At 32.9% G+C, this 60,948-nt stretch overlaps 4 protein-coding genes and 1 pseudogene across 8 annotated transcripts in view; 2 read left to right on the forward strand and 3 right to left on the reverse strand.

The window, feature by feature from the left end:
• LOC137820300 (serine protease SPPA, chloroplastic) overlaps positions 1 to 2,135 on the forward strand; it is a 14,157-nt gene extending 12,022 nt beyond the window's left edge. For 3 of the 5 annotated variants that reach the window (XR_016515454.1, XM_068624293.2, XM_090295018.1), the window contains exons 9-13: positions 221 to 375; positions 529 to 634; positions 1,287 to 1,374; positions 1,464 to 1,607; positions 1,689 to 2,135. Coding sequence is in view for 2 of the 5 variants with exons in the window: in XM_068624293.2 (XP_068480394.1) it covers positions 221 to 375; positions 529 to 634; positions 1,287 to 1,374; positions 1,464 to 1,607; positions 1,689 to 1,919 (724 nt within the window). In the remaining 3 variants the exon portion in view is untranslated. Of the gene's footprint in view, positions 1 to 191; positions 376 to 528; positions 635 to 1,286; positions 1,375 to 1,463; positions 1,608 to 1,688 lie in introns of all 5 variants that reach the window. The other 2 variants (XR_016515455.1, XR_016515456.1) reach the window with 1 other exon arrangement.
• Positions 2,136 to 4,442: 2,307 nt separating this feature from the next.
• On the forward strand, positions 4,443 to 9,542 carry LOC137820767 (Pentatricopeptide repeat (PPR) superfamily protein). The gene has a single exon (XM_068625010.2). It carries the CDS (start codon positions 4,538 to 4,540, stop codon positions 7,484 to 7,486), a length of 2,949 nt encoding a protein of 982 aa, XP_068481111.1. The 5' UTR covers positions 4,443 to 4,537; the 3' UTR covers positions 7,487 to 9,542.
• A 2,397-nt stretch (positions 9,543 to 11,939) lies between these two features.
• Positions 11,940 to 17,286, reverse strand: LOC137820768 (transducin family protein / WD-40 repeat family protein). The gene is made up of 12 exons (XM_068625011.2): positions 16,714 to 17,286; positions 14,906 to 16,008; positions 14,597 to 14,773; positions 14,286 to 14,399; positions 13,981 to 14,085; positions 13,676 to 13,810; positions 13,518 to 13,573; positions 13,321 to 13,420; positions 13,117 to 13,233; positions 12,830 to 12,956; positions 12,605 to 12,735; positions 11,940 to 12,507 (listed from the first exon to the last, which is right to left on the reverse strand). The coding sequence occupies exons 1-12, from the start codon at positions 16,988 to 16,990 to the stop codon at positions 12,079 to 12,081; spliced, it is 2,871 nt and encodes a 956-aa protein (XP_068481112.1). The 5' UTR covers positions 16,991 to 17,286; the 3' UTR covers positions 11,940 to 12,078.
• A 10,274-nt stretch (positions 17,287 to 27,560) lies between these two features.
• Positions 27,561 to 29,930, reverse strand: LOC137822388 (uncharacterized; annotated as a pseudogene).
• A 12,656-nt stretch (positions 29,931 to 42,586) lies between these two features.
• LOC137820525 (rhamnogalacturonan I rhamnosyltransferase 1) lies at positions 42,587 to 46,675 on the reverse strand. The gene is made up of 8 exons (XM_068624657.2): positions 45,659 to 46,675; positions 45,489 to 45,556; positions 45,314 to 45,402; positions 44,784 to 44,949; positions 44,328 to 44,617; positions 44,004 to 44,208; positions 43,752 to 43,909; positions 42,587 to 43,398 (listed from the first exon to the last, which is right to left on the reverse strand). The coding sequence occupies exons 1-8, from the start codon at positions 45,990 to 45,992 to the stop codon at positions 43,167 to 43,169; spliced, it is 1,542 nt and encodes a 513-aa protein (XP_068480758.1). The 5' UTR covers positions 45,993 to 46,675; the 3' UTR covers positions 42,587 to 43,166.
• Between the last annotated feature and the right edge of the window lie 14,273 nt (positions 46,676 to 60,948).

A 60,948-nucleotide genomic window follows, 5' to 3' on the forward strand; every position in this document is an offset into this window, starting at 1 on the left:
CAGCTACTGTAGGTATCGATATTTTAAAATCTTGATTAAATAATTTTCATTTTCAAAAACAATAATTTTAGATTTGGAGAGGAGTTAGTCATGTCCTTTATGTAGTGGTCTACATCAATTTGCAATACATCTTCAATTTTTGTCATGGATGATGTTGTTATACTTAGTATTTTTTTGATTTGCATGTTTAGGTGATCATATCTGGTGTCATCATCTGCAGGATGTGGAGAGAAATCCGGCTTTTGGCTGCCAAAAAACCAGTCATTGCTTCAATGTCTGATGTGGCAGCAAGCGGAGGGTACTACATGGCAATGGGAGCTGATGCTATTGTTGCAGAAAGCCTTACCTTAACTGGTTCAATTGGAGTGGTCACAGGTAAACAGAGTGTTTTACTGTTTCAGTAGGTGAAATAATAGCAGGAAGATATAATTACTTAACTGAAGCTAAAAAATACAAAGTTATTAACAAATTTATTTCACAGAATATATTATTTAACTGAAGATATATACATATGACATCTTTTTGTAGGAAAATTTAACCTGGGGAAACTGTATGAGAAGATTGGCTTTAACAAAGAAGTTATATCAAGGGGAAGATATGCTGAGCTCCTTGCTGCTGAACAACGTCCTTTCAGGTAATATTATTTCTCTATTTCCTTGTGTAAAGATTATAGTGGATAAGCAAAGAATATTAGACAGTGTAGTATGCGAGAAATATGTGAAAAAGGAAGTTGTATCGGTTGAAGAGAAATAAAAACAACATTGAAAATTATTTTTTTTATAATTTTATAGTTTATTATTAATAATTTTATTTATTATTCACTATTTTTACATAAAAAAGCCTGAAAAAAAAAATCTAAACCCGTGAGTGTCCCTAATTGATTATGGAGGCAACCAATACATTTTATGCATTTTGAGGAACATAATTAATATGTTGCTGCGAATGCTAGTTTGGGCTTTCTTCACTGTTTTGCCTGGAATCCAACGCGTGCCCCACCATTATTTTTTACTCTTCTTCATGCTTCTTTCCTTCCGAACAATCTTTAATTTCCTTTGATCCTCTTAGTCTCTCCCTCTCTTTCCAAGCTATGAAACCAACTGTACGACACAACCTTAGGACGCCAGGTTTCTACCTCCATTTATGATTTAAATGTTTCCTCTAGCAGTTAAGTATTTTTATCGATGAACTTTGCAGGGTTCTTATTTTTCTATTGTATCTCACGTAAAGTACGTGTTTGACTTCTGAAACAAACAGTGAAAACTTTCGATTTTCTTGTTTTGGTACAGACCAGATGAAGCAGAGTTATTTGCCAAATCAGCCAGGCATGCTTATAAACAATTTCGGGACAAGGCTGCTTTGTCCAGATCAATGACAGTAGGTTTTATTTAAGCTAATTCCCATGCTTTTGTTCATCCTTCTTGTAGATCTTTGTCACAGGCTCACAGCTAGTATACTGTCACTAGGTAGAAAAGATGGAGGAGGTTGCACAGGGAAGGGTTTGGACTGGTAATGATGCAGCATCGCATGGTTTAGTTGATGCTATTGGCGGGCTTTCTCGTGCTATTGCCATAGCAAAAGTCAAGGCCAATATACCTCAAGACAGTCAGGTTGGTTTGAAACCTTTATTTTTGTTGTATAAATGTATAGATGCAAAGCATGGTGATTATGTTATGCTTGAGCTACCTCAGGTTACACTTGTGGAGATCTCCAGATCCAGCCCTTCTCTACCCGAGCTCTTGTTAGGTGTAGGGAGTTCCCTCGTTGGAGCTGACAGAATGGTGAAGGAACTGCTACAGGGCATGACATTTTCTGATGGAGTTCAAGCCCGGATGGATGGAATCATGTTTCAGACATTGGAAGAATATCCTTTTGGGAATCCCATTTTGTCAATAATAAAAGATTACCTCAGTTCCCTGTAGTTGTCTATACTTCATTCAATCATTGTCTCATTTTATTCGTATAGTTTTCTACATATTCCTTTTTTTTATATATATTTTGTTGTCTAAATGGGTGACATCAGATAAAGAAGGGCTCCTTTAATGTCTACCTCACAACCCTTGTACATATACACGATGTAAAGTTGGACATTTCAAAGGTTAGTTTTACACATCAACTAAGACGGAATATCGTGTCTACTGGGTGCTGGCTGTGTTCATTTTTCTCGTAATGCATATACAACTGGGTAGCATAAGATTAGTCGTGTTAGTGAACAACCTAGTCCTCACATGCTTGATGCCTGTTTCATAGCATTTTTTTCTAACTAATTTTTTATTGGATGGATGTCGTGGGATTTTGTGTAGAAAAAGTCATTGGGTTTGGAGGGGTTACCGATCTCTTGTAAAATGTTTCAATATATTAAAAATAAATTGATTTTTCGAAGTAAAACACTCAAACACCTTTAAGAAAATCTATTATGTAAAAGTAAGAATCGAGTGTACTCCGATAAAAAGTTTTTCATTTTATTTTCCTTATTGATTTTGAAAATAGAAAACTAACATTGTTTAAAATTAATAAAAAGCCGACACGATTACATTTAACTGAGTCTAGTAGTGTTCCGTGGTTTGTTGGCGGAGAAGGTTAAATTAATTTGATTTTTTTTGCCTTAGTAAAACTTGATTACTTAATGAAAACTAGAAAAGATTACTTAATGGAAACCACTAATACGACTAATACAAATTTCCAACAATTCTCAAAGCATATGTGTAGGTGTATTTAAAAGGGGGTCAAATTATCCTATCAGATTTTTCAGAATTATAAAAAATATATATATCACATATAACAATTTTAAGAATAAAATTTAAATAATTGATTTTGTCAAATATTTACAGAAGTATAATAAAAAACACATACAGCAATTGTAGTGAACACTTTTAACAAGTTCAGTGTCAAACAATTACAAATAGTTATAAGAAAATCAATTTGAATCTAACGAAAGATAAGATTAAACTATCTAATAGTATATTTTATTGTCGAGTACAATTATTTATTGCTCATCCTCAACGTATATGTTACAAGAATAATCACAAGCTTCTTGAATCCCGCTTTCCATAAAGATTATTATCGATGTAGTAATTTTGCTTTCCATTTCCAGAATCTGCATTTTTCAGAGTTTAAGAGTCAGATGAAATACTTCTAAATAATATACTCGAGTGCAAAATAACACTTGTAAAGTTATTATAACAAAAGTGTAACATTCATATTAGGAAAGAAGAGTGTCATATTTGGAATTTAATCACATGGTAATACACCATGTTGCATACTTCCACTTCATATTCCCTTCATTTTCTTTTATATATGTTCATTTAAAAGTGCAGCACATTAATAAATTTTCACAGAAGCCTAAAAATAAATAACAGAAGTAGATGTGGCAACAACATATAATCAGTTTTGCAGATTGCAATTAATGTAAATATACCATAGCCATAGTAATATCTCCAAATTAATCCGTGAAATAATGTCATGTCAGGCATTTGAGACCTTGAGATTTTCAAACTTTGCAAAACACATCTCACTTTAATAATTCTTGTAAAAAAGAACATAAGATGTCATACCTCAAATTTAACGAGATATTGCATTACAACCACAACCATACAAGCAATTAAAAGTTAAAATGTAAGCCAAATTTATTTAGTAGAAATTACAAGAAAATTCAATCACCACCAAAATAAATAAATAAGAATTTAACACTTTTTGTCATGATGTATTATAGAAAAGTTCAGTGAGGTAAAGGAACTTATTTTATGATTAATGGCAAAAGTTTAGAGGTAAACTAAATTCTTCAGACAGAATTGTCGGATTATTACTTTTCACATTGAGATTATAATTGCTTTCACGTCAATTTGCTTGCATAATTATCTCCCACTAATCATACTTATTTTGTACTTTGCAGTTTTAATAAACTTCAGTGTATTTTGATCGTTTTTAATCAATAACTGATTATAATTTAGTTTATTATGTAAATATATAAAATATATTTACATAAAACATTTTAAAAAGTATATTTGTCAACTTAAAATTGTGTTGCATGCTTCTTCATGAAACATAGCTATTAAAAAGAACTTGGTTTGACAATGTATATGTCAAATATAAACTTTGTTAATTTTTATTAAACAAAACTTTATGAAAATTTTAAATACACAATTCAATCCTCAAATTTTTTACATATTTTGTTTGTTTTAATAAATTCAATAAAATCAAACAAATATTTTTATAAGTTATTTTATAATAAAGAACATCATAAACAAAACTAAAAATTATTCAAAACAAATGAGTTCTATGTTCTATATTAAAATTTTACTCAACTATTTAAAATTTAAATGATAAAATAATTTGGAACAATACAATTTATTGATAAATTTATTACTTTTGACTGTGTGCTGTGATATTTATATCAGACATAAATTAATAAATTAAAAAAATGTAGCATTTTTGGATGCCATGATAGACTTAAGAGCGTTTGGTTGGTGTTTATCACCTTTATGGCTAACGAATTTGTAACTACCATTCAGATTGAGTACAGTAAAACTGAAGTCTGATAATGGCTTCTGTGTCACCACCAACTCTCTCATGGCATCACAGACTCCCCATTCATCACAGAAGCAGTTGGACATGGAACCACAACAAAAGCAACTCTTTTCCTTCATTTATGCTTCCAAAATCTTCTCTTTCTTCTCCAACAACACGCAAACTTCACCATCTTTCTCCCACCCAAACAAACAACGCACACCAACCCTTTCTGCAACGCCTACACGATCTCTGCGACTCCGGGAACCTCAACGAAGCCCTCAACTTGCTCCACTCGCAGTCCCAAAACGGCGTCGGTTCCTCTTCAGACATTATAAAAGAAGCCATTGGACTCTTACTACGAGCCTGTGCGCACCACAAGGATGTCGAGATCGGGCGAAAGCTCCACGCTATGGTGTCGGCGTCGCATCGGTTCCACAACGACGTCGTTCTGAACACCCGCATTGTTTCCATGTACGCCGCGTGTGGGTCCCCCTCGGACTCTCGCTCCGCCTTCGACGCCGCGAAGGAAAAGGACCTGTTCCTCTACAACGCGCTTCTCAGCAGCTACGCGCGTAACGCGCTTTTCCGCGACGCGATTTTGCTGTTCCTCGACTTGCTCTACGCGACGGAGCTCGTGCCCGACAACTTCACGCTCCCCTGCGTGGTTAAGGCCTGCGCCGGCGTCGCGGACGCGGGACTCGGCGAAGCGGTTCACGCGCTGGCTTTGAAGTTGGGTCTTTTCTCTGACGTTTTTGTGGGGAACGCGCTTATTGCCATGTACGGGAAATGCGGGCTCGTAGAGAGTGCCGTCAAGGTGTTTGAAACTATGCCAAAGAGAAACTTGGTGACATGGAACTCGATGATGTACGCGTGTTCTGAGAATGGGGGTTTTGAGGAGTGTTGCGGTGTTTTTAAGGGACTGTTAAGTGAGGAAGAAGGTTTGGTACCTGATATTGCTACGATGGTGACGGTGATTCCTGCGTGCGCTACTCTAGGTGAAGTGGGAATGGGAATGGTTCTTCATGGTTTGGCTTTTAAACTTGGCATTAGTGAGGAAGTGACGGTGAATAATTGCCTTGTTGACATGTATTCGAAATGCGGTTACATGAGGGAGGCGAGAGTTTTGTTTGATATGAATGGTGGGAGGAATGTTGTTTCTTGGAATACCATGATTGGTGGATATTCCAAGGTAGGAGATTTTCGTGGAGTGTTTGTGCTGCTACGAGAGATGCTGAAAGAAGAGAAGGTGAAGGTGAATGAGGTGACGGTGTTAAACGTTCTGCCAGCTTGTTCGGATGAGCTGGTGACCTTGAAAGAACTTCATGGTTATGCTCTTAGGCGAGGATTTCAGATTGATGAATTGGTAGCCAATGCTTTTGTTGCTGCCTATGCGAGGTGCAGTTTGCTGGATTGCGCTGAGCATGTCTTCTGTGGTATGGAAGAGAAAACGGTGAGCACCTGGAATGCACTGATTGGTGCCCACGCACAAAATGGCTTTCCCAGAAAGGCTTTAGATTTGTATCTTGTGATGAGGGATTCTGGGTTGAATCCTGATCGGTTTACTATAGGTAGCCTTCTTTTAGCTTGTGCGCACTTGAAATTCCTTCGTCTTGGCAAAGAGATTCATGGTTTTATGATGCGTAATGGTTTAGAGCTGGATAAATTTCTTGGGATATCGTTGTTGTCACTTTATATTCAATGTGGTAGTATATTACGAGCAAAGTTAATTTTTGATAAGATGGAAAACAAGAGTTTAGTATGCTGGAATGCCATGATTTCTGGCTTTTCGCAGAATGAACTTCCTTGTGAGGCTCTTGATACATTTCAACAAATGCTCTCAAGTGGAATTGAGCCACAAGAGATTGCTGTAATGTGTGTTCTGAGCGCTTGTTCGCAGGTTTCATCATTGCGGCTTGGAAAAGAAGTTCACTCCTTTGCACTGAAAGCTCATTTATCTGACAATAACTTTGTTATTTGTGCATTGATAGACATGTATGCTAAATGTGGATGTATGGAACATTCTCAGAACATTTTTGATAGGGTAAATAACAAGGATGAAGCAGTATGGAATGCTATGATTGCAGGATATGGGATTCATGGGAATGGACCGAAGGCTGTTGAGCTGTTTGAATTAATGCAAAATAATGGCTGCAGGCCAGATTCTTTTACGTTTATGGGAGTGTTAATGGCCTGCAACCATGCTGGCATAGTGACAGAAGGATTAAAATATCTTGGTCAGATGCAGAGCTTGTATGGTGTAAAGCCAAAGTTAGAACATTATGCATGCGTGATCGATATGCTTGGTCGAGCAGGGCAGTTGAAAGAAGCTTTAAAGTTGGTAAATGAGATGCCAGATGAACCAGATTCAGGTATATGGAGTTCTTTACTCAGTTCCTGTAGGAATTATGGGGATTTTGATATTGGAGAGGAAGTTTCCAAAAAGTTATTAGAATTGGAACCAGATAAAGTTGAGAATTATGTATTGCTATCAAACTTATATGCTGGATTAGGAAAATGGGATGAGGTGAGAAAGGTACGGCAGAGAATGAAGGAGATTGGTCTTCATAAAGACGCAGGCTGCAGTTGGATTGAAATAGGAGGAAAGGTTTATAGATTTCTTGTCAGTGATGGATCACTTTTGGAATCAAAAAAGATTCAGCAAACTTGGAATAAATTGGAGAAAAAAATAAGCAAAGTTGGATATAAACCCGACACAAGTTGTGTGCTTCATGAATTGGAAGAAGAGGAAAAGATTAAGATACTGAAGAGACATAGCGAGAAGCTTGCAATTTCTTTTGGGCTGTTAAATACGGCTAAAGGTACAACATTGAGGATTTGCAAAAATTTACGCATATGTGTAGACTGTCACAATGCAATCAAGTTAGTATCAAAAGTTGTTGAAAGGGATATTGTTGTAAGGGACAACAAGCGGTTTCATCATTTCAAAAACGGATTTTGTACTTGTGGAGATTACTGGTAGTTGGGGGACTATATTAGTCTTTAATATATTGTTTTTATTGAGTGAAGAACTCCATTAAGCATCAATGGAGTTGTGAAGAACTGCTTCTGTATATCTTCCGTATTATACAGGTATATATGTTCAATCCAATTCTTTGCATCATTACTGACAGGAAAGATGAGGCATGTAGGATTCGTCCCTTGTCTATGACTTGTAAACCACTACCTTCATTGTAAACTGGGTGAATATTTTTTTCACTGCAAATACAATTGTATAGCACACTGTGTAATATATTGTGAAATGTATGTTAAAGAGGTCACCATGGAAAGGCAAAAGAAGAATTTCAAATGCAATCAGATTAGTACATTTTGTATTTATAATGAGAGAAAATAAATAATTCAGAGGAAGGAAGTAATCATGCTTCAAGAGATATCATTCTCATTTATATTTGAAGATTTAGTTTCCTTTCAAGTCTTGTTTTCACACTATTCTTAGAACATCTCCAATTCAAGGATATTATAATTCCTGTTGTGGATATGATGTATGGGAAGAACTCAGGGACTAAGCTGGTTCTTGGACCACGGATGCTCGCGTTCGCGTCACATGACGGGAGAAACTTTTACATTCCTAAACCTAAAGCAACATGAAAGAGGCAAAATAGCCTTCAGAGGCATCGACAAGGGCAAGATAAAGGTATTGGCACGGTACGTATTTCTTCCTTTGTCTCTATTAAAAGTGTGCTTTATGTTGAGGAATTCAAGTATAACCTAATGAGCATAAGTCAATTATGTGACTGGTTGCATGGTTTCCTTCAAAAAAAGATACATGCATAGTCTCAACATTTGGTGAACAGACTCTCTCTTAGCCAGACGACTTAACAATCTTTACAAGTGTATCTGATAGATCTTAGCAAGTAGAAAGTAACCTATCCGCTTTCCAAAGAAGATGAAAGATGGCTTTGGAATAAAAATATTGGGCATTTAAATCTAAAATATATTTAAAAGAATTCTTATAAAAATATCATAAGAGAATTTCCTAAAATATATTTCAAAGAATTCTTATAAAAATATCATAAGAGAATTTCCTAATCTTTATGGAAAACTCATCTTCTTTGTGAAGCATGTTAGAGAGGAAAATAGTTAAAAAGCTCTTTTAAATTGATAAAATATGTTTCTAGTGCTAGATCTCTACAACTCTTGCAAATGGATCTTTTCGGACCCACGAGACGCTAAGTTTGGATGAAAAGAAATATGGTTTGACCATTGTAGGTGGCTGTTCAAGATTTACATGGGTATTCTTATTAATCCACAAGAATGAGTCTTTTAGGGTGTTTGAAGTATTTTGTAAAAGAGTACAAACTAAAAAGGATTTATGTATCTCTAGTATCAGAATTAACCATGGGACTGAGTTTGAGAATGGGGAGTTTAAAATATTCTATGAGATTAATGGGCTACACCACAATTTCTCTTTATCGAGAATACCTCAATAAAGTGGGGTTGTAGAAATGACAAAACTCTCCAAAAAGATGGTTAGAATTATGCTCTCTATGAACTCTTTACCAAAGCAATTTTGGGTAGAGGCAGTAAACACTATTTCTATGTACAAAACAAAGTACTCAAGATCTTTGTTGGAAAAGACCCCTCATGAATTGTGGGTTATGTTAATGTTTTTAGCTGTAATTGTTATATTCTTTGTTGGAAAACACCCTCATGAATTGTGGGTTATGTTAATGTTTTTAGCTGTAATTGTTATATTCTTAAGATCCAAGGTTGATAGGAGGAATATTTTTAGGATACTTTGATAGATCTAAGGCTTATAAAGTGTATAACTTTTTGTACCTTGATTACTAAGGAAACTAGAAATGTTAAGTTTGATATTTTTTCTTAGACTGATATGAAACTATTAGACCTTGAAGCTGAATTTGAAGAGCTTAGGATCAAGGCTTCAAATGAAGGTCATGTTGGACTTGAAGACTCAAGCCTCCAATGAAATTGTTTTGATCATGATGTTGGAAGATGAAGATTAATATGTGGAAAATATTTTCAGAGTTTTTAGCTTTCGTTATATGTTTGAGTCTTTCACGAGTTATTCACACGGTTTTTAATTCAGTAGACAACCTATATTAAAATCAGTTAAGCGAAAATTGTTTTTGCAAAGTTAAAAATATTAAAAAAAAAGTTTTATGGCTTTGTTGATCATTAAGTTTTTATGTAATCGATTATACTGTTTAGAAGAGGAAGGCTTCAAAACAGGACAATTGAATATCAATTCAGCTTAAACTAGAGAGCAATTTTAAATGTTTTCATAAATTAACCAATTAAAATTTTGTATAATTGATTAATTTTTTTTCTAAATTAAATACAAAGTGAAAATAATTGATTAACACTTGTCATAATCGATTAATATAATATAGAAAGCGTTGTAAATGTTTTTCAAATTTCAGCAAGAATAATTGAATAAATGCTTGAAATGATCGATTAAATATGTCTGACATTTCTTTAAATCAACATATTCTGAATTCTTTAAATAAAGTTTTGGTCTCACTATTTTATCCAATTAATACTACTTATAAATACAATTTCTTTTGAGATTATTTAAGCTATTTTCATTTGCCAAAAGCGCTTTCATTTTTTGTGAATCAAAGGCTGTGTTGTATGGTGCCAAAACCTTGTGCATTGCTTCCATTCTGAATTTTTTGTACATTCTTTCATTTTCCTTATTGCTTGAAATGTTCTAGTATATATCCTCTTGTGTAATCAAGAGTTGATGTGGTTTGTAACCTCTTGGAGTATTTCAAGAGTTGAACATATTTTCTTGAGTTTGTTCAAGAGTTGAACATATTTTCTTGAGTTTGTTCAAGAGTTTATTTAGTTTTTACTTGTTGTCTTGATTTTGGAAGTTGCATGTATGAGTGTCTTGTACAAACTTTTGAAGATAGTGGAATATAGTTATTTTAGGGGTTGAATAACTGAAACTGGATATAGGATCACTGAAAAAGAGTATAAACTTCTTGTGCTATCTTTATCTTCCTTTATCTTCTTTATATTGTTGTTAACCAATCTTGATCGCACGTTAATTGCATTTAGTTTTTCAAATTAAATCAATTTTAAAAGAACTTGAAGTAAGGAAAAATCTTTTGAAAAAGTTTCAAAACCAAATCAATACATTTCTTCAAATCAATACATTTCAAGTTCTCCACTTCGTTAAATCACCAGTTCTTGGATCCAGGTGTAAAAAGCAATGAACAAAAACAAGTGCAAAATTTAATTATACTCTTCATATGAAAACATGCAGTAGTTGAAGTTCAATACATTTCTCTATATTTCAAGTTCAATACATTTCTCACACCTATGATTTCTTCATAGAGTGTACTAATAAAAATATATAGATGCGTTACGTTACGTTAGAAAACTCAGTGTGTACCTCCACTTCACAATTTACCAGCTACTCAACCACTGAACTAGCAACCGATTGGTGGAACGTCGAAGCAGAAGAAGGCTCAGTGGGGGAAGTGGTTACTCTGATCGACATGTCCCGGAGGACCCAACAATTCAGAGACCGCAACTTGAAGGTAAGAAACCTTGTCTTTGAGTTGCGCATTGTGTTGGAGGATTTGTTGGTTACATTCCAGCAAGTAAATGATCTTTTCAGAGAGTTGGCGATTCAGTGTTTGTAGATGATCAAGGTGACACTGAAGGGACTCAATCTGTTGCTTTTTCTGCATTCGGGACCTGCGAGCTGATTCACGGTTTGAGAACATCCTCTTCTTGCGGTCCTCAAGGAGAGCAATTGCTTCGTCAGCATTGTTGTTGTTGTTGCTGTTCGATGACGTGTTTGGACTGTTGGTGTTGTTGGAAAGGTGCAATCTGGAGCAGTATAATGGAATATGGTGTAATACTTGGGATGAATCCACATGAGTGAAAATGCAGTCACGGTATCTCATATGGCCTTCAGTTGTTTCATTGTTCAGAGTGGAATTCTGGGTTGGAGAAAGAAAGCTACTATGCTGTGTTAAGGTAGAAAAATTCGGTGGTCCACCGAGTCTCTTAGCCTCATTCCCTTCCATGCTTTTAACTCAAGCAATAGAGAGAGAGGAATGATGTTGAAGGTTTTGTAGTGAAGATGTTATTTAAGACAAGGAAAAATAGCAGACAAAAATGTTGTTGGCACGTGTGTTTGTTGGTTTATTATTAGTTTTTGTACTTATGTTTGATGCGTGGGTAATAATGATTGTAAATTTGGAAAGTTAACGATTCTTAAAGACCAAGAATAGTAATAGATAATGGATGATATAGTATAATTAATAGATGATAATTTATATTCATCAAACCAATAAAACTACAACTTAGTATTATCAATATAATGATTGGTCCAATTTTTAAAAATTAATTTGAATAAAAGTATTGGTTGACACCCCGTGAACCACCCCGTGAAATATAAAGGGAGAGCATGGTTTAAGAAAAGAGACCAGGCATGCTAATCGGAGTCCTAAGAATTTATATTGAATTAAAAAAATTAGTTACAATAATATTTTATAGTAATATACAAGTGTGTTCCATTTGAAGTACCTGAAACCTCCACCGTGTTTTTCACATTAGAGTATATGAATTTTTTCACTTGATAGTAGACTTCAAAAATGGATTGGATGGACGACTGGGTTGTCCCAAACTAGTGTCTGATTTGTCAAGTCCATTCTTCTTTGATGACTTCGTAGAGGGATCATATGATGGATGAGGAGTCTGTTCCACCTGACGCATGTCTCCCACCTTGTCCCTTGTTTCTTCCCCTGTCTGCTTTCCCTTCATAGTTTCATTTACCATTGCAGTTCTAATTATGCCAGCTTTAGCTACCTCTTGAGTTTTGTGTTTCTTTATGAATGATGGAGAAGATAATTCTGATGATGACATAGTAACTGCATTTAATGTTTCAGTTCGAGTTGGGGCCTTGCTTCCGTTATGAAGAGCATCAGCTTTAATGGGTGCAACACAGTTTTCTTTGATCTTGGTTCCCATAGCTTTTTCTGCTTCATCCAGTAGCCTTTCCTGTTTTGAACATGCAGCAATTACAAGGTAAAGATGGCAGTGAATTGGTACTACCCTTTGTTTAAACTGTACTTTTGTTAGGACATAAGAGGCTTACCTCCAATATGCTGCTGAACCTTTCGGCCAAGTTTGGAAGTTTCAGAGCAGTAACAAGTTTTATTGCACCTCTCACTGATTTTTCCAGAGTCAAAAGTTTCACAAGTTCAGTAGCTCGCACAAGCTTATTGCCTGAAATATCCATAAGGGCGAGGCATGATTACTTTTCACTTTCACAATTGAAGCCATACAGAGTGGAATGAAAAACAGACGCTTATGAACTCACTGTTGCAGCATGATGCTATTAGCCTCAGTATACATTTATCCTGCGCTGCTTCCAAATTGAAAGCATCGTCATCAAGTGAAGTAGTGTCCAGACCTAGAGATGCCATTTCTTCCATTCTTCTCTGAACCTGGATGTAACATGTTTACACATTCAGGTATTAGATAAAACTGATAAAGACAACTCAAACTCAGGGTACAAGTGAAGTAGAAATGAATCAAGACTGATGAAAGGCTCGCTAAAAGAGAGTGATGATCGTCAAATTTGAAAAGGGTATGAGAGAAACAAACCAAAAAGAGATGCAAGTTGTTCATCATAAACTCGTTTTCATGGACTTCAGATCCCAAGTCAGAGGAAGCAAGGGGAAGTGAAAGACTCAACGGAGTGAGAACTGGCTTAGGCATGACCTATTATGAAAGTGAATAACAATTAATTATTAGTTAAAGAAAAAACGAGAAAAGCAGAATGCATCAAACTGTTTAGTAGTCTTGTACCTGAGGGAAGTCATCAGGCTTTTTGCATACCACACAAAATACCTTGCTTGCATTCAACCCCGTTACCCAGTAGTTTTCTTTTGAATTCTCTTTTAAAGCACTGCACATTGGAAGTTTAATAAACAAAATCAACAAATCTCAGGCATAAGAATAATAGGCACATCAAACCAGTTCATATGGTTAAACGATCATTGAACCTGAAGAGTGGGACCCATCTGCCACCAAATTGGCTCGTATATGATCTTAGCACACCCTATATATTATAATTACCAAATCAGCTAGAAAAACACGAAGCACTCATAAGCAGAGGGAATAAATATCAAATATCAACAGTAACTACAAACACAATTAATACCTTCGAATCGTATGAACACAGTTGGCCTTCCTCGCTAAACCCAAACCAACTTAGGGATGAACCAGGAGATATTGGCATGCGACCTTGAAGGAGTTGGATCCCTTGAGGGATATTAAATACTATAAACTCTAGCATCTGCATGTTTAAGAATAAATATATCACTATAGACACGAACAGATAGTATCATAATTCATGAAGTTATAATGTTTTTATAACCAGATGACTGACTATGTTCTCCGAGTTAGATAGCCTTTCAAAAAGTTCAAAAATAAATACTAAATGAAACCTCAAAATACCGAACCAACCTGATCATTTGAGGAAAGGTAATCAAAAGCATGAGTGACAACTGCAAGCTTCTCATTGAAACCGGACGCAGTCAACACTGGTCCATCTAGTGAAAACACATGTTTCTGCAATAAAAACGATTTAGAAGTGCGCACATACTTCACAGGACGAGTACAGATCGTCATAAGTTAAGATCACACAAAAAAAAGTTTAAAATTCAATAAGTTCACACTTATCAACCCTTTAAACCTATAGACCTTTTATGTTCGGCTATTGAAAATAAATAAAAAACATGTAAATAAGATATGATGAATGTGCAAGCAACCTGCAAACCACCATCAGAAAAGATGCGAAGGTAGTTCAAACTAGTTACTGCAGCAACCCAAGCAGCGCCAAGTGCAACAACCTTCACTTCTTCTCCTTCAAAGCGCATAGACCACTGCAAAAATTTTAAAGAGTGAGAATATGGTAAGATTTCACATCATGCTGAGTATTAATCATAGGATCTGGAATGTTGCCTGTCCTAGTAACAAAGCAAAACTAAAAGTAATGTAATTAAATATCTTCTTTTATATACATTTTCTTCTATAAAAATAATCAGTGAATTTTTCAACTAGGTTAAGCAAGTAATCTAACCTCGCTATTGTTGGCCCAGCTACTAAATGGGCGATACATGAGGGTGCTCATGTTCTTCTCCCCCTTACAAGGATTTGCAAAGACGCCCCCATTCTCACTCAATGCTGCCATTGTGAATCCAAAATGATCAGTCATTGAAGGAACTCGTGGAGTGCTTCCAGTATCATGAAAATCAATCTGTGACAAAGACATGCCAACTCATTAATCTATGCTAGAATTGATTTTATTAACTGAAATTTACAAAGGGATGATGGTAACCCAGATGAAAGCTAAGCTTGAACTATCAACACTTTTTATGCATTGAATCACCTCAATATGGGAGTATCCATCGTGTTCAATAGAGGTTATACATCCAAGCATATTGTAGCATAAGAAACGTCTTTTCCCTGGCTGCAAAGGAGTAGATCCTGGTTGAAATGCCTCCGGCATCTTTGCCTTAGATGTTACCATGGTGCCTTTAACTCCCAGATTCTTACTATCCAAATTTTCCTTGCTTGATCGATTTCGTTTATTGTGAGAACCAACCTTCGGATACAATGCAATTTCCTCACATTCATTCTCACCTAAATTTTCCTCACTCAAAGAATGTTTACGCAATCTTTTCCTGCTGGTTGGCTCAGACTCCTCATTACTATTTTCACCAATATCACTCAAGCTTCCACTTGCACTATTTTCACGATCCTCCTCATCAAACAAAAGAACCCCATTGCTCTTGTATTTCACAGGTATATCCTCAGTTGGGGACTTCATAGACGAAGGAATAACATTGTCCCAAATACCATACTTCCCCATAACATCCACAACAGCCAAAGCGTTTCCAATTGGCTTCCACGCCATGCAACACACTATTTCATCAAACCTCTGTCTGTCAATGTCCTGCTTCCTACTAACATCCCAGATCAGAACCTGCCTGTCTAAACCAGAGGTAGCAATGTACTTGCCATTGGGAGACCAACACAAGAAACATATTGGCCGTATGTGATCTCCTCTCAAAGAAAACAACTTCTCAGCAGTGTCCCTGTCATACATTACAACATCATTTTTCAAACCAGGAACGGCTAAGGTCTCACCATCAGGACTCCAGCAAAGAACATTCATAGCTGAAATATCTAGTCCAGTGTCAGGAGCTATGCCTTTGAGGTTATGAATGATTTTCCCAGACTGAAGCTCCCACAAAATAACAGTTCCAGTTGAATCCATAGAGGCTAAGTATTCCCCGTTAGGGTCAAAAGCCAAGCCAGTGACAGACCCTTTATGTCCTTTAAGAACCCTAGTAATGGTACCATCAAATGTATTAATAAGCTTGATACCCTCATCATCACCAGCAGCAGCCACCATGCTCCCTGATTTGTTAAATGCCAGGGAGCGTATTGGAAGTGTAAACCTTGTAATGTTTCTCTCAAACTCTCCACCTGCCAAGCATCAACCCTAAAATCCATTAAAATCTAAACATAAAAACAAGTGTCTAAAGTTTTTAAAACAATGGCAAAACGAGCATGAAATTGAGTTAAGTGTATCGGGAAGAGCTTATGAAAAAAACTGTTTATAAGCTGTATTAGTCATATTTAGAAAAAGTCTACAAAATAGCTAAAGAACTTCGTTTAACTTATTGAATAAATCCGTATTAACTTGTGTAGCTAAATGTACCCTTAACATATAGGGGCCTTGTACCAGTCCAAAATGCAATTGGTCAATCTTTTTTTTGCTGGATCCAATTCGTTCAGTTCTACTACTGGTAAGAAATAAAATATTCAGTTACTCACTAACCACAAGAAGAAACGTTTGGGTAAAATTTATAAAAAATGAAGTCTATTGTAATGCCTTCACATACATTTCTAACCTGTTTTAGTCCCTAAAATTTTGAATGGTAGTGATTATACGCGGGTGGATGAACTAAAATGACTAATTTATAAGTGTAACGCCTAAAATGCAAAAAGATTGTATAGAAATGAGTAATTAAACCCAAATAAAAACATCCTGGAAGAAATTACAAGAATGTTGTATGCCATACACAATTTGAAATAGTAGAAGTCCATATTCAATTGAAGAAATGTTGTTGCTTAATCCAATTGGTTCAGTTCACATTGACGGGGTTCAAAGAGAAAAGAATAGAGTACCGGGGAACTTGTAGAGTTTGACGGAACGATCAATGGATCCGGAAGCGAGGCAAGTGGAATTGGGGCTTAGAGCCAAGGCAGTGACGCCGTCGCGGTGGTGGCGGAGGATTTTGGGAGAGATGGAGGGAGAAAGGGGGTCGTGGATACAGATGGAGATGTCGGAAGAGGAAGCGGTAACCAAATGAGTGGCTTGCTGGTCCCACAGAACGGAGCAGAAAGACGCGCGCCCTCCAATGGCACCGTGTGCCTCCCTTAACTTCACCGACCGGACCTTCATGGCGCCTTCCTAAACGGTTCGCTTTGGCGCGAAAAGGAGGAGGAAGAAGAAGAAGAAGAAGAAGAAGAAGAATGAGGTTTAGTTTGAGGGAAGTGAGAGAAGGGAATGAATCTAAATATAAACCAGAACCCTCAACTCAAGCTCAATTCTTTTGGGCGCCAAAATAGGGTTTGTGTTTTTGGAACTTGGCGGGAGTGATAGTAACTATTTTTTTTACAAAGAATTGGGCTTCGCTTCCAATGATCTCCAACATAGGCTTCGTTATGGGGTTTAGGGTTTATTGACTTCTAAATTATGAAATCAAACTTGGGAATGGTATTCAGATTATATGATCTATAATCAATTAGTTTTTTATTAATTTCAAAGATAATTATAGAATTTGAAAGTTAACATTAATGACTTTTGCATTCTAAAATACAAATTTCAATGTGTAATCTAAAATAATATAAAATTTGTATTATAAATTGTCCAATTCAAAATACAGTATACTGTGGATGGTAAAATCTAAAATAAAAAATTGTATTTCGAATTACACGAAATTTACCATCTAAAATAAAGATTTGTATTCTGATTATACCGTCTAAAATATAAATTTGTATTCTGAATAATAGAATTTGAAATCAATAATTTTAGTAATTTTGAAAATACAGGGTGAAGGAGGAAAACATAAGGGTGCAGGAAGATATTATTGGATTTGTTTCAAATATTTTGGGCTTTTATTTTTAGGTCATTGGCTGCTTCTTCCTACACCTCCATACCTTCTTCTCTCACCTCCATAGATTTTCGTATTTTCAAAAATGTCCTTCTGTAATATTCTGGATTACATAATCCGGAAGTCATTTTTCAAATTTGTAATTAGCTTTCGGATTATATAATCCAGAAGTTTTTTTCCAGATTATATAATTTGGAAGTCTTTTTTAACTTCGGGATTATGTAATCCATAAGTCTTTTTTCAAATACGTTTCCGGATTACATAATCCGGAAGTTATTCTATGGGATGGCACAAGAAGGATAAAAATGTATTTTCATGTTGTGTATGGAGGTGCCAGAAGAAGAAATGGAGGCGCATGAAGAAACAGTCTAGGTCATTTTGTTTTTTGTTTTTTGTTTTTGTTACTCACCACCATTGTTTAGGCCCAACGCACGTTTTTATATATACACCAGTTTTGCTATTTTAAAAAGACGCTCTGGTCCCATTCATTAGCCTAGCACGTATCTTTATATATAAACCAATATTGTTTTTTAAAAGAAAAAAGCTCAGGGCCCATTCATTCGGCCCATAATATTTTCTATTGGCCATCCCTTTTCATTTATACACCCACCAGTTTTTATTTTCTTTTAAAAAATGTTTTTGTTATTTGCCATGTGTTTCTTACATATAGAGTCACCAAAAAAAAATTAAAATTAAAAATAAATAAAAATATAATTTTGGGACTATGTTTATACACCCAAATAAATTTTAGATACTTGTATCACTGCATACCTCATCTCATTTAATTAACTATGAATCTTTGAAAAAAGTATATGAATAATTACGCATCATCTCCTATCCAATACATTTTTTCTAAAATAAATATGTTTTTTTTTCAAATAAAATTTACGTAAACAATCAATATTATTGATGAATAGTTTATTAATTTGTTTACTGTATAATTCATAAAGAGTATTAAGCATAATCTTTCTCAATGTCATATACTACAATCGGCATAAATTATAAAAAACCTAAAATCCTACAAAATATTAAAATTTCAAAACTAAAAATTATTAACAGAACGAGTAGTTTTGGTGAGAACTATGTAATTCATTATTTTCCATTGTGAATGGAAATATGTAGGAGTAAGTTCAATAGTTCACTTTTTCAAAACAAAATTATCCCTTAGTATTATATAATTCCTTGTGTTTCTATTGTGAATAGAAATATGTAGGAGAAGGTTAATTCTAGTCGGGTTTAGGGTTTACTTTTAATCAACATATATTTTATCTTTTAGAACTACCTAATCCCTAATTTTCAATTGTGAATATTATCTTTGTTTTTTTTTATGCATTTTTGTTTTTTTTTTGAAAAAATAAAACTTCATGAAAACCATTTTCATCTTGTATATTTATTTTAAAGTACAGGCTTAGAATAAGCATTGTAGGTCTTAAGACCTTCCTACATGTAATCGGCTATCATATCCTAAATATGGTTTCACAAACTATTTGATGGAGGAGGGCCAAGTACACATCACCATGGAAGTCAAGACCCAAGACTAGACCGTGATGAGCGTCTAGACTCAAGAAAGGAGCGTCTAGGACATGATGAAGGGAGGCTACACATGGAGCGTCTAGGATGAGGCCTAGACCGTCTAGGACCTATTACAAGGTCAATGGCTAAGCACATTCACGCCCAAATGGATCTAGCCACGGATGGAAGAGAGAAAACCTTGTATATGTTACATGGAGGCCCATTAGGGGTGGCTTAGTAATTAGTGTAGTGTTAGAAAGCACAAACTTGTCTTATATGTGATTTACCCTAGATTTTGTGCACATTCTAGAACTTTAGCACACATGACCGACCATGTGGTCCATGTGCCATGTGCCTTCTCATTTCCATTTCATTTTGCTCACATTTCATGTGTAATTAGCTTAGGATTTACGGTCTCCTTAGCCTATAAAAGGAGATGCCTAACTCTTGTATTTTTAAGATTAATGAGAGAAAAGTTATGCTGCCAACATTGTGCCATACTTTGCTTTTCCCTAGTTTCTAGGATCTAATCTTCATCTTCATCACCTACCATAGGGCTGGCCGAACCTCCCTCTTTCCATACACATCATGCACCTTCAAGATCACCATAGCTCCTAGGAGGATCTTGCACATTTCAATCCATAGCTTCCGCACCCTTGATCATGATTCCGAGAAGAGCTCCATGAATTTGCCATCATTTGGTATCATGAGCATAAGTTCTTCAAAGATGAGTAGTTCTTGGTCTTTTTCATTTTGAGTTCTTCTTTATTTCATGTTGTTCATCTTGTTTCCATAATTGTCTTGCTTTTTTTTAATTTTGCTTTGATTTGGTGTGCTATTTGGAGATTCCAATCGGTGCACTTTGTTCAATTGATCTTGAACAATCCTTGTGCAATTTGTGATAGGATTCCATACACCTTTGAGTTGTTGTTTTTCTTTTAGGTATTTGAGTCTTTATTGTAATTTTATTTGGTTCATTTTATGCTCTTTCAGTCTTTAATTTCTGAATCTATATGTGTTTTGTATAGTCATGTTTTTCCAAATTGTCATCAAATCTTAAGTAGTACTTTGTTTGGCTTATTTGTTTCTTGATTTTGGTCTAAATACTTGTTTTGAATTTGCTGTGTTTTGACTTTTGGTGCCTTTTATTTTTAGCTTGAGTTCATATTTGTGTTTAGATCTACACAAATTCCTTTTTCATCAATTCCATTGTGTTTATCTTTTGGTCTCTGGCTGTTTTTTCCAGTTTTTACATAATCCCCTGTTTTACATACTCTGTGCTGACTGTTTTGTTTCAGAAAATTATTTCCCTACATAGGAAATTTTTGATTCTCTGGATTATGCAAGATTGAGGTGTTACAGAAAAGACAAAAAAAAATCAGCTCAAAAGAGTCAATAGAAAAAAAATGATAAATATTTTAAAAACAGTGTGCAAATCTGGGCGCTACAGTTGGCGTAACTGAACACTGAATTTGAAAAATTTATTAAAAAAAATGGTTCATGCGTTTGGAGTGAAACCAACGCCAGATTTTAGTTAAGATCTTGAATATTTGGCATATAAATTTTCAGAATCAAATCTTAAGGGGGCAGCTCAGCATAAATCGGGGAAAATCACGTTCTCTGGCCCACAACAATTTTTCAGTGGTGCTGTTTTTTGATTTTGAAATCTATTCTAGTGCTATTCTTAGGATTCTTTTGTGTGCCTACCTTTATTTGAGTACCTTTATTTGCTTGTCTAATATTCTTGGAACTCTTTCTAGTTGTCACAATCTAACTCCATTTGTGTGGTACTGTTTTTCTAATTAAATTGTTTCTTGCTTTCATTCTTTGGCCTCTAAAATTTGGTGCTGGAATTGATTCTCAATTGGTGCTTATTTGAGTGGAAATTTGACTTGAGTAAGGTCTAGTCTTCTTGATAGGTGCTGGAATTGGAGAATTAAGTCCTTAATTCTAAGGGGAACAAGAGCAAAGGCAGAAACAAATACTTCTCAAAACACCACAAACACTTGGAGGGCCCAACAAGAAAAGACAACCAAGGAAGTGCCAATAGCAAAAACAGGATCAACAAATGGAGTTTTCTTAATTTTCTTTGCAACTTAACTTGTGTTAATTACTTCTTTAATTACGTGATTAGACGGTGAGTGTGTCTTCAAGGGCTCCAAGTGTTCAAGAAGCCTCACCTAGGGCCGACTAGTATAGAGTTTACTAATTAGCAAATTGTTAATTGTTTTAACTACATTTCCTTGCTTAATTAGCTACGCTTTTCATGTGTGATACCTTGTTTAAGCTTTGTTAATTTGTCTTGCTTGGTTAATTAGTTAGCTTGCATTGTTTTCTTGCATTAAAATCTGATTTCTCAACTTAATTGTGTTCTAAGTGGTTTACTAAGAGAAAGCTTTGTGTGAAGACATTGAGGGATAGTTTTTGGCTAAGGCAAATGCTTGGTATTTAAGTAGTCCTCTGTGACTCACCTCCCTTACCTGGAAAACTACCTTCTTTGACTTTCCTAAATTTTCTCAAGGTAAAATACTTGTATACACAAAACTTTAGCCATGTCTTCTTCTCCTCACTCTCCAAAGTCTATTGAAAGTGAAGTAAAATCTATAAAAACTCTTTTGAAAGAAGTTTCACAAGCTATACAAATGATTTCTTTTAGACAATTGGAGAATGAGACTAAAATTAATGAGTTGGCTAAAGCCCAAGAAAAGAAATCACAAAAATCACAAAAATCAAAGAAATCTCATACTCATGCATCTAAGAGTAATGAGTCTCTAGGGGAGGGGAGCCTTAGAATCAATGACTATTACCAACCACCCCCTAGAAGAAATAGGCAAAGGGAACAAGAGGGGCCAAGGGAGGTTAGAGTAGACCTACCTCACTTCCATGGTAAAGAGAATGTAGAAATCTACCTAGATTGGGAGTGAAAGTAGAACAACTCTTTGCTTGCCATAGGGTGAGTGAAGAACGTAAGGTACCCCTAACCGCCCTTAGTTTCCAAGGGAACGCCATGTATTGGTGGAACTCTCTCGAAAGAGAAAGACATCTTCATAGGGAACCTCCCATTAGATATTGGAATGACCTTAGGGGAGCCCTAAGACGTCGCCACATACCTTCCTACTACCATAGGGAGTTGATGGACAAGCTCCAAAGACTCCAACAAAAGAACATGAGTGTGGAAGAGTATAGGCAGAAAATGGAGCTCTACATGATGAGAGCATCCATTAGGGAAGAGGAGGACACCACCATAGCTAGGTTCCTTAGTGGCCTATCACTTGAGATAAGAGATAGGGTAGAACTCCTACCTTACCAAGACTTGAATGACTTGGTTCAACTTTGCATTAAAGTTGAACAACAAATCTTGCGCAAAACTTCAAGTCAAAGGGTGAGTTCCTACTCTAGCTTTTATCCCAAGAAAGAGTTTAGAAGGGAGGGTAGTACATAAAAAGAAAAACAAAAAGAACCTACCAAACCCTTAACCAAAGAAACCTCCACTCCACTCATCTGAGCTAGAGATGTTAAGTGTTTCAAGTGCTATGGTAGAGGGCATGTGCAAGCACAATGCCCAAACCAAAGGACTTTGTTTCTCAAGGGTGTAGATGAATACACTAGTGGCGAGGATGAGCCTAGTGAGAGAGAGGAGGGGGGAGAGGATGATAGGGTAGCTCCACTAAAGGGATAATTGCTTATGATTAGAAGAACCCTCAACAATCACCCTAGCATATCATAGAAACACAAAGAGAGAACATATTCCATACAAGATGCAATGTTTTAGAAAACATATGTTCACTCATTGTGGATAGTGGATCTAGTTGTAATTGTTTTAGTGCTAGAATGGTGGAAAAGCTTAATCTACAAGTAGTTCCTCACCCAAAACCTTACAAACTTCAATGGATTAATGAAAATAGGGAACTAAGTGTAGACAAGCAAGTGGAAATCAAGTTTTCCATTGGGAACTACAAAGACAAGGTTTTATGTGATGTAGTGCCTATGGAAGCTTGTCACATCTTATTAGGGAGACCATGACAATTTGACAAGAAAACCTTGCATGATGGTCTCACTAACGAGATTTCCTTCACCCACAAGCATAAGAAATTTGTACTTAGTCCTTTACCACATTCTCAAGTGGTGAAAGACCAAATACAAATGAAACATAAGAGGGATGAGGAAAACAAAAAAAAAAGCGCTAGAAAAGGAGAAAATCCTTAGGGATAGGAAGGCGTGGGAGAAGAGTATTCCTTCCCACAAGGTTGCTCAACAAAAAAGCCTTTTGAAAACGTTTTGGAAAATTTGCTTCTTGTTGAACAACCAAACCTTGTCTTTTGTAAAGGAGCACTTACATGCACTGCCACAAGTAGTGAACTCATGAATCTACCTTCTCCAATAGAAAAACTTTTAAGTGAATTTGAAGATATATTCTCTAATGAGGGGCCTATTGGACTCCCTCCCATTAGAGGTATAGAACATCAAATTGACTTCATTCCGGGGGCAAGCTTACCAAATAGGCCCGCTTATAGAACAAACTCCAAGAAAACCAAGGAGATAGAATCACAAGTTCAAGACTTATTGGAGAAGGGTTGGGTTCAAAATAGCCTAAGCCCTTGTGTTGTACCTGTCTTGTTGGTGCCCAAAAAGGATGGAAAATGGCGCATGTGTTGTGATTGTCGAACAATCAACAACATCACCATCAAGTATAGGCATCCAATCCCAAAGCTTGATGATATGCTTGATGAATTACATGGGTCAACCATATTCTCCAAAATTGACCTTAAAAGTGGATATCACCAAATTCGAATCAAAGAAGGTGATGAGTGGAAAACCGCTTTTAAGACCAAATTTGGATTATATGAGTGGTTGGTGATGCCCTTTGGGCTCACTAATGCCCCTAGTACATTCATGAGGCTCATGAATCACACCTTGAGAGATTTTATAGGTAAATATGTAGTAGTTTATTTTGATGATATCCTAGTGAAGACCATCTAAGTCACCTTAGGGAAGTTCTTCTAGTGCTTAGGAAAAATAGCCTTTTTGCCAATAGGGATACGTGTACCTTTTGTGTAGATAGTGTAGTTTTCTTAGGTTTCATAGTCAACAAAAGGGGGGTGCATGTAGACCCCGAGAAAATCAAAGCCATCCGCGAGTGGCCCACTCCACAAAATGTAAGTGATGTAAGGAGTTTTCATGGGAGAGCTAGCTTCTATAGAAGGTTTGTGCCTAATTTTTCAAGCCTAGCTTCTCCTTTGAATGAACTTGTTAAAAAAGATGTTGCATTTTGTTGGAATGAAAAGCATGAGCAAGCCTTCCAAAGGCTAAAAGCTCAACTCACCAATGCACCAATTCTATCTCTTCCAAATTTTTCCAAAACTTTTGAGATAAAATGTGATGCATCGGGGGTAGGCATAAGTGCTGTATTGTTGCAAGGTGGACACCCCATTGCATATTTTAGTGAAAAACTCCATGGTGCCACCCTCAACTATCCCACCTATGACAAAGAGCTCTATGCTCTTGTGCGAGCCCTAAAGACTTGGGAACACTACCTTGTGTCCAAAGAATTTGTCATCCATAGTGATCACGAGTCTTTAAAATATTTAAAGGGCTAACACAAGCTCAACAAGAGACATGCTAAATGGATGGAATTTCTTGAACAATTTCCTTATGTAATCAAATACAAGAAAGGAAGCACCAATATAGTGGCCGATGCTCTTTCGAGGCGGCATACACTCTTTTCAAAATTGGGTGCCCAAATTCTTGGATTTGATCACATAAGAGAACTTTACCAAGAAGATCAAGAACTTTCATCCATCTATTCCCAATGTCAACATAGAGCGCAAAGAGGTTACTATGTGTCCGAGGGATATCTTTTTAAAGAGGGAAAACTTTGCATTCCCCAAGGCACACATAGGAAACTCCTTGTCAAGGAATCACATGAGGGGGGACTCATGGGCCATTTTGGAGTTGATAAGACTCTAGACCTTTTAAAAGCAAAATTTTGTTGGCCACACATGAGGAAAGATGTCCGAAGACATTGTTCTAGATGCATATCATGTTTAAAAGCAAAGTCTAGAACAATGCCTCATGGACTCTACACCCCTTTGCCGATTGCAAACGCTCCCAGGGAAGACATTAGCATGGATTTCATTTTAGGACTTCCTAGGACTGCAAGAGGCCATGACTCTATCTTTGTGGTAGTGGACCGTTTTAGCAAAATGTCTCATTTTATTCCTTGCTACAAGGTAGATGATGCTCAAAATATTTCTAGACTCTTCTTTAGAGAAGTGGTGAGACTTCATGGTCTCCCTAGAAGTATAGTATCCGATAGAGATCCCAAGTTTATAAGCCACTTTTGGAAAACTCTTTGGGGCAAACTTGGAACAAGACTACAATTTTCAAGTTCTTGTCATCCTCAAACGGATGGCCAAACCGAAGTAGTCAATAGATCTCTTGGGACTATGCTTAGGGCTATCATGAAGGGCAACCATAAATCTTGGGATGAGTATCTTCCACACATTGAGTTTGCTTACAATCGAGTAGTTCACAAGACTACTAATGCTTCTCCTTTTGAAGTAGTATATGGTTTTAATCCTCTCACACCCATGGATTTGTTGCCTCTTCCTAATCCACAAGAATTTGTGCATAAGGAAGGAGTAATCAAAGCTGACTTTGTGAAGAAAATGCATGAGAAGATTAAACTTCAAATACAACAACAAAATGAGAAGTACACAAAATACAACAATAAAGGGAAGAAAAAAATAATTTTTGAGGAAGGAGACTTAGTTTGGCTTCACCTTCGCAAAGATAGATTTCCAACTCAAAGGAAGTCCAAACTAAGTCCCCGAGGTGATGGACCCTTTCAAGTCCTCAAGCGAGTCAATAACAATGCATATAAATTGGACCTACCTCTTGAATATGGAGTACATGACACTTTTAATGTAATTAATCTTTCTCCATTTGTAGGTACCAATGACGACGAGGACGAGCTGGATTTGAGGACAAATCCTTTCCAAGGGGGAGGGGATGATGGAGGAGGGCCAAGCACACATCACCATGGAAGCCAAGACCCAAGACTAGACCGTGATGAGCGTCTAGACTTAAGAAGGGAGCGTCTAGGACATGATGAAGGGAGGCTACACATGGAGCGTCTAGGAGGAGGCCTAGACCGTCTAGGACCTATTACAAGGTCAATGGCTAAGCACATTCACGCCCAAATGGATCTAGCCACGGATGGAAGAGAGAAGACCTTATATATGTTACATGGAGGCCCATTAGGGGTGGCTTAGTAATTAGTGTAGTGTTAGAAAGCACAAACTTGTCTTATATGTGATTTACCCTAGATTTTGTGCACATTCTAGAACTTTAGCACACATGACCGGCCATGTGGTCCATGTGCCATGTGCCTTCTCATTTCCATTTCATTTTGCTCACATTTCATGTGTAATTAGCTTAGGATTTACGACCTCCTTAGCCTATAAAAGGAGATGTCTAGCTCTTGTATTTTTAAGATTAATGAGAGTAAAGTTATGCTGCCAACATTGTGCCATACTTTGCTTTTCCCTAGTTTCTAGAATCTAATCTTCATCTTCATCACCTACCATAGAGCTGGCCGAACCTCCCTCTTTCCATACACATCATGCACCTTCAAGATCACCATAGCTCCAAGGAGGATCTTGCACATTTCAATCCATAGCTTCCGCACCCTTGATCATGATTCCGAGAAGAGCTCCATGAATTTGCCATCACTATTTCTTTTTATTTTTCCATAGTTTTTTGTAATAAACTATGGTGGTGACTTCTCCAGGTTTTTTTAAAACGTTGTCCCATTGTGACCCCGATTGTGACAGGTAGCATTTAAACTTATATTTGTAATTGTGATATTGAGGTATGATACAAAAAAATAGTCAACAAGAAAGAAAGACACACATGTGTTGTTAGAATGTGAAAAGGGCATGGTAGTTAAATCGAGATACAAGTAATGTATCGGAGAGCTGATTTTTTGTATCGTGAATCGTAAGATTCATAAACATTAAAAAATATAACATATAATTAAACACATAAGATATGTAGAAATGCAAAGATGCAATTAATAACAAAAGAACCTCATATTTCATTTTGAGTGTTGTATCTAAATATATATACCACACAATTTCAACAACACAACCTCAAAAAAGAGTGTGGTTGCTGCATAAGATTCCTATAACCAACCATGGCTATATGTTACTAAATTTTTTTTACATTATAGTCATTCAAAAAATAAGTGTTGTTGTTGCTGCTATTACATAATTACTGTTTGTTATTGCTTCTACTTGTACATACTAAACAACCTCTAACAAAAAAATATTCTATCCTAATCATTCATATTTTATCATCTTCCTCTCCAACATGTACATCACTCAAGTCATCTTCATCTTCTATTAAAACTTCTTCTTGAAAGTCTTCAATTTCTTCCTCATCTTCTACTATGGATTTTCCACTTTTATTGATCTTGGTAATTAAATTTCTATGACCTATATTAGCGAAAGAAAAACAAATAAATTTGAATTAGTTATAGTTTGTTGAATTTTCATTTCAAGTTCTAAGTTCTAAATAAAAAATAATTACCTATCTTCCTTTTCTTGCTTGGAGCTCCCTCTTCAACATCAAAACACTCATGTATATCCATCCAAGAGGAATCAATAGGCAAACACGGATTTTCTTTTTCAGTCATCATCCGATTCAATATCTGACAAACATATGGGATCATAAGTTTCCCCCTTCTCTTCTCTACTCTTTTGTCTCATCTCAAGTTGAAGATTGTACTTCACATACACAGGAGCATTTAATCTTTGTTGTTCCAATCTATTTCTTCTCTTAGTATGCACTTGGTCAAATGTGCTCCAATTCCTTTCACATCCTGTTACACTACATGTGAAGCTCAAAATTTTCATGGCTACCTTTTGTAACTCTTTACCTTCTCCCCCATAACTCTCCCACAAAAGAGCTGTCAAAACAAAAATGTATTCAACTGTAATGTAATTAAAAGTTTATAAATCATACAAGAAGTATAATGAGTAATTTAGTTACCAGGTTGTTTCATATTTCTAGTATCTATTGCAATGTTCATTCCAAAAAGCCCTTTAGCTCCCTTAAACTTCTCAAGTTGTTGATCTATTGCAACTCTTGTTCTTATATCTAAAACTATTCTTTGAAATGTCTCATATAAACCAACCAATACCTCACTATCCGGATTGAAATTTGTCATAGCGATATCTAACAAAATAAAAAATAAATTAATGAGAGCAAAGAATATAGTGTTACTTAGTAGGAGAAATTTAGAAGTAATTTAGCTTACCTAGGTTTGAGGTAATAGGAAGCTGCATGGAGAGACCTGTGTAGTTGTAAATTCCACCTAGTGTCAGTAATTTTCCAAACTTTTTTATATCTTGTTTCTTGCTTTTGGAAATTTTTAGCAATTTTCTCTTTAGCTTTGTCCATTGCTTCATAAATATATGTCGTGGATGGTTTTGCATCACCATCTACAAGCCTCAACACTTTTACAAGTGGATTTACACATTTAAGGCAATATGTACTAGATCTCCAAAATCTTCCATCACTTAACACTAGATTCATGACTTGTTTAGCCTCATTTTTAGTACCATGTGGACTAGTAGCCCATTCCTCTCAAGCAAACATTGATCTGAGATCATTTTTTTTGTTTCTTAATACAATTTAATGTAAGATAAGCAGTAACAAAACGTGTGACAACTGGTCTTGCTAATTCCCTTCCATTAGAATGCTTCCTATACAAATTAAGAACCCATGTGTGCCTATATATGTAAGTGGTAACTTTCTTTGCATTGTCAATGGTATTGTAAAATACCGGATGCTCTCCAATATCCTCAAGAATTAGATAAAGACAATGAGCTGCACATGGGGACCAAAATAATTTGGTTCTTTTTTCCATTAACATTCTTCCAGCTGCCACAAGGTTAGAAGCATCATTTGTAACTACTTGGACAACATGCTCCTCTTCAATTTTATCCACTATGTTGTCCAACAATTCATACATTTTTGCCCATCCTTTATCACATCACTAGTGTCAATGGATTTCAAAAAAACAGTACCACTTGGACTGTTAACAAGAAAATTAGTGAGTGATATTCCTTTTCCATCAGTCCAACCATCACATATCAATGTGCATCCCCATTTCTCCCAATCACTCTTATATTTTTCTAGACATTTTTGTACCTTATCCACTGCTTTTTTTCAGATAGGATACCCTTACCTCATGATAAGAAGGAGATTTTAAACCTTTCCCATAGTCTCCACCCGCCTTTTGCATCTGGATGCAAAGAGGGCTCCTAACAACATTAAATGGCAATGCATTACCATAAATACAGTTGCAAATTTCTTGAATTACATCTTCTTTGTTCTTGTAAGATGCATTGATTGTCATTTGTTGCAGATCATTCTTTCTTACTTATCTTGTAACTTCACCACAATCCAAGTTCATCTCCTCTTTCTTTTTTCCTTTATCTTCCAGTAGCTTCAAAAAGATTGTCTTCACCTCATTTGGAACACTGCAACAGGGGATAACGTCTTTCTTTGTTCCATATGATGTTTCATCCTTGCTATTCCACCCCAAAAAGTATGAGAGTAAAACCTACATTTTACTTGTAGTCTATTTGTTGGAAGACTTCCACAGTACTTCCATGTAATGTCTGACTCTCATTTTGTTTTACTCATCTTAATAAATGAAGACAGCAACAAAAAGCCTCCCTTAAACCTCCCTTGTTTGCTCTTCCTCCATAATAAAAAAGGTTATTTCTGCCTCCGACAGTTGGTTTTGTTCGCTGCCATTGTCGCGAGTTTCGTCGTTGTTGCTGATGTCGTTCACACCTTCAAGCTTATTCGTTGCCGTTGGAGAGAAGAAGGACGCCGTAGTTCTCATTCACAGTCGCTGTCATCGTCGCAGTTGTCGTCGCAGTCACCATCGTTGTCATGACTTGGTTGTTGTTGGTCGATGAAGTACGTAGGGAAGAAGAACAGAGAAGAAGAACGTTTGAAATGATGCAATGATGCACTGCTTCGCGGGTAAATTAAAATTAAGGTTTTTATTTATAAAAGGTTTTAATTTAAAATTAGGGTTTTCATAAAATAATTCAAATTAAAATTAAGATGTTTTAAAAGCAAATCACGACACGTGCGATTCATATCACGATTCGTGCGATTTGTATCACGATTCCTACAATTCGTATCACGATTCGTACGATTTGTATCATGATTCACACGATACAGCTACGATACGGGAGCAAAAACGATTGTTCTTACGATTCGTATCGTGGACACTCGGAATCGTATCGTATGGTACGATTCGTATCGTGAATCGTACGATGCTTATTACCATGGAAAAAAGTGGTAAATATGAGATACAAAAAGGAAGCATAACTCCTTACAAGTAGAATAAAAAGATGTGAGTATCCACTTAAATTGTGGGGTAAACTAGTACACAATGGAGGAGGGTGAATTGTAAAGGTAATATGTGAAATTGACAATCATGAGTTGGTTAATATATTAGTAGGTCATTGATAGGTGCAAATTGTTCTTAGTTATTACATTGATTTAGGCACATAGATTGGGTAAAATGAAGAGAAAATAATATAAAATTTAACTTTTTTTCTACATAGAGTGATAATTATAATGCATTGTATAATTATAATTTTATGTTGATGAAATATTGCGGGCAATGGTGGGAAAATAACAACGAATACATTGAGGAGACAAAGTAGAGCATCCATTGAGCACACACATGAAGCATTAAGTGGATTGATGGCAGAGAAGGCATGCAAGAACAGTCTCGAAGCGGTAAGCACCCTAAAGAAGCGTTAAGTGGATTTGCGCCAGAGGAGAGCTTAAGCTGAAGAATTGATATGTTGAGCGAAGACATGAAGCGCTGAGCGTAAAGAAAACCCTATGACCAAGGAAAGCTAATTCGTTGGGTTAAGCTGAAGAGGAGTTGAATGTATAAAATCCAAAGCAATAAGCCTTTAGTGGCTAATTACTTAAGCTTGTATTGTCTTGTATTCATGAACATGAGTATCTAAACTCCTTTTGTTTGGATTGGATGGCAATGTAACACTTTTGCCCTTTGTTATTTATAAATGCATGTTTGTTTGATTTTATTTGATTTGATTTTGTGCTTGATGTTTGATATGTGAGGGATCACAATTATTGCCTTTAGAAGTTGAATGATATTGGAAAATACATTAATCTTTTGAACTAAATCAAATCACCCAAATATTTTAATGTTTGGAAAAGGAATTGAAGTGTTTGGCATAAATTGCTCCATCATTAAGGCAAAATTAAGCTAAGTCAAGGGATTGATTATGCAAAATTAAGCTAAATTAACTTTTTTTTACCTTAAAGAGTATGGACTTAAACCATATTTCATTTATGGTTAATTGAGTCCTAAATAGTTACAAAGTTTATTCAATCCCAACATTGTATCAACATGAAAACTTCTCCCTTTTGCACCTAGTTTTAACTTCAGATAATTCATATTTTGTTTAATTCACTATCCTTCACAAAACTTTCTATGATTATATTCACACTTTATGAAAATCACATTTCCTATGGTTACAACCCCTCTTATCTATTGTACTACAATTGACTCGGTCCACTTGTCGAGAAAAACCTCATCAGTCATCTATATGTTGGTAGATTAAACCTGATGAGCATTACGTGGTTTACATGACTAAAAGCTGAGTTAAGTCAACCAACATTTTACTTACTTTTAAGGAGAACAATAAGGATAATATGATCACTATAAAACAAGTGTACAATTTTAGTTATACGATAAATGCCTAATTGTAGTAAAATTCATAGATAAAAAGACATGTAAATTAGGAAAAATATGTACAAATATCAGTAAGAAACATGACAAAATACTCCAACCATAGTTCCACATGAAGGAGATGAAGAAAAAATGGAAAATTCAGATAATTATGCAGAAAAGTGCATAAAAGAAAGTAAACAGGGATGAAGCTTCAAAGTTAATTCGCCCAGTGCATGAAGAATGGCTCAGCAGATTGAAATTACTCAAAACTCTAAGCGCATTTGTATACGCTGAGCGAATTGAAGCTAGTATAATCAAGGAATTCCATAGACAAAAGGGCTGAACAAAGACCAAATGGTTGAGTGAATAGAGTCCTTAACCACAAAGAAAGCCAAAATTCACTCCAAAAGGGCTCAAGCCAAAATTGCACCAAGTTTGGGATTAAGAGGATTTTGCTTGGAGCCTAAGTCAAGCCAATCATACCTCATGACTAAGATTTGGCAGTTCTTGGAAGGATTTAGAGAAAATCCCTGACAAATCCCTAAATTTGGAATCTCAAGAAGCCTAAGGATTAAAGATTGAAGCCCAAAAAGAATGCTTAAGGATTAAGAAAGTCGATCCGCTGAGTGGATTGGCATGCGCTAAGGGAATCAATAATCTCCTTGAATCCCTACAAATCCTAATTCTAAAATCTATAAATAGGTACCTTGAGGTGACATTCTAAGCATTAAGAGGCCTCAAGACATCAAGAGGTATTAAGAAAAAGCCTATTAAGAGGTAATTTAGGTTAGGAGGATCAAGTGGGATCCTCAAATAGGCTTATATAGAGAGGTTCTATTGGTTTAGGCTCAGAGAGTCTGAACTTTAGAATCTAATAAGGTAAAGAAGGCCAAAGCCTCAAAAGAAGTGAAGATCAACCTTTGGAGAAGCGAATCTATAAGTCAAGTTGGTCATAAAATTCAAGGATTCGTGTTTGTTGTAATTTAGCTTCTCATCTTGAACTTCACTATAAGATTTTATTATAAGTTGCTAAATCTATCTTGTTGGGATTGGAAGACAATGTGATATTATGGAGTTATTGTTGTTTATATATGCATGTTTCTCTTTTATATTTAAATTCCTTAGGTCTAGTAGTGCCCGTAATGTTCAATGGTGAAGAACGACCATTGGTTTCCATAGGGCATAAAGGAGACTAGAAAGTGATTTCATGTTTTTGAACCCTATTTAGTCAGTCATAGGATTCAATGGTTGTAGAGCACGAAGTTGAGCCTATGGTGAACTATTCCATCTTAATACAGAGGTAACTCATAGCAATGAATTATAGCTCTAGATAACCTTGTGCAATGGATCAACTTGTTTTTGCTAAAATAGGAACATGGATTTTGAATAAAACATCACATTTATTAATGACAATAGCAAAGGAAAGCACAAAGTTATTCCAATTCCAACATTTGTGTTATATTGTTATTTCTCTACTTCACTTGTTTGTTTAATAATGCACCTCTCGATCTAAATATTGAGCATTATTATTATAATTATTATTACTATTAGTGCTATTTACAAATATTATACAAAAATTATTTCCAAAGCACACATCATTTCATTATAAAAGATAATTATACTTTGATATCATTAATTCTCTGTGGATACGACAACCATCAATTGTACTACATTTGACTCGATCCATTTATTGAGTAAAAGAGTGAGACTTGTCTGAACTAAAATTGAATTTAACACACCCATTCAACCAGTATACATATAGGAGATCATAAAGAGGGTTGAGAACTAAAATGCAACAATTAATGATGTTGGAGTGTAACATGTTAAAACAGGAAAATATACAATAAGGGAGGGTTCAATAATGTATCGCAGACTTCTGAAAAAAAATCGCAATTCAATGTCTAAAAGTATATAATCAAACACAATTTTTGGCTTGATAAAGACATTGTCAAAAGATTTTTGCAAATCTTGTTTTAGAAGGATTCTCCTTCTTTTCTTTAGGTGTAGATAACACGCAAAATGACATAAATAAAGGTAGAGAAGAAATTACTATGATATTTTTATATTAGTTCATTTGTTAATGGAAACTATGTTTAATTCCTAATCAATGTGATCAAGTTTCACTAAAGCATATTATTGATAAGTGCAAAATTTCAGTAATATTTCATATTAAAATGTAGACACTTATGAGTATTAATTGTTAAAATAAGTATAAAATAACCCCTAATTTATGAGTTTATACCCTTTAGAATTAGGAGTAATCTATTCAAACGGTTATGTATTGAGGTGATATCTAAACATAATATTTTGTTCGTGATTGATGATTGGTATTATTGTTTTGTTTGTAATGTTTGGTTTACCATGATCTATAATCTTATATTTGAATGGAAAGTACTTCTAAGATTTTAACCTAAATGATAATGCTTAACATATTTGAATGCTAGGAATAGATTTGAAATGTTAATTGCTATAAACGTCTGATCTTAAGGATAAGTTGCTTTTATAAATATGCGAGGAATCGATATTTAGGAAACATCTTAATAATTTTATATGCGAGGAATTGATATAAATGATTTTTATACAGGCATCAATATCAATCAAAAGACACAATATTTTCATGCTAATCAAAATACAAAAGAGTGAGAAAGATGAAATTCAATCCATATTTTTCCAATTGAAGCAACAACTTTTTGCCTTGTTTTCTTGTTGATCATTGTTAGCAAAACAAATCCCAACAAACTTTTATTATTTTGTTTTATATTTAGTGAATATTTTACTTGATTATTCAACTATTCCTTATGGGTTTGATATTCGTCATTAGGAATACGTTATTACTTCCGACAACGCAGTGCACTTGCCGTAAAAAGTCATCAACTACCACAAATTATAACTAAGTATTCTTTAGACCTCAGTCACTCCTAACTAAAACCAAAAGTATTTTTTGGAACACAGTCACTCCTGACAAAATAACTTTGATAAACAAAAAGGTATAATTTAAAATATCACAAGTTTCACTCACTAAAATAGAGTTAATACCTTAAGACGACTACAAGTACACCTTTATAGATTACTTGCAAACACAAACAATGTGTTATTTGCAAACACAAACAATATGTTATTATGATAAAAGAAAAGTTACTATAAGATTTTTTTATCAATTTCAATATTTTATATATTTGTTTTCATCTATATTAAGATGAGACTTTATTAATAGTATGACTGTTTTTTTTTTTCATTAAGGGTTCTATTTTTTATTTTTCTTTTTTTTTATTTAGTACAACAATTTTAGTTCTATTAATTTTGTTTAAATTTTGTTAATAAGTAAGGTAATTAAACATTTATTCGGTGTTTAGTAATTGTCAATATATATATTAAAAAAATTAACATTAATATACAATTAACTTTGAAGAGAGAGCCCTTTACCCTAATTTTTTTCTTTGTAAAATTAAAATCTTAAAATATAGTGACTTTTTTAAGATTAATTGTATATTAATGTTAATTTTTTCTTTTTAATGTTGTTGTATTAAAATTGTATTTTTTTCTTATTGTATTAAAAATAAAATATGTCGATATTTACTATTGTGAATGGACTCTTTACCAAATTTGTAAATGGATCATGTCATGCCTGGTAGAGGATTTTTCATAACGTTTATTGTTTAGTTTATTCTAAGCTATATTCAACTATTCCAAAAAATTAACCAAAATTCTTCTAAATTAAAATTTTGAAATACATTCAAACACGAGCTTTGAATTTTGAAAATATTTTCTTGAAACTATTCATCAATAACTAAATCAAAATCATAGTTTGATATTTCTTACATTAAAGATAACTTTTACTTGTTCTTTCAAATTCGAACTATGTTGGAGATCCCACATCGTCTAGAGATAAGAGTATTTCATTGTATATAAATGGGTGCAAATCTCACCCCATGAGTCGATTTTATGGGGTTGAGTTAAGTTTAAAGTTCATTGTGTAATAAACTACAAATTTTTTATGGGATCTTGTCTAATTTCTTTTTAGCTTTGTATAGTTTGACAATTAAAGTATTCTTATGATAGAGTTTCTCAAATGGTTATTGAGATAAGGTTTTGCAAAATGCTATATCTGTAGATTTTGTAAGGTTCAAAGTGTTATTCTTGTAATAATTTTTGTTTTTGTAAGTTTTGTAAAACTTAAAATTAATAGATTAACTTAATTGACATGACTAAATAATTAAATGCAAATCTATTGTATGTTTTCATATTATAGTAAGTTGAAATCTTAAAAGAATAATTAAAATTGGTTTCAACTCACAAAATGCTTGATCGTTAGATTTTTATTTATTCAAAGTAAAAGAAAATTGATGGTAAAATACATGCCAAAGAAAGGTTAGATAACAAAATTTGGAAAATAATAATAATTGAGTGATTAAATATACCATTAAACATACTAAATAAAAGTATGATTAAATATGTTTTTTTTTCATATCTCATATTACAAATATAATTTTGTGTTACAATATAAGAAAAAAATATTTAATCCATAATTTGTTTTTAAATGATTTATCCATGATTTAATTGAAAACACAAAAATAATCAAAATCTGATTCACTAGGCAGCTGCAGTAGTTGATAGTCCATATCCCAGAGTTAAAATGTCACAAAATCTTCACTTAAAGCTAAAGAACTCTCTTAAGTTTCCATCCAAGTATATGTCACTAGCCCTGCACATTTAGGAAGAGTTCTAAGCAAGAATCATTGACTTTAACCTAAAGTTTTGGACACAACACGTGGCAGCAACTCAGTTAAGGTTAATTAATTAACTTAATAATGATAGTGGTGAAGCGTGGTTAATTAAGAGGAACACTGTTGCTGATAATCATTAGTGCAAAAGCAATTAATTGTCCCAAAGCCATTATTACCACCACCATGTTTAACCAATGAGAAGCCAAATAGCATTGTTGAAGAAGATACAACTGGTCCCTTTTTCCTATGAGGGTTCTTGGATCATGCAAACTATAACTTAAATAAAAATGTGTAGAAAATTTCATGAGGATTCTCTTGGGATCTCCTTCACAATATACTTTCAATTTCCAATGATCTTCTTGATTCTTACACCATAAGGGAATAAGTTATGTGAAGGAAATGGCTTGTTTGGTTGGATTGTGTGGAGGCTAGTTGCTTTCTGTCTCCAAACTTTCCTTGATTTGACCAAAACAGTCTAGGGTTTGGAGGAGACAGGTTTGACCCACTCTATTTATGCTCCACCTACGTCAAATTATTGAATATTATAAAAAAATTCTCATTCTCCTCCTTATATTAGGGTTCTTGAATATTGAATCAATACAAATAATTAAACATACATCAAAATTATACTATTTTTTAACTTTTAATCTATTTTTTTCTTTTTGAATTGGTTTGTTTCGAATTTTGAGTAGAAATTAAAGAGAGGGAAGAGAGACTAGAGATGGTAAAACAAAACAAGTCATGTTACATGCTTGAGAAACTTATGGTGAGTTGTCTTTTTAATTCATGGTCCGTTTAGGTTCGTCTCACATAATTGCCATCTATGTAAGACATGACAGATTAACCAACATGATTTGCGTAATTTAAATTTATTTTTTTTGACATTTTCATATTTTTTTCATATAGTTTTATATTTCATATTTATATATTTTTATTCACATCTTATTATATTCGTGAGAATAATGTTGTGAGATATTTATCTAATGCATTTAAATAAAAAAAATATAAAGAAATTGTTTTTTATCAACTTTAAAAAAAAAATATTTCTTATTGAAGTAGACCTGCATGTTAATCCTTTGCATATTAATTCTTTTGCAAAACAGATTATAACTTGTTTTGCAAAACAGATTATGTAGGAGAGTTAGTTCTCAGTTAATCTACTTGTTCGGTTGTAATAAATGTTGGTTTGATAGTGGTGGCTGTCACTTTGGCATTTGGCAAATTTGGGAAAGAAATTGCAGGAGATTCCTTGGTGTAGTGGTCCACCACTAACACTGCTACTTAAAAAGATGCAACATACAACTCACCCATTCACTGCACTTTTCATACTGTCCACATCTTCTTCACACCATCAAAAAATGCTTCTACTCACACTTCCATTCTTAACTCTAAAAATAGAAACATAAAACTTATTTTTTATAATTATACAGTAAAAGACTTCAATTTCTAATTATGATATAACCTAATAATATAATTTTAAGTTATTCAATCTTTTTTTAAAAAAATATTTATCTATAGTTATAATGTGGTATAAGGTTATGAATGTATTATTATTAAAAAAGGAAGCTACCAAAAATATATCATTAACCGTTCCTCCACCACTAAGGGTTGCTATTTATACAACAGTGTTAGTTAATATTGTAAAAATAGGTTCTTCTGCCCATTAACTGTTGAGGCTTTCTATTTATAAGTCTCTTTTGTTTTTGCATTAATAAGCTTTTTAACCAGAAAGATAAAGTGTCCCCACTTATAAGATTTTCTAACTTCAAATAAATACGTCAAAATCTTACTTTGTCTCTTCTGGAATTAGTTTCCTCTTCCCTGTTCTCAAGGGAAACGTGTTTTCAACAGATATAATTTACAGTACCAGTTTATAGAATTAACAACTTCACTATTTCCATTCTAATTTCACATCAAATCAATCTTTCTTTTTCGTTACTTCTTCATTTGTGATGTGAAAAATATTACAAGGATTTCGTAAAGAATGCAACGCGTAAATCTTATTGTTCATCATCATCATTGGTCTCTTCATAAAACAAACCATCAAATTAGTACCAAATATTTTATGAGTTAATTCTTTTTTATAAAATTGACTTGTATAACAATATTTATTTTTATTTATATATTAAAATTAAAATTTATTTTTAATTAATTTAAAATTTTCAACACACTTTTGTGCGTGTAATTAAATTTATAGATAGTCTAAATGATATTAAGTATCTAATAAATTTTAGTAAAATTAACTCTATACTATATTAAGAAATAAATGTAAATTTAATTTATTTTTACAAAATTAACTTATAAAATAAGATTTAAATCTGTTTATATACTATAAATTTATATTATTTTTAATTAATTTTAGTTAACGTGAGATTTCTAATGTTGTGTTAGATATTTAAAGTAATTAAGTGTGAAAAAAAATGTTTCACATTTTATACTAACTTTAAAATAAGTATTTAAACTTCTTAATTGAAATTCATTTTGACGATTGTCAAGTTTTAAATAAACTTTTTCTGTTGAGAAACTAAAATAAACATGTTAATATTTATATACATATATATATAATTATCAATATTTAGGAGGGAAAATCTTACCATAATAAGAAAAGTTAAATTATACTATTGTAAAGTTATTCAAGCTTTTTCAGTTGAATTGATTATCATTTACATAAAAGAAGAGTTTTAAAGTTAAGGTAATTTGAAGTTTTTCCAGGTAAAAAATAAACTTAAAAGAACAAATCACATGTAATATTAATATCCCAACTCATTATTTAGTTTTCCTTCACCGTAAAATTGATTACATGCTTTCATTTTTATTTATGACATAAAAGCCCACATAGTGTCATTATGAAGTTAATTAATTAATAAACATAATAAGAATCATTAATGCTATAAAACAATTTATAACACATCCTCAGTACAAAAATACTACCTCACGAAAAAGAGCTATAACGAAATCTAAATAAAATGTAGCCCCTCTTAATTTTGTAGTTATCCACTGATGATTTACAACAATTAAGAGTTTTAAATGTAAGTTGGTATGCACATTTTATTTGTTAATGCCAAATTAAAAAAACAGATTACTTTTATTATTCTATCTATCATAAAGTTGATATTTAAACCCCATAATTTCGACAAATGATGATTACTGGATAATTTGTCTCAACTCCTTTTAAAAAGAAATATTGAATGGGATACTGTTGAAAACATTTTAATATTTTATTTATTAACATCTTGTTCTTTAATTTTATATTTTTCAATGAGATTTCAATTTTTTCTTCTTCCTTTTTTTTTTGGAAAAGCAAAACAAAAATCATTTTATTAAGAGAAACGATATATTTTAACATAAAATATGGTAAAACTAGTTTAACACCATTACAGGAGAAAGCCGGTGAAATTAACAAAAATATGAATAACAGTATTAAAAAAAGATTTAACTTCAATAATTAATTTAGCATTGCTGCTTCTTCTTCATAATACTAAAATAATTTATTTAAATACCGAAACGATTTTCAATTGTCACTTTATAAAAAATAAATTAAAATACTATTTTAGCGATGCAATTTCTTATTAATTATTTATTATTAAATTATTTTTTAGAATTAGAGTGACCAAATCTTTTACTACTAAAATAGCGATCGATATTTCGATCACAATTTTATAACCGATAGAGAAAAAAAAAATGTTAAGCGATTTATAATTAAAAAAAAATTCTACCACTTTTCATGTTATTTTGGTCGGGCCAATTTTTAAATTTTAATGACCGTTTTTAATGACTTTTTGGTTATTGTTAAAAGACAACTTTTTAGTCAATATTAGTATCATATTTGATAAAAGAATAGTTTTTAATATTTTAAATTTATAGAATCAAAATTAAAATATTAAAAACATAAAAGACTAATTCAAGAATTTGTTAAATAGATAAAAAATTAAAAAATGTTTTTTTACCTAATTTTTGTTTGAAATTTGTAACAATCTCATTAAATTATTAACATTTCGTAGACAAAAATATTTAACTAATAATAAATATAAAGCCATACAAACATTTACAAATATTTCGTACTTCGTAGACGAAGTATACTTTTCTATAATTATAATTTTATATTATGTTAATTTTGATTAAAATTTCACTACAAAAATAAAGACTCGTTTTCTACTATATTGTAATTTTTTTTCAATGTCTACATTTTATTTATTTGTAAGTATCTGGAAATTGAAAAACTTGTAATATAATTATAATTTTTCCTAAAATTTTACATTCTTAAACTTCAAAATTAAAATAAAAAATTATATAAATTTAAAATATGTAATTTTAAGAACCAAAAATATATTTAAACTAATTAAATACTATAATATTTAAATATTTGAAAATAATAAATTAATTATAAATCAAACTTGAAAAACACTGTCAATGCTATAAATTAATAAAATGAAGTAATTTTTAAAACATCTCTAAGGCAACTCCAATAGTGGAAATTCAAATAAGTTGTTTTCTATATTAAAAAAGTAAAAATATGGATCCATAAAGTAACATACATTCAATTTTATTCTAATACAATTTTTTTAAAATAAATCAAAACAACTCATAATTTTATATTTTCCATTTAGACTTGATATATAATAATATTAATTAATATAAATTAATTAAAATTTTATAAATGTTTTTGTGAAAAAAAAAATTCATTAAAAAGTAAATAACTTTTCTTTGAAAAATTAATTAATAAAAGATAATATTTTAATTTAGACAAAGGACAGTCTGCATTGGATGCATGATACTTCTACTTAACGTGATTAAAGAGGTGAATATTAAAAATAATTATTGATACAATGGTCTTGAGATAATGATGGAAATCTCATGTTGGAATTCATAACAAATAGATAATTTTGGAACTTTTCAATATATTTACTAGTAGAAGAATTAAAATTGCAATAAATTCCGGTCATAGTGATAGTTAAATTGATTAAAATCCATAACGCATAAAAAAATACAATTAGATTTAGAAAAAAATATGTAGCTATGCAAAACACCATTTTATACTACGTGAGGTAAAACTTTTCTATGCAAACGATTTCATCACGAGTCATAAGTGAAAAACGTTATCAACACACCGTTTAAATAATCTATCAAAGGAATTCTTGGTATCAAATATAAAAATTAGTGGCTAAAAATAAAATCTCAATTAATTAGGATTAAAACAATCAAGTTCCAATTATTTTTAAGTTCAATTTTTTTATTGTTTATAATTAAGTTGAAAAAAAGTTTTTAATCGTTCAGATTTTATAGTTTTTAATAAATAATGTATAACAGAGAATATGAAGCTATGATTCCTCCTTACAAGTATCAACTTGACTCGCAATACACGGAAAGGGATTAAGGAAGGATATTCTTCCGTCAAAGACCACGGAACTCAAGTCATTTCCTACAATGTTATGGAATAAACAAAAGAACAAAGTGGAGCACTTTTGATTGGCTCTGATTGCTTGTGTTTGTCATCTGTCTTACTCGAGAACAAAGACGCAACCTTGCAACAACTCCAAATTGCCTCATTATAAGATAAGGATGGTAACCAATAAAACAAGTCAAGTTCCATCCGAAAACCATATGTTAGAAAGACGGGCTCGAAGGAGGACAAGAGTTCACTGTTCAAATGGGGTTAATGGTTCAGCTCTATTTGGTGGTTGACGTTGATAAGATACCATTATTATAGCAATTAAGTTGAAATAATATCATCATATTATCATATCATGAATTATGGATATGCATTATGGGATATATGATTGCGATTGGTAAGATAACAACACTGTCAAATATAAATAAATATAAATCAGAGAAAACACAAGAGAAAAGTCCAACCTACCGATCCCATTATTAATAATCACCAAAAGCTAAGAAATTAGGACAGAATAATCATGAACAAACAAATTATACAGTGGGAGTAATTCAAAAACTGACAATGATCGTGTTAAATAAAAAGAAAGGTGGTAAAGGAAAAAATATTTGTACTTGTAATATATTTATATTTAGAAGAGAAGGAAAAATTTTGGTACCAAGGAATAAAGCTTCCACGAACTGCAGTTCAAGAAATCCAAATTTGTATATGTCTCCCTCCGTGTACAATGCAGTTTGATCTGCTCTCACCCTGTAATTGCAGGGTGTGGCTTCTATACATGAATGTGGTGATGGATTATTTGCATATTTTATATATAAAGTATCCCTCGGCTACCTTGCTTGACCTTCTCCAGCTTTCATGATAAGCCTATCCCCCCTCCCTCTTCAAACAATCACTATGACTGCCTCTTCGGTACAAAAAACTGTCTTCATCTTTGCTAAACTGCGTAGAGACCTATCTTAAAATTCTGTGATGGAAAACCAAGTGCACAAGGAGAGGGAACAAGTAAATTCTCTTATTTCCAAACACACCAATCACGTATCTGATAGTCCTAAACATTCCTCTGGATTGGCATAGAAATAGTCCTCTTCTTTGGGCCTGTCAGGGATTACCAATCTTTTAGTTGCACTACCCATGCGATCAGCATGAGCTTCCTTCACAGCTGAAGAGAATTCATCCCAGTTCAATTCTCCGTTATGGTATTGATCTATCAAATCAACTAGGAGTTTTCTGTTCAACAAAATCGTCTTCTTGAACCCATTATATCTGAAGAAGGAAATGGCGCACAAGTCATCTCACTTTGCACTTAAGTACTTAACGTCCATAACAATTAAGTAGGGAAAAATTTCAGAGTAAGCAGAGTTGTGCTTAAACAACTATCAAATTATGGTAGAAATAGCAATTTCTATGTTGGTGTTTATGGTTAAAAACAACCTATTTTCATCAGAAGTGTATAAAGAAATTGTTTAAACAGAAGTATTCTAGATTTTTAGTGCACAAAAATCTTCTACCAAAAAAAAATATACTAAAACAAGTTTAATGGTTGACCAAATTATCAATTATGTGTTAATGAGTAGAACAGTAAATCACAATGAGAATTCTTATTAGGCAAACATTACCTGCGATGTCCCTCAACTACTTTGGCCATATTTCCATCATATGTAGGAACAAAAATATCACTCTCTAGTGAGACAAGGTAATCCAATGCTGCCATCTGAGAGGAATGATTTTGGAAGAACTGAAGGTCCGATGGTTCCAACAGTGTTTCCTTTCTGACCTGTTTCAAAAAGAAAAAAAGATTAGGGTAAGAGGAAGTCGAATAGCAATAAGCATCACAATTTGCAGGTTTCCTTAAGCCTTAAGTTAGTTACCAATCTTGGATAGTTCTTCGCAAGACTTGCCATTCTCCTGTTTCCACCGTATATTTCCCCAGCTGCAATGTAGATTTGAATGTTTTGATCGATGTCAAGGGCCCTAAGTGTAAGGGCAGTCTCCTCAGGTGTTAAAGGGCACAAACCATCTTTTCTCTTCAAATCAGAATTAATTATTTTTTCTTTCCACCAAGGATATGCATATCTGGCAATGCGCAGTAAATTGAAATTTAAGAAGGATTCCTATGAAAATACCCTTTCAAAAGCCACAATGAGAGAAAACCCTGAAAATTAAAGAACAGCTAAAAAAGGCAGAACACTCACCTCATCCTTGTCAACTCTTCCACCTCATCCCCGTTGCAACCTTGTGTACAGCCTGAAAATGCCAGCATGTCCATCTCATACCTCAGATGAAGCACCAGAAATGGGCCATTTTGCCTAAGAAGCTTGATCACCCTTTTGCCCAAGTCCTCAATCTGAGGAGTAAATCTAAGAGCACTAAAATTGACTCTGCATCGCAGCCTCTGAATCTCCAAAGGTTGTTCGTTATTGGCCAGCCTAGCATCTGTTCGATTTAAATGGACGACTTTGTACTTTTGTATCAAAGGTAGAATCTGAAAGAACAATCAAGCCATATGTTTTTTAATCAGAAAACCAGAAACTGGAATGACATAATTGACAGCATAGTATTACGAAGTTTAGACAGAATAAAGCAAGTTTGGCAGAATAAAGCATGTTAAAAGTTGTAAACTTGTAAGCCCAAGGATAATTAAAACTAACCTGGTTCTTATAGTATGATATATCAGACCAACTAATCGGTGGCATGGTGTAAAGCAGTCCATTTTCCACTCTCGTCTTCAGTCTAGGAGGCAACTCTTTCAATATTCGCACCTCATCCCTCAAGGATGTAATGAAATGATCCACATCAAAGATGTCTTGGAATTCACTGACACAAGTAATAAGACATGAATTGAGAACAGATCCTGCTTAAAAAGCACACAGATAGAGAAACTAGTGGAGGATGGTACAAGCACAAAGCTGACTCTAGAATTGAGAAGATTACAAAACATCACCCAACCCAACTGTTTTCAATTTTCCGTTTTTGAGACACTTTATTTCAGAAACAATTTTCAAAAAACATTGGATGAGAAATCGATTGCTGAGTAGGGTAAAAATTGTTTAAGAAAAAAGACTTTAAAACCAAAAAGTGACGAGAGAATCAAACACTCCTTTAAACCTACTACATTACACCCTCGGAACATTGATGGTTTGCTGAAACAATATACACCAAAATGGAATGAGAAACTAACCTGGGGTCAGCCCAAAAGGACGTTTTATCCAATTCAGGCACTATAAGTGTAACGTTTAAATACCTCGCAATAGCCACCATATCACATATCTGTACAAAGTAAGTGCATCACCAAATCAGAAAGCTAAACAGAAAAGGAAAAAAAACCGCAAAAGCATGCGCCAATCACCACTCACCGCTGCTCTCATTTGGTTCAGTCCTCCATTGCACGACACCATCAAGTAACCATTATTCTTGTACACCCCTGCCAACAACAACAATCAGAAAAAACAAACAAGTAAACCCAATATCACGTAAAACGCAGGAACAAAGCGATGAAAACGACGAAATAAGAAATTATACTGACTCTTGGGTGGGAGCACTACGGGGGTAGAAGATGGCAACTCAGTGAGCGCGGATTCGTACGTGAAACACGAAGGCCACCCTTTCAAGACTCTAGGCCCCCACATGTCACCCAGCGCCGTTAACTGAACGACGCAGGTCCATAGCAACACCGATGTGGTCGCGCGTATCATCCACAGCTTCATCCTCGACCTCGACGACGACGATGACACCACCATCGAATTCCTCAGCTTGTTGTTACTCTCCCCTTTAAGCCCCATCATCATCAACCCCTCCCAAACCACCTTCCCTCTCTTCCTCTCACTCTTATCTCCCCCACCCAACAGCGCCTCCTTCATAAATGCACCCCGCGCCAAACCCTAACCCGTCAATTCAATTTCCCCTTCCCGTCCAATTCCAGATCCAAACTCGCCTCAACGTTCCGAATTCGGAGCCCACCAAGCCGCAACTCCAGAGCCTCGAATTCAGAGGCACATTCCCCGCAGAACCTCAACAGTGAGATCCTCGGGTTCAGGAGACGACCGCACGCGCGGGCAACAGTCTGAATTGAACGGCAAGGGGAGTCGGCGGCGATTGATCTGAGACAATCGCCGGCGAGAAACGGAGCGCGAGTTGAGAATTATTATGAGGGAGAGAGAATAAAACGCGTCACAACAGAAAAGCAAAAGTAAGAGACAGAGAGAGAGAGGCAATGAAGATTTTCACGGTTGTTGTTGTTGACAGATTTGCGTGCGTCCGGTTCGGGTCGCGGAGGGTAGCACGAGCCGTACGAAGGTCGTAACCGGACCGTGGTTAAGATTGAGAGGGGAAGAGGGGTTATGGTTATGAGGGGTGAGGGTTTATTTTATTGGGTGCGCCTCATTAAACGAGCCAATAAATGCCGAGGCAGATGCGTGGGGCCCACAGACGTGTGCTCCGTCCAGATGTTCGGCTGTGATACGTGGCAACCCTTGATTGAGGGCTTTCCAAATTATGCCGTACCCTTTGCTGATTTCGTTTGGCACCGTCGTCTCTCACCCGCGCCGACATTATATCGCGAGATCAATATTATTACTACTACCAACTATTATTGCTTTTCTATTTTCTTTTTTCTTTTCCCTCACATTAATGAATCCTATGGTTGCCTCCTCCCCCAAACCAAACCCATCATTTTCAATTAAACCTACATCTTTTTTTTTTTTTATAGAGATTTGACTTGTTTTACTAACAAATCAACCTTGTTCATTTATTAAATTTTACTTAAAAAGGCAAATATCACCACCTAGTGATACGAAATTGTATTTTTTTAAATTAAACTTTCTTTTTTATATAATAACAAAATTGTGCGTTTTGAATAAATCAGTCAAATAAATGTGAACTTTCATTTTATATTTTCTATAATAATTTATTATTTTATGAAATAATTTTAATAATTATGATATTTTTTATATATATTAATCGATTTAGTATAATAATTAATTATTTAATTTATTAAGATTATAGAAATTAATTAATGTTGTTCATATTAATAAATATGTTTTAAATTTATATTTTTAGTAAATTTATGTTTTTCCTCAATTTTATTTTCTCTCTTTTAGATATATTTTTTAACCATATTATTTTTACAAATTATTTATTATCAAAAACAATAATTAACGTAATTTGACATTTTAAACTTACATAAATGTAATTATTTCCTTCTCAAAATATTTATTTCATTTTAAAGTGACATTTATAATATTGTAACCCTAAATAATTACTATATAAAATTTGAGTATTAGGAATAAAAATGTGTTAAATATACAAACCAAAACGAAAATATCTATAAAAGTAATTATGGTCTAAGAGTTTGATATACTTTTCTCTTTCCTAATGTGTTAGATCATTAATATTAAAATTGTCTTCATTCATTTTTCATGACTGATTATGACCCATTATTAATTATGACCCATTATTAAGTAAATCTAGGAAACACAAATATAATTAGTATTATACTTTAAACCTTTAATTATAGATTTATTTTAATTACAATCATGAATAAATTTATTATTTTCATTAAAATTCATTTAATTGAATTTTTTTTTAGTCTTGAGGTTTTATTTATGTTAATTTTTTATTTTTTAAAATAGACAATTTGAAACAAAATTTTACCTTTGTGAGTGAGTGCATTGAATATGCGAAACTCCAGATGGCTTATTTGAGAAGAAGAATAAGAAAATAAAATCTATAATATTTCATAAATAAAAGTGAGAGCAACTTTTTTACAAAATCGTGATAAAATTGGAAACAAATTATGAGGATTATGTAAAGTTGGAAATTGAGGAATTGTTAACAAAATTTGAACAATAATATTTTCTTGAGATCCTTGGAGAAACCTATAAAAATATACAAGTTTCAAGGAGAAATCACCAAACTTCACACTAGCATACGAAAAACATAGCATTAGGGTTTTCTTACTCTTTTTCTTCCTTGTAATTTGTTCATTTTATCTCCACATAATATACTAAACTCTTTTGACTCGATTCTATTGTAATTTCACATTGAATTATGAGATTTTGTGCAATTAAAGTTTTTTTCTCCAATATTTGACTGGGGCCAAATGTCTAGTCTTTTTTAGATTTTAATTTTTGTTTTGAAAATTGTTTTTTAATGCATGTTGATAATTCAATTTTGTCATTAATTAGACTCTTGTTTATTTTTATGAACAATCTTGTAAATTAGATGCTTATAAATCAAAACTCTCACACAAACTTGTATTTTTCTTTTAAAGTATTTCTAGCATTATTATTCCTGTAGTATGCACTCTAATATAAAACTTTCGCTGAGGTAATCTCTACTTCTTAATAAGATGTTTAATCTTTCAAATTGGCTCTTCATTTGTATAGATTTGAACATTGAGGCTTTATCATATATGTACTTGAATCTTCACTTCGTTGCATTGTTCATTTTCTTCTTCGTACTAGACACTAAAAAAGGAATGTTTTTATATTGAACTTCCAATGTGCCTTGATCACTCGTTGCACTTTGAATCATTTCTTTAATTGCATATTCTCGTGTTATAGCTTCATCTTTTTGCTAATAGACGCTCAAATAGAAAACTTTAGATTTGAACTTCATCCGTGTCTTTACTTCAAAATTTTATGGAAACATTCTAATAATCATTATAAAAATGCATGAGTATCATTGGAACATTATCTTTGATATTTCGGAATCATCAAAACTTTCCATTCCAGATTTTACTGTAAATGCATTCTTAAAAACACTCCAAGTTTGTTTAAGATTTAAAAATTGAGAAACATACAGACTTTAAGCTAGATATATTTTCTCAATATGTTTTTTGAAAAACACTTTAATACAATGAATCAATGTGTCTTTATTTTCTCTAAAACTTTCTAATTAATCACGGTTCATATGAAATCTTCCTAATATAGTCAAAATCTTAATCATAAAAGTATAGCAGGACTCGAAACACTTTATAATTATTATAGAAGGTGTATTTCATTCATAAAACGTTAAGACACTTAATATCTGGAGTTTTTAGTATGCTATTTTATGTTCACAAATATGAAAACTTTCCAAACTTAATCAATCAATTATCTTATTTGAATTAAACTCATCAAATAGGATTTGAAAACATTTAAGTAATGTCATGAAGTATTCTAAGAACATATAGAACAAGTATAGACATTCCATGATACGTTAGAGAATCTAACATGTAAAAGACAAAGTCATCGACTATCAAGTGTAAACTCTAGTGACTTTCTAGCATGACCATTTGCATAAGCTTTCACTAATCTTTGGAAATGTATGACTTGATATGTCTTTAGAGGATAGACCTTCTAGTGTAACCTTTTATTGTTAGATTGTCTAGTATGTTTACTCTAGTGAGATCTTCTATTAGATTGACATTGTAGACATTCTAACATGTTGATTTTCCAGTGTTGTCTTATGAAACTGTCTATTTTATAATCTTCATAGTGTGAGATTGTCGGATTAGTTTATGCATAGTAAGATCGTCTGCATAATCTTCTAATAGGTTTAATCAACCTAGAACGTCAAATGAGCCTTTATTTAAATCTACATGAGTAAGTTTTGTTATAATTTTTAACACATGTTATAGTATTTGTTATAATCAAAATTCTAAATTATCTTATCAAGAGACTACCTAATGGATGATAGATTGTCTAATGGGTATTGGACCGTCTAGCGTCTTAACAACCATAAAATATTTTACATTCAAAGTGAATGATGTAACAATTCCAAGGTCAAGAAAATGAAAACTCTTACACAAAACCAAGAAAATTTAAAGATAAACTAAAAGTGAGAAAATATGCTAAACCAGTAGAGTTAAAATGTGACAAAACTTAGAATGTGAGATAGTGAAAAAAACTTTAAAAAAACAATAATAGTTTAAACAAAATATTTAGAATTACTATTAGAAAACTGTAAAATGAAGTAAACAAGCTAACCAATTAGAAAAATTTCAATCTCCAACAAACAAGATTCCCAAACAATTCAATTCATAATACTATGTCTCATAAAACAAGAATTCAAGGAAATTAAACTCAAAATGAATATTATAGACAAAGGACTCAAAAATTTAGGGAAAAAATGAACAAAGTAGTAAGAATAACCAATAAAAAAATCAAAGACACAAACAAAACAATTCTAATTTTGTGCCCGCTATTAATCAATGAGAATTGATTTAGCACAATGTGATTGATTTTGTTGCTAGACAATACAACATTGTGCTAAGAAAATACAACAACTAACCAAATCAATTTATGATACACTACTAGATCTCAATCATTGGTTTACTGCACCACTTTAATTCTTTGGTTCAAACTTTGATAGCATTGAACAACAAACTTGAAAGACGAATCAAGTTTGGCTTTAATTTGACTTACTTGTACAACTTGGAAATTGAATCAATTTCATTGTTTTCATCAGCCGCACAAAGCTTCATGCTTTCTGATCTGCTCGAGTAAAGAAAACCACTATTTGAATAACTTCATTCATTTTGAATTCTTCATTCAAATGCACGTCGCAACTATCTACCAAGTCAACAATAGTAAATCTTGATTTTAGCCAAATGTAAATTTTAACATCAGTTCCAAAATTCCACTTATTAACTGCACCAACATTTCAACTGGAATTTTTTTTTTCGATGACCTTGCATTATTTTTTCCATTTCAAGGAATTGAGTGATAAACACATAATCAATTCAGACGGAGCATGAAAAAACGATGGCTTAACTAATGATAAACTTCTCTAGTTTCTGACACCTTCTCATGTTTCGAGCTTCCAACAACTATCTTCTGTTGCACTTGAACAACTACAACAAAATAGTGACCATTCCCAACCTTTGTTTCACCACCTATGACTTTGGTTCCTCCAATCACAAACCCTGGTTTTCTAGCTACGACCATGAAACAAACTTCGGTTCACAATCCTTTTATGAGCTATGAGGAAACTTATAGATAAAGACTAATTTTTTTAATAAAGAACTTGCAAACAATTATCACATTAAGAAAATTATTCAAAATTCAAAATTGATCAAATTATGATATATGAGTCTACAAAAAGGTTTATATACTATGGACTTTATATGTCTAAACACTAATAAGGCCTTCCAACAAGTGTCTAATTAAAAACTATAGAATTACAAGAAAAATATAACATATACAAGACCCAATACAAATAAAAAACTATTACAAGGCCTAAAACCAAAATTACAAAAAAATATAAAAAATAAAATAAAATTCTAACTCCAAGCCTATTTTGTGGTCATTAAGAAAGTCAAATTCATGATTCTATCAAGATATATACGAGCTTATTTCTTTTTTGACTTCAAACTAGAAGAATATGGATCTTCCTAGGTGGACATGGAACTTTTTTTTGAAGAAATTTTTCTTATTTTCTTCCTTTTCTTTGTATTTCTATTCAATAGATTCCAATATCAAATGCACTGCCTTTTAAAATCATAACATATGATCTTTTATTTGCATTCTCTTTTTTCTCTAGGATTGAACTTCTTATCGTTTCCATACTTTGCATACTTCATCATCATCTCACTTTGAATTGTATGGTTCATTGTCTATTGCTTCATAAGATTTTATAGGTGTTACTTTCCTTTTCTTCCGGACTATTTTAAGGGCAAGATTTCTTCATTTCTTTTTTGAGCATCTTTTGTAACATCTGTTAATGCATAATAAGAATTCCTACAAGCTCTTCCAATGACATAACCTCCAAATCCTTAGATACTCTCAGCATGGTTTCTTGTGCTTTCCATTGAGGCGGAAAAGTGCTCAAGATTTTATGAGGTTTATACTTCTCCTAAGAGTCTTCAAGTTGTTGATGATGACATGTAATCTGTAATCAATGAATGGAGGATTTCGTTTCCTCCATGGTAAACACCTCATATTGAAAAGTTCTTCCTCTGATAGAGAACACAACAAAATATGTCTAACTTTAACATTCATCTGGTATCTATACTTTTGCTTATCACTCCATAACTCACGTGGCACCTTTCCATTGGAATCATATGGAATAGGCATGCCATTATGCACAATATCAAATAGGTTTACATGTAAGAAAAGTAATCATTTTGAGTTTTCAGTAGTTATACTTTTCTCCCTTAAACAAGGATGGACGTTTTTTTGGCTTGTTTATCATTCTCCATAAAGTTTGTTGGATCGTACCTTTAGTCCGGTTAAGAATTAACCCCAAAGGTTACTTTAATACTAAACTAACTCTAGAAATGGGCGAATTGAATAGTGTTTGGACTCTTTTCGACCATACTAGTCCATCTAGCACACAAACAACGTAAGCATGTTTTATACTCATTCATCCATACTCATGAGTTAGGTCTAATTCTCCATCAAGCAAACTACTCAACATTAATCAAATTAATGATTACATGAGTAGACAAACAACTCTTAGTTATAATGAGTACAAAAGCCACTCCTAATTATATCGACTTAACCTTCCTAAGATTAAGACCTCATAAAAAGAAATAAAAACACCCTTAAAGAAAGAAAAAATTAAGCTAATAGGGATTACTTCACTACATGAAGACAATGATTTTGTTCACCCTTAAAAAACACTTAACATTATAGGATTACAAGATGATAGAAATAGTAGAATATTGAAGTTGTATATTTATTCTCCATCTTGAATCCTTCATTTAGATTTTGCTAGATGATCGTTGCAACACTTTGTTGTATTTTTTTTAATAATAATAATAATAATAATTATTATTATTTCTTGAAATGGCTTGAGAGAGACTAGTAAAAAAGTGTCTATAGTGTGAAAAATAAAATCATTACATATAAGTAATATTAGACAAAAATATCTATATCAATAGTTCCTAATAGTAGGGATGACATTGCAGGTCAACCTGTTTTTCATAGGCCCGTCTTGCATAGAAAATGTGGATTGATTTCATTGGCCCAACCCACATAAGAAATATATATTTAATTAATAAAAAATAAATTTTTAAATAAGTTTATTTTTTTTTGTTTATTAAGTTAATTATTATTTTTTATTTAGATGAATTAGGTAAATGGTCTCACAATATTAATGTCATGACACATGCGTAATAAAACATGGGTAAAAATAATTATAATGATGTTTTTTATTTTCAATGAAATTTGAATTTTAATCATACTAATAAACCGACTAATAAAATATTTTATTAAATATATACATTTTTTTTAAGGTAACGCATGTAAACACATGATTACTATCTAATTTAAAAATAGTATAAAGTAAGTTATAATTACCTTTTTGGTCCCTACATTAAGGGTCAATATTTAATTTGGTCTAGTGGTTTTTAAAAAAATCAATTTTGTCCTAAGTTTTGTTAAAATGTATGCAATTTGGTCCCTTATGTTAAATTTGCATGAATAACATTAATTGATGATGATATGACACACAAAATGACATAGTGATGCACAAGTGGATTCCATGTGTAATCCAACACCTCTCTCACCCCTCCATCCATTCTCCTTCGTTAGAGCCTCATCTACATCCTCACTGAAAACCCTTTTATGAAACCCACTGTCATCGCCATAGCCATCACTCTTCTCCACACTCACAACCCTAAACAAATCAAGCATGGTTTCTTCCCCAATTGTGTGTTCCTCAGCAAGAACAATCTTTCTATAGAGTCCCCCCTTTGGTGATAAGAGCATCCATCAATTCGGTGCTTAAATCATCATAAAAATCTTAACTAGTGTGAAAGCGAAGTTAGAAGAAAATCACCCATATGTAGAGGTTCTTCATTTCCTTCGTGCATATTTAGTCTCATTGATTTCTCTTCATATGGGTGTTTGTTTATTGGATCTAAGTTATTATAAAATTTGATCTTTTCACGCATCATATGGTTATCAAACATTTACATGTTCTGGGTAATCGAGAATAGTTGCCTCAGGTTTCACACTCCCAATTTTAGGGTTTATGTCAATTGTGTTTGGTGGATACCCTTTTGACTCCAAATGAGCTTGATCGCAAAAGGATGGTTCTTAGCGATCACAGTGTTCAATTTAATAAGTTTTGGGATCAATTCTTTTTTTAGGGAATATTTTCTTTTTACCTGTGAGATTTATACTTTTAAATTTTATTTTTTTAATGGTGTTGCAAGAATAACATAGCAGGATTTTGGTGTTACTGTGTTTAGAATAAAGAATTGTGAAGGGCATGTGCGGTTATTATATCAACAAACTCCACATCCTCACCATAACAATAATATGATTGAAACAAAAAATGAATTGGTCGACAACTTTGCTCTCCGACGATGCTTGGTATGAGTGTGGAGAAGAACACAACTGCACTGCAAAACCCCAATGAAGGACACAAAAAATCCTAACAACAAAATCAAAATGGCCTAATCAGTGCTTTCAATTGAACCTTTGTTCTTCTTCTTCTTAATCTTATTTCCCCAATTTCGTTATGCCTAAACCATAATATAATACTATATTTAAATTTTATTATAAAAAAGACTAAGGTCTGATTACTGCATTTAATATTTGATGAGTACTGAAACCTAAATAATCTATGCATTTTTGAAAGACAAAAAACACATTATTAAAACACTATTATGAATTAGGGATTAAAGGAAGTTTTTTCTCACACCTCCATGCATTTCTTCTTGCACCCCATACTTAAAAACAATACTTAAATTACTCTTTGACATTTTTCATTGAATATTTTTTCTTTAATTCCGGAATTCGTGAGTTATAGAAACTGGAAGTTAAAATTTGTGTTTCAGATTGTACAATATTTCAAAATTGCACAATCCAAAATACAAAATTGTATTTCATATTATAGAATTTGGATTGGATAATTATAGAATTGTTGAGAATATAAGGTTGCAAGAAGAAATTATAGGGGTGCAAAAAGAAATTTTTGGATTTTTAGGATATGCGGACCAATCCGCCCCACCTAGCACTTGGTTTGCGCGGGCTGTGGTTATTCGGGGGCAGACCTAAGCGGGTCGGCAGGTTGAAATAGGTAGTTCGTCCAATGTTTTTTCTCAGTGGGCAGCAAGCTAGCACACACAATTCGCTCCTCTATGCCATCCTAACTCAATGGACATGTTATGATGTTATGTAAAAGAACATATCTACAGAAAATGCTCATCCCATTAGGGTGTTTTTTCCTGCACCCCATCATTTTTTAAATCTCAAATTTACGCTTTGTGTTTTATTTCAAAACGCAACTTTCATGGTAGTGTGTGGATTGCAAGTTGGATCGTGGAGGTTGCTGCAACAAAGGTTGAGTTTGACGGAGGTACGATGGAGGTGTTGAGAAGGCTTCATTGGTGGTTTGAGGTAAAAAAATGAGGTGTGTTGTATTGTTTTGGGGCGGTTATGGTGGCGTGGAGGTTTCTGGAAATCGGGTTCAAGAATTTGTATCATGGAAAGGTAAAATAAATTTTGGAATTGGAAATCCATAAGTGAAAAATGCATTCTAGAATGGGTACTCCATAATGCAAAGTTGTTTTCCATAATAGACATTCTGGAAGAGAAAAAAAACTATTTCGTAACACATATTTTGACTTTCAAAAAGATAAATATGGAAGGTAAAATATGTGTTCCAAAAAGGGGATTATGAAAAGTTTTTTTTCTCTCTTATGCAATGCCTATTATGAGAAACAAGTTTTTACTATTTTGTTGGAATTTCTTGTTAGGTTATTTTACAAGAGTATTTTGGAGAATACTGTAAGGTTTTACCCAGGATTATATGATGAGGTTGATGTGTGGAAGGGACTACATGATGTCGATATTGAACAATCAATATCTTGTAAAACATTAGACATTATATGCAAGCCACATGAGTACATACATCATTCCAAGTAACACAACACTTTATTATACAAAATCAGACACTCATTCAAGAAAAACATTGAAAAATAAACAAAAGCATGTTTCTGTAATAGGCTTTCCAAAACTGATTTTCGAAAGGACCTTTCTAGGATAGGATTACGAAATTCCAAATCCAGAAGCCTATACGAAAAGTTCATTCCAGAAAGCAGTTACAGAAAGCCTATTATGAAAACATGTTATGAAATTCTTTATGGAATTCAAATTGCATACACTCGCCAATGCCTTTTGGATTTACCATTTTCACAAAAAGTCCAAATTAGGGATTCCAAAAGTAAAAAAAAAAAAACTATATCTTACCTTTTTTCTTTGACGAACAACAACTCCAAACCCTCCCTCTAACTACTGAAAAGCAACCAAAATGCACAAAAGTTTTTGTATGTCCACCAAAATCACAAAAAATGCTCACCGGAACAGTGTAAACAAAAAAAGCAAAGAAGAGGGAAGGATGCATTGTGCTAGGTTTATTTAAAACCTCCAAAATTATTTTTGCCATTTCATGTTTTTATGAGATGCAAAAAAAAAAAAAAAATGTTGGGGAATGAGGGGTGCAGGAAGAAACACTCTTCCAATTAAGCCTTAGTGTATAATGCCACCAATTCTAAAGCCCAAACTTCTGACCATATGTTGTCACTAAATTCTGCCACATGCACCAGTCGGCCATCAACACATCATAAACCTAAGTAACCCATCTCGTTCTTAATTAAGTAACTCCATGTCCCATAAAACCTAATACAAAATAAATAAATAAAATTTGATCTATACACAATTTTAAAGTATTTTTTTTAACTGATATCGCTATACCACATCACGAATTCTTCACATAAAATTGTACTCTAAACAATATTTATCCAATTTCATAATAAAAAAATTATTCATTATTATAATTACAAAGTAATTGTACTATTTTAGTATAAAAGCATCTAACCTACTATATAAGTATAAGATAACAATAACCTATCAGGATATCACGATTACACTAATCAACCGTGGTGTCACCATTAGAATATGTATCTTATTCTCTCCAATTTTTTTATTCGGTTTTCTTTTACTTTATCATGTGTTTGAGTTAATCTATTTGATTCCCAGATTACTCACTGGTGCAATTGTTGCATTCTTTGGTGTGTATTTCGATGTTATTTTGCTGTTCTTACGTGAGGGACATTGGGCTCATCCCATATTTGCTTGAGCATTGTCTTCAAAAATTACTATTTACACTCCTGATTTCTAATGTACTTCTCCTTTTATACTTTTAAAATTTTTACTTCTAAAAGTCCCTTCTTTTTATGTCTCCATATGAATTAGAACTTCACCACATTACACATTGAAATGAGAGCATGAGAGGTGTGGTGAATAGTAAGAGTCTATTGTTTTGTTTTTCACAGGCCTCAACATTTTTGGTATTTTCTTATTGGACTGTTTCTTCCTGCACCTCCATAGATTCTTCTGCCACCCCATTCAAAACTTAAAAATACCTTTTTATCCTTCTTGTGTCACTTCCATAGAGTAGCTTCCGGATTGTGTAATCCGCACACGCATTTAAAAAAAGACTTCCAGATTATGTAATCCAGAAGCTAAAAAACAATTTCAGATTACATGATCCAGAAACTAATCATGCATATGAAAAAAAGGTTTTCAGATTATGTAATCTGCAAGCTAATTACAAATTTGTAAAAAAAAATTTAGATTATGTAATCTAGAATATTACAGAAGGGTATTTTTGAAAATATGAAAATTTATGGAGGTGAGAGAAGAATGTATGGAGGTGCAGAAAGAAACAACCTTCTTATTCTTATTGTTGTGAACCTGAACCTTTCGGCGTAAAAGAAAACCAGAACTAATAATTTTGAAAAAGTATCATGTATGAAAAACATGTTTCAGAAATTCTTGTATGAAAAGCTCTTTCTAAAGTATATCTTATGTGCTGCAAAACATGATTTTGAAATTTTATTCCAAAAATCGTTTCTAAAATCTTGTTTTGAAAAGTTTGTTCTAAAATATCTTTAGAATAAATAATATAAAAGTTAAAGGCTAGAGTGGTCATTTTAAAATGTTTGGGGATGAAATTAGAAACTATAGGGTGGAGTAAGAAAACCATGTCCAAATAAATTTGATTTCAATATTGATGCATAACATTTAGATTAGTTTTTATTTAAAAGAAAAATCGAGATTAGGTTTTTTCCCATTTCAAGTTCTCGTCTTTATGTTATTTTTATCCTATTTTATTTTATTTATTTATTTCTGTTTGTGAACTAATAGTGAAATTAATATAAAACAAATTTAGCACTCCTCTTACCATTTATTTATTCTTTTGACAAGTAAGTTTGTTATTAAAAAAAAATTAAAAGATATTCACTTCTATAATTTAATAAATTGGACACACTTTGAGTTATGAAAATTTGGTTATGTAAAATTTAATAATAATGAAATCTTTAAATAATGTCAATCAACAATACCTTTTTTTATTGATAAAACTATGTAAAAGCAAGCTTAGTCTCATTCCTCATGATTCATTTCTAAAGAATTAAATTAAAATAAAACATGATCCATAAGCTCTTTATAATTAAAAAAGAATTTATTTTGTGAATAACCTTAACAAGTAAAAGGAAAATACAATTTTTATTTTACAATCTCAAAACTTGTTCTCCACCAATAATTTGATAAGTTGTCTTCAGCATTTCAAGGTCTGCCAAGAGAGAAACCCTATTTGAAGATATTAGAATAAGTTAAGCACCCGAAAGCATGCAAGAGAGAGATGTAAGGACACAACTATTTAAGTTAGTTGAACAAACGAGTAATGTGAATAATGATTTTTAAATCGGTTTTAATTTTAATAAATGTAAAAAGTGTTTTATTTTCATAAGTTCACGTAATTTTTTTTACTTATTTTATATACTGTTTATTGAGAATACACATTTAATATTTCTTACTAATATTTTGTTCCAGCAAAAAATAATACAAAAAAATTAATGTGTTGAATTGTTTATATCCAATTTTATTAGGGTATTTTTTTCTGCACCCTACATTTTCTTCCTGCACCCCTACATTCTTTGTAGTACCAGAATTATTTGGCAATTTCTCCCTCCACCATATCAATTTCAGCATGCACCCAATCAGCTCTAGAAAATGACAAAAATACTCCTCCTAAATGACAAAAATAACCTTACACAAAAATGGGAAAATTTATTTTTGAATCTTTTATGTGAAATATTTTAGATTTCAATTTTCGGAACATATTTTTGAATTCTGAAATTTTTTATCCGGAATGTATTTTTAGTTTTGTGTTCAGAATTTTTTTTCCAGCATGTATTTTTTTATTTCTCAATTATAATTATTATTTTGGATTTTTTAATTTGGAATAAGGATAGTTTTGGAAATTTAAAAAATTGATATGGTGGAGGTTAAAATTGATATGGTCCAGAATACAAAATTATATTATGAATTTTAAGTGTTTGAAATGTATTTTTTAGGTTCAAAAATACATTATACAATATTGTATTCTGAATTTTAAAGTTTAGAATGCATTTTTTAAAAAATACCTTTCAAACTATAAAATTCGGAATACAAAATTTATTTCGAATTCTAGTGTTAAAAATGTATTTTATGAGTTTGAAAATATCTTTCAAATTCTAAAATTTGAAATACAAATGTATTCTAAATCTTAAAGTTTGAAATACATTTTTAAACTTTAAAAATACTTTCCAAATTCTACTATTAATAGTAGAAATTGTATTCTGAATTATAGAATTTAGAATGTATTTTCAAACTCAAAAATTACCTTTCAAACTATAGACTACCTTTCAAACTATAAAATTCAGAATACAAAATTATATTCTGAATTTTAGAAAATATTTCAAACTCCAAAAATTAAAATACATGTATTCCAAATTCTAAAATTCAAAAGATGTAAAACAAAATCGTAAAACTTTTGCTCAAGAATAATTTGGAACTGAAAAATTTATGGGGCGCATGCGGTGGAGGAAGAAATTGGCTAGTTAAGCTTTACAATCATTCAGACACCAAACCTTAAGATATTTGTAGACTATGTGAATGAGTTTTTCTTTTATTAATTGCTACTGTAATTTCTTTACATTCATTATTTAGCAACTGATGTAAAAGCTTATTCTAAAATCTTTATTCTGCAGAAGAGATAAGGCACTGCAATAAAGCAGGTCAAAGAAAATTTTTGTTCTTCGTAGACTCCGATCTCAATCAGGGACCTTTAGTACAACAGGTATTATTCCTCTTCCAACATAATTTATTTCATATCTAAACATGATTAAATCTTGGACCAATTGGTTAAGAGACATAGCTTTCCACCACTTTTATTAATCGATGTTCATCATGGTTATTAGTTAATAATAATAATTATTAATCTATTTAAGTATTAAAATAAATCATTAATATTTTAATGAAAGTAAAAAGGTATAAAAACTTATTCAACAAAAAGGTATTTGCTTGCTTTTTTTTCTATAATAATAAAATGTATATGATATTAATAAGATTTTGATAGTTATGATTATTTGGTGAAATAACTTAGACATGATTGGTGGGATATAATTCTGGATAACAGCAAGAAGCACACACAAAGGAATCAATTTGACAATAAATAAAATATTTTAAAAAATAAGAATAAGTAAAGAATTGAAAGTAAAAATGGTTTGAAGAGGGAATATGGAAAGAGAACACCACGTTTAATGCATGAATTAGAGGATAAATGCAAAATGATTTACCACTTGATAAAGCTTCTCAAGATAAGAATCAAAACAACGAAAATAAGAGAAAAGAAGAACTCAAACTATCACAATAAGATTTCATTACTTTCAAGATGAAATTTAAGTTGAGAGAACATCCTATTTATAAAGTCACGGTTTGGCCAAGGGAAGATGAAGAGACAAGAAAATAGATTTAATTTTTCTAATCAAGAGTT

The sequence above is a fragment of the Phaseolus vulgaris genome, chromosome 9, assembly GCF_051622355.1.
Source record: "Phaseolus vulgaris cultivar YP4 chromosome 9, ASM5162235v1, whole genome shotgun sequence".
NCBI lineage: Eukaryota > Viridiplantae > Streptophyta > Magnoliopsida > Fabales > Fabaceae > Phaseolus > Phaseolus vulgaris.

What these genes read in the sequence shown, in the direction of transcription:
- LOC137820525 (XM_068624657.2), bottom strand. Translation starts at nt 45,992, where the DNA reads ATGAAGGAGGCGCTGTTGGGTGGGGGAGATAAGAGTGAGAGGAAGAGA. An exon ending in GAAGAGTTGACAAGGATGAG is followed by an intron (nt 44,209 to 44,327) that starts GTGAGTGTTCTG and finishes GCGCATTGCCAG; the next exon opens with ATATGCATATCCTTGGTGGA. An exon ending in CGAAGAACTATCCAAGATTG is followed by an intron (nt 43,910 to 44,003) that starts GTAACTAACTTA and finishes TTTTTGAAACAG; the next exon opens with GTCAGAAAGGAAACACTGTT.
- LOC137820767 (XM_068625010.2), top strand. Translation starts at nt 4,538, where the DNA reads ATGGCTTCTGTGTCACCACCAACTCTCTCATGGCATCACAGACTCCCC.
- LOC137820768 (XM_068625011.2), bottom strand. Translation starts at nt 16,990, where the DNA reads ATGAAGGTCCGGTCGGTGAAGTTAAGGGAGGCACACGGTGCCATTGGA. An exon ending in TTTCTGATGGTGGTTTGCAG is followed by an intron (nt 14,086 to 14,285) that starts GTTGCTTGCACA and finishes TTTTTATTGCAG; the next exon opens with AAACATGTGTTTTCACTAGA. An exon ending in AATAGCATCATGCTGCAACA is followed by an intron (nt 12,736 to 12,829) that starts GTGAGTTCATAA and finishes TGGATATTTCAG; the next exon opens with GCAATAAGCTTGTGCGAGCT.